We start from the raw sequence: 72089 nt of genomic DNA on the forward strand, positions 1-72089 counted from the left end.
ATTAAGTTATTTTGACTTTTAGAAGGTTTTAAATTCAATAATACCTCTTTCTAAAAGACTATACTCCACACAAAAGAAAACTCCTATCTAAAGAGCTCTAAATTTCCACACTCAGCCTTGAACTTGTATTTGAATTTAAATTTTTCATTTGATATGAAATCCATGAATTAAAGCTGGCCTTGAAAAGCTAGATGTGAGAAATAAGAATTTAAATTAAGTGGATTTTAATTGCAGTGTAAAATCATGATAGGTTTTGCTGACTGGGAGTTCTCTGCTAATTTGAATAAGATTCATCATTAAACAAATATCAAAAATGAATAAGTATATCAAGATGTCTTCATTGGTTGTCTGCACAACAGTGGCAAGTGCTTCCTCCTATTGGCTAAGATGACAGAAAGAACTCAAGAATTTGATCCTATGTAGTGCTGCAATACTAACCAGTTTCTCTTTGACGCTGTGATGAGAATGATCTTGATCTTCTCTTTTCTACCACCCTGGGCTGATAGGATTCATAAGTTATCTGAGACCCCCATTCATCAGGGAGCTCTTAGAGTATTAACTAGAAATCTTGGACCACCTGGTGAACTGCGCTAATATCACATGGGATGCAAAGCTAAGGCTCTTCCTTAGATATTGAGAAGCCTTGCAAAGAGAGTTGGAGACTTTACTTCTAAGAACCTTCATTAGGGTTGACTCCCTGAATCCTGAGGCGGAATAGTTGAGCTGAACAAACACATCATCTGGTAATGATTAAAATTTGGAAGTGAGTAGGCAACTACAGGTCAGCACTGATAGTGATCTCAAATACTCTGGTACTGGAGAAGGATTCAGGCTATGAATAGGGCTCCCTAGTAAGAGGAGCAGGGGCTGTCTCTGACAGGAACTCAGTGGCTGGCTGTTTGGGAAGGGAGACTCACCAGGTCACAGAGGAAGACAATGCAGACAGTCCTGATGAAGGTCAGATGGAAGGGGAGGAAGACCATTCCTATCAGTGGACTGGAGAAGGGGCATGGGAGAAGAGAGAGAGAGTGGGATTAGGGGACAGAGGGAGGGGGCTATGGCTGAGCTACACAGTGAATAAATTGTAATAAATAAAAATTAAAAAAAAGAAAACCTCAGAGAGCAAAGACTATAAAGAAATCTCTAACATTTCCAGACTTCATAGATGTAGGTATGCAGTTCAAATATACCTGCATTCCAGTAGTCAGAAGACTGACATTTTCTGAGAATTGAGGGAAAGTATTGAAGAAAGAAATTAGGAACACTAAAATTCACACGCACATTTTCCTGGAACTGTTGTCTGGATCCCAAACAGGGACAATCAATGATGTAGATGGAGAATGAGAGAATTTACAGACACAAGAAAGGTACAGATAGAAAACACTAATAATTATAAATTAAATTCTAATTAAAATATATATAAATATATATTATATATAAATATATATAAAATATATATAATTAAAATATATATAAATAAAATTAAACAGATGGGTCAATATCAGAATTTATATAGTGCTAATAATAATTCCAGCTAAAGGAGAAAAGGTAGAATGAAAATCTTTGTATTGAACTATATGGCCTGTAAGAATTACATGAACTAATAGGCAAATAGCCATGTAAATGAAGGAGAAAAAAAAAGGAAATTAGAAAGTAAACAACGAATATCTAAAGAATGAAAAGTTTCCAATTATCAAAAATTATAAAGCACAGAAATATCTGTGAAGTTTACACAAGATGAACATGAAGAAAACTATCTCCATATTTTAGGTATATTATACCCAAAGTTCAGAAAATCATTAACTAAAAAAAAAAATTGAGAGCAACTTGGAGTAGAATAAAAGACAAACTGTGTTTAGAATAGGAATGACAACTAGGTGATAAACTTAGACAATGGTGGCAGAAAGGAAAAAAAAAGGAAAATATATTACAAATTGCTGAAGGTTTTAAAGTCTTATCCAGAAAAGATACATGTTTTGGGTGAAGGTGAAATGGATCTGGTAAAATCTCTCACTAGCAGCCCTATCCTCCAGGAACTTTTATGAAGGGTCTGAATATTAAGCCAACCCACTAGATGAATTGGTTATTTGTGAGAAGGAATGGAGATGATAGAATAGCAAGTATCTGAGGAATGTAAAATATTTTTTAAAAGTTACTTTAAAAGAGTTTATTATTTCAATGCAAAAGTAACAATATATTACAGTTCCTGCAGTAAACTTAATGGTAAAATCTGTGACAACAGTAGTGTAAGGAATGGGAGAAGTGTATACTTTTATGTTTATTACTTATACAGGAAGAGGTTATGTTGCTCCTATGTGAAATCCTGATGTTAGTCACTAAAAACAAGGTCTGGAAAACACAGAGATAAAAACTCAACAGAAGAATGAAGATAATCTATCACCAAAAGGAGAAGCAGAGGGAGAAAGAGAATCAAAATGGAACAAGGAGCAAAGAATAGAATACATCTTTAAAGTTATGAAAGTGAATTCAAAACATGACCAGCTCAATAACAATGTTCAAATATAGGTGAACAAATACCTCCAGTTAAAAGGCAACATTTTCAGAATGAGTTTTAAAGCTAGCTCTATAACTGAGCAGCTATGGATATTCCATGGCTTCTGAAGAAAGGAGAGTTGGTTTTCCTCGAGGGTATGGATTCTACTAGATTCACTGCACTCTAGTGCACTCTTCATCACTGAGTAGTATATGGATAGCACACATTGGATTCAATAGGTTTTAAATTTTAAAAAGAAGACCCATATTGGGGAGTATGAAAATGGAGTCTTGAAAATTTGATGGGAGGAGGGGGGATGAGTATGATCAAAAACTATTATATAATAGACTCAAGGAATTAATAAAATATTTATTAAACATAAGAAGTTACATTACATATAATAATGTTTACAATGAAGAAACTTTAGATTAAAATTTCTTGTTGAAAGTATCAGTGTGGAAATATTGTTTATAAGGAAGATTGTTGTGACATACTAGAGAAAATACTATAGAAGTAGATGCAGGAGTCAGAAGGGAAGTCATCATGATGAAAGGCCTTTCTCAGTGTAGGATATGTAATCAGTAAGAACATGGAAAATTTGAATAACACTGGTACACATTTTGCTACTAATTGACACTAAGAAGATCACTGAGGGGGGAAAAAGCACTGTATTAAACAGCTGCCGAACACATACTTTTTTGAAGTTCATGTGACAGATTCATAAAGAAACAAGAAATAGAAAGAAAAGGGAAAAATAACTGTTTTAGCCTTTCCAAAATAAAATGAAAACTATGAACTTGATTTATGAAACACTGTAGTTAAGGATTTATATATGTATTTGGATATCAATTTGTTAGCTTTTCATTCAAATTATTTTTCCTATTGTCTATCTATTCTTTTCAACACAAATGCCATTCTTTCCAGCTGTATCACAGACAATTACAAATAAAGATATAAACATGGCTATATTGCAATAAAATATTTTTATATGTAGAAAGTCCAGTGAATGTAGTTCCATAGTTCTAATTTTTATATCCTTAGCCTAGACTATTGCTTAATTCTTCTACATAAAATCTTAGTTGAAACAAAAATGAGAAAACTCAATAAAAGTTATCTATAGGCTACCTGAATGTTTGGAGCATATTTTAAACTATTGCTTGGGTCAATAAGAAAAGATCAATGAGTCCGATGAATTATGAACCAGAAGCAACAAATAAAAAGTAAAGTAAACAAAATTTATCATGAGTGAAAAGAGCAGGTTACTGCTGACTCAATGAACACATTTTGACAGTAAATATAGATTTGTGCTAAGACCAACAGCTTACCGAAATGGAAAAATCATCTAACCTCTTCACAGGTAATCTCAATATATAGGCTGGGGATCCAATCTCAAGATCTAAAAAGTATTGTGTCCATCACTAACGTGGGTCTGTCTTGTCTCTAGTTGACCCCAACATTTCTCCAAGAATATGGGTTATTGGATAGAAGTGAGAAGCCTAAACTGTAAGACAGCACAGAAGTTGGTTTTCTTCCTGGACTTACTCTTGGGGCTCAGCAGAGTTTTGATGTAGCCATAGCTTAGGGATAGTACATAGATTAGTACTATCTATGTAGTACTAATAGATTAGTACTATTAGCATTGTCTTTCTTGGCACAGAGGCAGTGGTGTTCCTGGCATAGATGCCATCACAATGGAATGAATTGTACTCAGTTATTAAAAACAAGGATATCATTACATTTGTAGGCAAATGGGTGGAACTAGAAAAGATCGCGCTGAATGATGTGACCCAGACCCAGAAAGACACACAAAGACTCGCTTCTAAGTGGATTTTAGTCATATAGTACAGAATAACCGTACTATAATTCCCAGACCCAAAGGATGTAAGTAACAAGGAGGACCCAAGAGAGGATGCTTAAATCTCACTGAGAAGGGGAAATAGAATAGACAGTGGAAGCAGTTGAAGAAAGAGAACAGGGAGGAGAGGGAGTGTGGAGAGAAATGAGGGTGGAGAACAGAAGTGGGGGAATGGGAGAACAAGGAGCTTGCAGAGAAGAGGAACCTTGGGTGATGCCATTTCTGTGACAAGCTGGAGACAGGGTAAGCTCCTAGGATGATTCGGGGGTGACTCTAGCTGAGACTCCTAGTAGCAGGGGCCATCTGTAGTTGAAAGAGTTTATCCCCAGAGCCTTTGCAGCCACTAGTCACTGTGCTTGGCAAGGCCATCTCTGTATTATGGCTCTGTGGCACTCCCTTACTCCCTCACTTAGTTCAGACCTCTGTTTAAATATCATGAAGGCAGACCCCACCTCCCATTCCAAAATAGCACCTTTCTCACCCATTTCTGGTTCAAATTTCCTTTTGGTACTCCAGTATTAATTACTGCACTTAGCAGCACTTCAGCTGTTCTCAACACCACATGACATGTTTGGTTTATTCACTTTTTGTTTCTCTTCTGGAATCATAATCATGGCTGGCATTTTTGTTTTCCTGTTCACCCCGCTATCGAAAAAATATGCAGCACAAAGTAAGTGGTGAATCAATAAAAGATTTAATGAGTACAATATCCTCTGTGTCCTTTTCCATTTGTGGTCATAATAGCAGAGAGTAAGAGTGAGTGACGATGCTTATGTCCTCCGAGAATTTATTATACTTAATGCAGATCAATTTTGTAAATTTCACAGCGCCAAAGACTAATTGATTCTGCATCATTGAAACTGTTTATAATCCTCTCGGTCTTTTCTAGATTTTACTCTCTCTGCTCTCTGCTTTTTTTTTTTTTTTTTTTTTTTTTCTGTCTTGGACCCTCTCATTCCCTTTATCTATTGTTCCTCCAAGAGAGAAATTCAAAACACTGTAAACTATCCAGGGCAAAGAATCCTGCTATTAATTTTGCTAATGGATGACTTTAATGAGCTCAGATGACTAACTTGCATATTTTAAATTGCTCTCTTTCCCAAATACTTCCTGTCGCTTCTTTGAAAACTGGTCTAGCCTTACTTTTCTCTTTCTTGTAGAGCCAGGCCTCCAGAAAGATGTAGACTCTATAGGGTAGAGTGTAAGAAGATAAAGGAAGCCATGAATGTTAACCATACATTTAAAAGTCTTAGGAGGGCAGAGCCTCATCTGGTACCTATATAGATGCTTCCTACTCATGGAGTTTGGTTCCAAAACACACATCAAGGAGTACATCAGGTAGGGTATGTTTTCAGGGACTCATGTCCAAAACCTAAATAATATAGGTTTATACAGTGATAGATGCTCTTGTATTCTTCTTTCCAGATGTAAGCATCTGTTAACTCTAGGTTGTAGTCCTGTCTCTGAAGTCCAGCCTCCATTCCAATTTGGTTTTATCTTTGTTTACACAGTCATAAACTATACACTTTTTCATCCCAATTCCAGAAGGTATGAAAAGAAGAATAAAGGAAGCTTTCCATACCCCATCTCCTCAGCAACATGAGGAATTGAAGATCATTTCAGATCACATTTCATCAATCAGAGCCTGGTCACACCACGAAACCCAGCTGCAGGGAAGACTTAGACACTCCTCCTGGGAGACATGCAGGCAGCTCAACTTCAGAACTGACTTTACTACAGGGAGGAGCAGTAGAATACAGAGCAGAGTTCTCAAAGTGAAAGATGGTAGATTTGTTCTGTTTTTTCGAAATCCTCAGTGCCATCCTCGAGCTTGAGACTCAGCAGCAAAAGATGTGAGGGTCTTATCAACCAATCTCATGGTCCAGTGTGTGTATTTTAGCATAATTGTTTGATCACTTAGATAAAGTCACTGTGGCCTGCTTTTCAACTTTGCAAGTACAAAAACCATGTTGGCATAGGCTTGTGCCAAAGGAACAATCGGACACAGTCTAATATTTATGCCCCTGCCTCCATCATAAGGATACTCACTTCAAGACGATAATGTTGAGTAATGGGAGTATTGTGTAACGGGCCTTTGATGAGATTGTCCATTAGGACATATGAACTTCTTCCAGGTCAACCATGTCGAATTGGAGTTTGTAAGTGACCACCTTGTAGGTACAGACTCTTAAAAGAAGGCATCCAGCCTACTGGCACCTTGACCTTGGAGTTCCCAACTTCTGAATAATGAGAAATAATTTTTGGTTCTTCATAATCTATTCAGTTTATGGGATTTTTTTTTTTGTTTTAGCAATGTAGACAGACTACAATATTCTTAAAATACAGATATCTAAGCCAGAAAAAGAACTTAATTTAGAAGGAGAAAAGTGACTATTGATTTTCCACAGGCTGTTTGTGTTGAAGGATCACAGAGGAAGCCACACCAAAAAAAAAAAAAAAAAGAGATGAAAGAAATCCAGGAGGAAGGTGATGCTTGACTCTAAAGAACAAAGAATCCAGATTTTCCCTAATAATCAATATAAGACACTTAAGCAACTTCAGGGCAAGTTTTTATTTTACAGTATTGTAGGCCTCAAGAGTATTAAGGATTATTTAGGTCAGCTTTCATATCGGAGGAATTGGGAAGAGAAACTCAAAGTAAAGAAGTGACTTGCCAAAAAAAAAAAAAAAAAAAAAAATCTTACAGCTCATTAGAAGCAGAACAAGGTATAAACAAAACATGACAGAATAAACACAATTCCTTATTTCACAGTAGGATGAGCCTTTCAAATTAATTTACAGCACATTTCAGCCATAGCTTCATTTGTTTAGTCAATAAGCTTAAACTTTTAAAAATATGTATTTTTATTTGAACAGAGAAAAACACAATTCTGTAATAATCACTCAGATTGAGGAATAGAATGTTATCAACAGCTTCAGGTCCTTCCTTATATCTCTCACATTCAACAGTTAAATTAACTTAAATAAAACCATTCAATGGTTTTTTTTAAAGAATCTATGCAAAGGTAGCTAGTATTTTTTATACACATAACACCTTAGATTAATTTAGTCATTTTCTTAATGTAAACAGTAATGTGGTTGTACTATTTTGTTCAATATTATGTTAATAGCATTTATCTGTAACACTGAATATAAAATTACTCATTTTATAGCAATAGTGTGTCTCTCCTGAATATAGAATACATTATTTATAGTTCATTGTGTATAAACTATTGTTCACAGCTCCCTGCTAAGTCTAACAATGCTGCTTTTAATAGTCTTGTACATATCTTTGTTTGCACCAATGTATAGATGTTTGGGATGTACACCTGAGAGCTTCTTCTAACGCATAGTAGCTGAATATTTCTAAGCTTTATAAAAATGGTTCAGTGGACACTGTCACTGACTATCAGTAATATTCAAATATTTTGTGCCTTGTGTCCTAACATATTTAGTACTGAAATTCATTATATTTTGGCTTGTAGTTGAGATTCTTTGAAAAGGAAAAAAAAAATGAAGGCCTACCTTAATATAAAGTTTCTACTAAAAAAAAAAAAACTACGAAGAACCTCAGACTTGTGTTAGAGTTTTAGAAGTTACTCCTTTGGTATCATGAGAATACACAGATACTTGTACTTTCACCCCTGCTTAATCTTGGACTTAGTATTCTAGCCAGCATAGTAAAGAAAAATGAGTAAGCAAATGTGATACTTAATTTTAATCATCAATTTTGTGGGATTTAGAATCACCATGGAAATAGATCTTTCTAGCATATCTGTGTGGAAAATCTAGATCAGATTAGTTGAGGTGGGAATATACTCTAAAGATGTGCCAGTCTATGGGGTGGAATCCAGGACTGAAGAAACAGGAAAAAGCAAGCAGAACACAAGTTTTCATTTCTTCCTACTTCCTGATCATTGAGGTGGTGAGAAAAGCAACATCCTGCTCCATGTCCCTCTCACGACGGACCTTAGCCCTACAAGTGTACACTAACACAATCTCTTCCTCCTTGAGTTGCTTTGTTAGATACTTCACAGCAGCAGCAAGACAAGTAACAACCACAGCCAGGATATTCATGGAAAAATAAAAATAACATTGAAAAGAAACAATGATGATCAGTCTTATTCATTATAAAGTCCTGGCTAAAGATGCCAGTAATTTGTGTTGTTGACACATACACTACTAACTATACATAGACAATGGTACAAACACAAAAATAAAAATTATACCCATATGCATAGATTAGGATACAGCAAAGATTTCAAAACTTCAGAGTAAGGTGGATATTGAAATGGATTGCCCTAATAATAAACATATAACCTATAACCTATGCAGAATAAATTATACATTTAAATATAAACAAATGTAAATACAAAACTGCTAGATGAAAGCGTGGGATAATTTGTTCAAAAGAGGACCTTTCTAAGCATGATGCTTGATGAAATAAAATATTGATACATTTTATCTCATAATAATAATATGGCCAATTTCACCACATCCTTGGTACAAGTTTGTACAACTTATTCACAGAGGCTAATTAACTCTCTGTACAAATGAAGCATTAATTTTCCCAACTTGCAGTGAATGTGTAGGAAGTTTTCAGGATCAAGAAATCTTAACTTTAAAAAGTGATTGCATAAGAGATAAAAATTTGATGGTTCATTTCCAAAATCAAACTCCCTTGAGCCAGCTCGGATGCCATTACTGTAAACATAAAACATTGTAGTCCTGCCCGAGCTAACCTGGCGTCTACTAGAAGTTTAGAGTAGAAAATTACTAACAGAGTACTTTGCCTGTAGGGTCATATGCCTGAAAAAAAACTTAATAAACCTGATGTAAATGAAGAGAGGAACCCATGTTAAAAAAACAAAAAAAAACAAAACTGGTGTGGCAGAGGGAAAAATAAAGCTTCTATGACATTCAAGACTGTGCCCTCCTCATTATTCAGCCAATGAAGAAACGGATGAAGGGGTCTACATTAGGCTTATAAAAACTGTCCTTCGGTCTCTGTGGCCACCTGCCACGGTAGGTTGACACCCAGTGTAGCAAAGAAAACACCTGCTTGCTTTTGCTATTAGTGTTCTAATTATTAGGTGAGCATTCATCTTTTTCATAATTGCAACTTGTAAAGTTGGGAAATAAAAAAAAATAAAAGGTCCAAAATTGTTAGACATATGGGCATTAGTAAACTTTATAAAAATCAAGAGACATCAGTTTACAATAAGTTCAACAAACCTGCATATTTATGAGTCACTTATTAAACTACAAGCCTCGCTCAGAGAAACACACTTGACTTTAGCTTAGGAAACACAGCATTAACATTTTAAATTTAAACCAATTAGTTTTATTTCCCCCACTGAGGAAAAATAAAAAACAACTACATTATCAGTCCAATGGATAACAATATAAATGGGCAAATTAGATTTGAGAAATAAAGATTGTTAGCAAGCATTAAAAGGTGTGCTTAAACTCACTGGCAATTACAGAAATGTGAAAGAATTCAAGCATAAAGAGTTGGTAATGAGATATCTGGCCTCCTCACATGTGTGACTGCTGAGAACACAGACTGGAAGGAAACCAGTCATGATGGGCCGCCTAGATACAGGTATGTTCTGTCATCCAGTGTCTTGTCTTCTAGGTCATCTTAGTCTAGTTCCTCCTGCTATTAGAGAATGTCTAATGCCAAATAACTTATTTTAAAAATGGGTTATCTCCATGAATAGTCCTTGGTTGGAGTATGAGTCTCTGGGAAGTTCCCTGTGTTCAAATTTTCTTGTTCTGTTGCTCTCCTTGTGGAGACCCTGTCCTCTCCAGCTCTTACTATTTCCCAGTTCTTACCTAATTGCCTGATGCATCTAAAACAAAAAGGGGGGAACTGTAGAGAGCTGCGGAATGCTGTGCCTTAAAGATGGAGCTGGTTTCCGCCTTCCACCTTCCCGATGGTGAGTGCTCTCTGTCACGAACAATTCCACATTTGGCTAAGGCTGAGGATCTGGCTTGCTTCCATGTATGTGGACCTATCTGCATTGCCCACGTGGCACGCCTGGGTTGGCTACCCAGAGGCTATTTAAGCTGTGGGCTGGCTTTCCCCAGGGTCCGAGGATTGTTCAAGGTTCCTGAATAAACTGCATTAAAAAAAATGGATTAATTTTGGCTCATGGTCCTCAAGTCTGGGAAGTATGAGAATGGATGGCCATTTCTGGTGAGAGTTTTGTTCTCTTTTCAACTCATGGCAGATCTTAGGAGAGGAAGAAGGAAGAAGATAGGAGGGAACCCTTCCCTTTACAATCAAAATAACTAATCCTGCCTTCCAAAAGGAGAGTCCACCTGTTATCTTGGGATCTTGATAGCATTCTTTTTCCCCCTGCCAATTAAATAATGCAAAGGGCAGGGGGAAAAAAAATCTCACATTCAATAGGTAAGCATCAGGAAAATTCTTGAACACAGAAAACAGGAGCAGGCAGAATTAGCTGGCCAAGAAATACTTTTATAGGCAAGAGGAAATACAAACATAGCAAGCATACATAGAGAAAAAACAAAGTAGAAGGTACACTCAGGAGGCTAAAGCCCAGCCTCTCCTGACAGCTCTTTTTTGTTTGTTTGTTTGTTTGTTTGTTTGTTTTTGAAGTCTTTGAAGGGTCTTCTTTAAGTGAATTAGGTTAGACAGAATGCCTGATTGGCCCACAGCTACTGTGTAAGTATGTCCTGCTCTGGCTTTGAACTTGTCTGTCAGAAGTGGCTGTACTGGCAGGATAATAATCACACAAGAACTTTATTGTAAGCTGTTGGGTTTTTTGTCTCAGGTCAGGATTCTGAAGAAGCCAGCCATCTTGGAATTTCCTCACCTTTATTACCTAGTCATGGATTGTCTGTCTGCTTATCAGGAATCTATCTAATCCTCAGTCCCTCACATGTACAAATAGACTTCAACCCATTGTGAAATATGTTTCCATTACCTAGGCACCTGCCACTAGGTCTTCCCAACACTGGTAACTGGGGAATTAAGTTTCCAAAATAGGAATTTCTAAAGACACAGACAGACGATCCATAGCTATGCAGCTCCCTATATTCTGGGAAGGGAGGTAATGGGTTCAGGGAAGTTTATCCCAGCTGAGTGCTGTACAGCACAACTGGACAACGTCTGTGAAAATCCACTCAGTTGGGAAGTGTTTCATGTTGTGTGCACAGAAGTGAGCAAACAGAGTTCAGTAGGTAATCTTGGAACTTCACAGAACAACACGGAAGGGCGGGCGCTCTTCAAAACCCAGCGTTAGGGAGAAAAGAAGAAAACAACCTGTAGCGCATAGCAAGAGATTCTTTGTGTACATGTATATTTTGTGTAAAGAGCGTTTGTGGGGTGGCCTAATACAAAGAAGGCGAGAACATCAGACTGGAGTCTTCCGGTGACAACGAAGGTGGTAAAAGCGGGGATTAAAAGTTTATGTATATGTAAATATAATATATAAATATGTAATTTATGTATGTACATCTGTAACTGTGTATCTACCTCTATCATCTATCTGTTATCATCCATCTATCTATGTCATTAGGGCTTTCATATCTTCTTATATAGTAAATCTATATCCAGAAACATATTCTGTCGGGGTAACTAAAAATAAATAAAAAAAACATTTACCCAGCCATTCACTGCAGCATTTTCAACATTAAGCTGTGTAAACTATGCAACTATTTTATAATGAACATAATGATTAAATAAACCATGGGACATCCATTAGTACAATCGTTTGCAACCACTAAATTCATGTTTACATGGAGTTTGTATTGACATTAGTAATACTGGCAGTATATTAAAAAATGAAATGTATGATATGAAATTGTATTTACGAACGCAGTGAAAAATAAGGCATGGTTTGAAATATTACTAAAGATCCACATATACAAATAGTGACTTTATATACACACTTTATATACACTTTATGTACACAAGGTTTCTTTCTTTTGAATGTTCATATTTAACATTTACTTTGAAAAGGTGAGGCAGATTATACCAAGAAAAGAAAGAATTTTTTTCCAGTATAAATACAAGTGTGTTAAGAAATGTGGACAATTATGAGCTGTCAGTAGTTTTCTTAAGCATAACGAAACAGAACGAGTTAGAAAGCCACTGAGCTCCTGGCTGACAGCCCCTACAGTGTATGCTAGTTTCCTTCAGTAGCAAGATGTTAAGTGGATGCTTGGACTAAGTCAATTTGATAGAAAAGAAATGGAGCACTATGGTGCAAAGTAGGGAATCCGCTGTGGCATGACGGAGGACTTGTTTAGACAACTCACAAATCAATGCTGTAGTTTGTTTGGACTGCTATAAAAAGTGCCATAAACTGGATGGTTTATAAACAGCACACATTTATGGATCACATTTCTGGAAGCTGCTAAAGTCACAATCAAGGTGCCAGAAAATACCGTGTCTGGCAAACGTCTGTTCATAAAAAGCTCTCTTACTTCGTCATCTCATGGTAGAAAAGGTGTGTCCCTATTTTTATTTTTTAAATTAATGAATTTATCCATTCATTTTATATCCCTATTGTAGGCCTCTCCCTTCCCTCCTCCCAGTCCCACTCTCCCTCCATCTTCCCCTTATCTCCCTTTCCCTGCTCCTCAGAAAAGGGGATAACGACCCCCCACTTCCACCCCCACTCCCCACAACCCACCCCAGCACATCAACTTTCATCAGTACTGAATGTCTACTCGTCCCCTGTGGCCTGGTGAGGCAGCCTCTTTGCCAAGGGGAAGTGATGAAAAAGCAGGCAACAGAGTCCATGTCAGACATAGCTCTGCTCCCTTTACTAAGCACCCACAAGGGAGCAAGCATAGCTGCCCTCTGAGAGGCTCTACCTAGCAGGGGGACCAAAACCGATGATAAGACTCAAAGTCAAACATTGGGCAAAGTGTAGAGAGTTTCGTGGAAAAGTGGGAGGAAGGATAGAAGGACCTGAAGGGGACAGGAGCTCCACAAGAAGACCAACAGAGTCAACCAACCAGGGCACAGAGGGGTTTGGGGAGACTGAAGCAGCAACCAAAAATCATGCAGGGGCTAGACCTAGGCGCCCTACACAGAAGTAGCAGTTGGCCAGCTTGGGCTTCAGAAGGTATGTCTCTTAAGAGCACCCAGGAGAGGAAGAGTCAGCTATAAAAGTCTGCCAAATGCAGGAAGCTTTCTGTATTAACATGCTCATCACGGCATCCATTTCCCAACAGCTTTACTAGCTTTTTCCCAGAATCCCCTCTGCCTGCCATACCCTGACACACACATACATACTCACACCCTGTAGCACTTCAGAGTCACTGTTACTAACATGGAACAACACATGGAAGGCATTTTATTTACAAAACACTACAGATGAACTGTTTCATAGACCAGTGGTTCTCAACCTTCCTAATGTTGTGATTATTAATATAGTTCCTCATGTTGTGGTGACCCTCAATCAAAAAGTTATTTATTATGACTACTTCATAACTGTAATTTTACTACTATTATGAATCATAAATATCTGTGTTTTCAACCATCATAGGTGACCTCTGTGAAAGGGTGCTTTGGCCCCCAAAGGGTTGAGAACTGTTGTTACAAATATTCAGTGCAGGTTCATGATAGTCCTTTAAAGCATGAGGGAATGGATGCTCGAGACAGTGGTTCATCTGATACCGTACCCAAAAAGCAATGAATCAGATTTAAAGCCATGATTTCCAAAATCCTTTGTTGATTCTATCATACCACTCCTTCCTCCCTCAAGGATTTAACGACTTGGTTTTGTTTGTTGGGATCTATTTTGTTCTCTAGTCAGTCCGTGGTTCATGAGCAGTAACTAATCTCATTCAGAAATAGAAATACCATATGTTGAGTCATCAGATGTTCTTTCAAGAGACTGGTCATAGACAAACATTGATTCACTGCAGCCTCTCATAGCACTGCTCTCTTAGCTAAGTTAGACAGGCCACTGTACACAGTAAGGGGTTCTTCAGGCAGCATCATGCCAAGACTGACTGCTAGGGTCAGGACCAGGAACATTTTTTAATTTTGAAAATTTAATGTATGAAATGTATCTTGGTCATATCTGTGTTCACTTCTATCTTCCAGTTCCCTCCACCCAATATGTCTCCCATCTCCCTCCCAATTTCTTGTTTGTTTAAAAGAAACCTCATTCTGTTTAATTAGTGCTGCTTAGATGCTCATATGTGTGGGGTCATCCACCAAGGCATAAGCAACCTACAAATGGCTGTTGCTACACACAAAGAAAATTGACTCCCCCACTCTCCCAGCATCTGTCAGCTGCATTTTCCTCCTCAGACATGTGTGAAGCATCAGGAGTTCTTCTCCCATTGGTGCTGAAATTTTTAACTCTCTTACCTTGGGGAAGTCTTGCTCCGGTAACCATAGCTAAGGTGAGTTCATGTGTAGAACACCCAAGCCATGCCCAGAGGCTGGTAATTCACAGCACTTCTCCTTCATTCTATCCTCACTTCCACACATTCCCTGGGTCTTGGAAGGAGGTGTTGACACAGAAGGACATTCCCAGCTGTCTATTCTATGCACTTTGAACAGTAGTTAAGCGCTATTCAAGATTTGCTTCTCCGATTAAGCTTGAGTGCAGCACAAATTAAAGGTATAAGCATAAATATTTAAAACTGAGCTTGACAACATGAGCATTTATTTACCAAATATCATTTGTTCTTCATACATTTACTCAGATCTTTCTTGGCTCCAGAAAGGCAACCAGAGGAGAGAGCAACAGCCTACATTGTTTTGGATACCTCTGAGACCTCCTTGACTAATGATTCATAAAGAGATAAACTGTACTTGTCACTAAGATTTTCAATTAATAACTCATGTTTTCTGGGAGAAGCATTGTTCACCAATGCAGGATTCCTCTGCTTAAACTCCTTTTAATTTTTGAATTATGCTTTAGTTGCTTAAGAACCAGTGGAATTTCAAACGGCTTCTTTAAACATTTCTAGTTTTGGTTAATCCACTCCTACAGCTAATTTCTGTCTCTTTGTTCCTCATCTCTGCTTAATCCTTTAGCTTACAGTAAAGGGTTACGTAATATCCACTCTGTTATTTCTGTCACATCTTCTACTATTTCCTCTTAATATATTTTTACATGGTTTTTAAGAGTGTCAGTACCCATGCCACTTTTTCACACATACACTTCATTTCAGCTAATTCTTTTCCTATTGCTCCATTTTCCCATCCTCGTTGATCAACTACCAGCATTCCTCTCTCTATTTCATCTCACCTTTAATGTACTGCACCACTCCCTTAAATGCATCCCTCTGCTCATGGGCCCATTACTAATTTCCTGGATAAACATGCATAGCATATATTTTAAAGTTAGCCATCATACATGAGTGAGAATATGCAACTTTTGCCGTTCTGAGCCTGGGTGACCTAAATGTAATTTCTCCCATTTTTCTCCACTTACTTGCAAATGTCATGACTTCACTTATTTACAACTTAGTAATATCCCATTGTGCATATCTATAACATTTTCCTTATCTATCTACCAGTTGAGAGACACTAAGGCTGATACCATTTCTTAGCTTTTGTGAAGCAGCAATGGGCATGGATGCTTGTAGATGTAGGAAATAAAGTCTCTAGGGTATATACTTAAGAGTGGTGTAATTTATGCATACCTGATTTTTTATAAAGATGCCAAAACCATACATTGGAAAAAAGACAGCATTTTTAACAAATGGTGCTGGTGTAACTGGATGGCTACATGTAGAAAAATGCAAATAGATCCATATTTATCATCCTGCACAAAACTGAAGCGGATCAAAGACCTCAATATAAAACCAGACACAGGAAACCTGTTAGAAGGAAAAGTCTTGAACTCATTGGCACAGAAGACAACTTCTGGAACAGAACATCAATAGCACAGGCTCTAAGAGCAACAGTCAATAAATGGGACCACATGAAACTGAAAAGCTTCTGTAAAGCAAAGGATACTGTCGTCAGAACAAAACGACAGCCTACAGACTGGGAAAGGATCTTCACCAACCATGTATCTGACAGAGGGCTAAGATATAGACTATATAAAGAACTTAAGAAGTTAAACAATAACAAATCAAGTAAAACAATTAAAAAATGGGGTACAGAGCTAAACAGAGAATTCTCAATAGAGGAACATCAAATGGCAGAGAAACACTTAAAGAAATGCTCAACATCCTTAGTCATCAGGGAAATGCGATTCAAACTGACCCTAAGATTTCACCTTACACCCATCAGAATGGCTAAGATCAGAAACTCAAGTGACAACACATGCTGTAGAGGATGTGGAGAAAGAAGAACCCTACTCATTGCTGGTGGGAATGTAAACTTGTACAACCACTTTGGAAATCAATCTGGCACTTTTTCAGACAATTAGGAATAGTGCTACCTCAAGATCCAGCTATGCCACTCCTAGGCATATATCCAAAAGATGCTCAAGTATACAACAAGGACATTTGCTCAACCATGTTTGTAGCAGATTTATTTGTAATAGCCAGAAACTGGAAACAACCCAGATACCTCTCAGTTGAGGAACGGATACAGAAATTGTGGTACATTTACACACTGGAATACTACTCAGCAACTAAAAACAAGGAAATCATGAATTTTGCAAGCAAATGGTGGGATCTACAAAAGATCATCCTGAGTGAGGTATCTCAGAAGCAGAAAGACACAGATGGTCTATATTCACTTATAAGTGGATATTAGACATACAATATAGGATAATCATACCAAAATCTGTACACCTAAAGAAGCTAATCAAGAAGGAGGGCCCTGGATAAGATGCTCAATCTTCATTCAGAAAGGCAAATGGTGTGGACATTGGAAGAGGGAGAAAATAGGGAACATGACAGGAGCCTATTACAGAGGGCCTCTAAAAGACTCTACCAAGCAAGATATCAAAACATATGCTGAGACTCATAGCCAACCTTTGGGCAGAGTGCAGAGAATCTTATGAAAGAAGGGGGAAATAGAAAGACCTGGAGGGGACAGGAGCTCCACAGGAGAGCAACAGAACCAAAATATCTGGGCATAGGGGTCTTTTTCTGAGACTGATACTCCAAATATCTCCATGCATGGAGATAACCTAGAACCCCTGCACAGATGTAGCCCATGTCAGCTCAGTGTCCAAGAGGGTTCCCCAGTAATAGGAACAGGGACCATTTCTAACATGAACTCAGGGGCTGGCTCTCTGATTACCTTTCTCTGAGGGGGGAGCAGCCTTACCAATTCACAGAGGAAGACAATGAAGCCAGTCCTGATGAGACCTGTTAGACTAGTGTCAGATGGAAGGGGAGGAGGATCTCCCCTGTCATTGGACTGGGGGAGGGGCATAGGAGAAGAAGAGGGAGGGACAATGGGATTGGGAAGGTTTGGGGGAGGGGATTCCAGCTAGGATACAAAGTGAATAAACTGTCATTAATAAAAATAAAATTAAAATTAAAAAAAGAGTGGTATAGGAGGTGCTATGGTGATTCTATTTATAGTTTTTTTGAAAACCACCATGCTTATTTCCACAGTGGCTGCACTAGTTTACATTCCTAGCAGTAGTATGGATAAGTTCCCTGTTCCCCACATCCAGGCCAGCATCCGTTGTCATCGGTATTCCTAGGGAGAGCCGTTCTGACAGTGGTGAGATGGGATTCTAACGTAGTGTAAGCATACTTTCCTGAAAGCTAAAAATGTTAAAATAAATAAATAAATAAATAAATAAATAAATAAGGCATTGTCTCACTCTGTAGTTCTGGCTGGCCTTGACCTCAGTGGGATCTGCCTGCCTCTTCCCCTTATGTACTTGGCGTCAAGAGATTTACTAGCATGCTCCCTCAAACACTATTTATCAGGCAAAGATTTTTTCCCATTCCATTGGCCTACTCGAGTGACAGTTTCCTTTGCTGTATAGATAACTTTTCCTCTCTTGAGATCCCGTTTGTCAATTGCTGTTCTAATTTCCTGTACCACTGGAGTCCTATTCAAAAAGTTTTTACCTGTTCTTATAAGTTGAAGTGTGCTTCCCCACATTTTTTCCCAGCAGTTTTATGATATCATGTGTTATGTTGTGGTCTTCAATCCATTGCAGATGAGTTTTGTGTAGGATGAGATGTAAGGATCTGGCCTCACTTTTCTGCATGTTAACATCCAGGTTTCCCAACATCATTTCTTGAAGATACTATCTTTTCTCCAATAAGTGGTTTTGCCATCTTAGTTAAAGACCAGGTACTGTAGTTGTATGGAGTTCTATCTGGATTCACTATTCTATTCCATTGATTTCTGTGTCTGTGTTGTAGAAAGACTACCCTGTTTTTCATTGTGATGGCTCTGTTGTACAGTTTAAAATCAGGTATGGTGTTCTTTTTGCTCAGGATTGCTTTGGCTCTTTTTGATCTTTTGCACAACTAAGTAAATGTTTGGATCATTTTTTTATATGTTTGTGAAGAATGGCATTAGAATTTTTATTGGTTTTTCATTGTCTCTGGAGGTTATTTTTTGTAGGATGAACATTTTCACAATATTAGTTTTTCCAATATATGAGCAAGGGAGGGCTTTCCATCCTCTGGTGTCTTCCTTAATTTCTTTCATCAGTATGTTAAAGTTTTCATGATAGTAGAAGTCTTTTATTTCATTGGTTAGGTTTACTCACAGGTATTTTCTAGTTGTTTATGGCTATTTAAAAAAAAAAGGAGTTGTACCCTGGCACAGTGGCACACACCTGTAATCCCAGTACTTGGGAAGGCGAGACGAGTAAATCTCTGTGAGTTCAAGGCCAGTCTGGTCTACAAAGTGAGTCCAGGACAGCCATGGCTACACAGAGAAACCTTGTCTAAAAAAAATAGTTATTTCTCTGATCTCTCTTTAACTATGGTTTTCATTGGTATATGAGAAGACTACTGATTTTTGTGTGTTAATCCTACCATTTTGGGTACAGTTATTATGGGATATCTAAAAAAATAATTGAAAACATGTAATACTTTTTAAAATAATCTTTTAAAAATAACTTTTATAAGAAGTTAGGAACATAATTTGCAGTTATATTTTTCTTTTTTCTGTTTCTTAAAGTTAATTACATTTTATTGCGTGTAGATGGGGTCATACATGCCATGAGAAATCAGAGGACAATTTTCAGGGTGATTTTTCTTTCTCCACTGAAGGTTTTGAGACTAGAACTACACAGCAAGCCCTTTTATCCACTGTGCTAGCTCACTGGCCCTGTTCCACTTATTACTGAAGGACCTTTTGCCAACACACAATAAACGACTTAGTATTTTTAACAAAACATGAGAAACCTGCTGACTGAGACCTTGGTCCCACTGTGACACACACACAGACACCTTGAATATTATCCAATAGATACATCTCTGATTCTGAAGTTCAGAATGAAAAATAAAACAACCTCAAGGTAGAAGATGGATTCTATTTTAACTGTGATAGGTACCTGGACTTGGAGATTTTACTCTAGGAGGCTGACAGCTCAGTCTAGGTGATTCATGTATCTATTACATGGCCCACCCAGTGTTTGCCTGGATTTTAAAAAACAAAACAAAACAAAACAAAACAAAAAACTCTGATGATTATTTAGTCTATGTAAATTATACATAATGCTTCTTTAATGCACGTTACTTTAGTACCCAGGAAATCATACAAAACAGAGAATAGTACCTTCAGATTAGAACACCTGCATCAAAGTGACGGTGGACCACCTGCAAGACACGTGGTCATTCCTGTGTGGGCTGTATGCAGTTATGCATTCACACATCTCTCTGTGTGTGGAAGCCAGAGGTCAACCTTTCATTCTGTTCCTTGGGAGCTGTCCACCTTTTGTTGAGGGTCTCCCACTAAGTTCTGAGCTAGAATGCCAGGTCAGTGAGCTCAAGGGACACTTTTGTCTCCATTTCCCCAGTGTTTTTATCGTAAACACCTCTCACAGGACCTGTCTTTCTATGTGCTCAGGGTCAAAATTAGCTTTTCATGCTTGAACGACAAGCATTTTACAGACTGATCCACATCTTTAGCTCCATGATGTGATCTTGAGATGGGTGTTTGCCCCCGTACCAAGTCTCAATGTCCCCATTCATTCACTGATGACAGTAAGACCTGGCTGACATAAGGTTTCCTGGGACAATAACTACTGATGAGCTGATTTTGTATCTGTGAGTCAAGGTCCACAGTTACCTTCCTGATGCTGGGGATTTGTCTTCTTAAATTAGTTCATTATTATAAACAAATACATTAGAGATAGCTTTGTAGATAAGAGAGTTTTCCAAGGAAACAAAATCATTCGGTTAGCCCTATAAGTTTAGAGACTTAAAATATTATGTTAAAATTTGCTGCTTAAAGTTACTCTGATAGATGGATTCTTCCCCTAAGTAGCCCATATTAAATTCCAAATGTAATCCTACAGTAAAAATAGGGCTCCAACATCAGCACTCCTCCTTGGGGCTCTTGTCAATTTGACAGATTTGACAGGCAGACAAATTTAATTTATTAAAATATTCTGTCTAGCATTTTTAAAAGACAAGGGGTTTTTACACTGCAAATGGACTGTTTTCACAGGCTTATTAAAATAAATGCATAAAGTCAGCTGTTTTTCATTGGAATTCATTAACATAAGATTCTGTGTAGAAGGAACTGCAGTCCAGTCCCTGGCACACTTCTACCTGAAATTTATGGCAAAGTTTTCCATCTTTGCGTAGATTATGGAATTTTCCATTTTTTAAGTTAGTGGGAATTCCATATAAGAAGGGGCCTTTTTGCTTGTACAGTGTTTTGGATTATACGGAGATATTTACTGTAATCAGTAGAGGCATTTAGGAAGTCAAGGCTTCATGCCAAAGGCCATTTTCAATATGAGACAACTTAGTTTCTTTGGAGAATAGACTTAAGTTTAATTTATCTCAAACACGTGTTTTTTTACAGAAAAAATAAAAAAAAAACATCACAACTCACAGATTACTTTTCTGTCTTTAAATAGAGGCCATTTTGAATTAAGCATAACAGTCTTCATAATTGAAGTGATTGAATAAACTGTAAATATCCTGTGGCTAGTTGGAGTGAGTTCTGGCTTAGCAGCTATCCCACTTCAAATAGTGACTCTACTTTGGTTAATGAATCTTGATCCTAAAAGACTTTCTGCATCGTGCCTGAAACAGCCTGTGGCTGTGTCCTCCTGTCTCTCCTTCAATGAGGTTTTTCTTCCCAGTTCATAACTGCTTTGGACTCAGCAAACTCCATGAAGCCTCAATATTTGCACAGCCTTCCATTACAGAACTTATCCCAACCCTGTGAACAAAGTCTTACTAGATCAATCCACCTATCAATCAAAGATCCTGTCTCTCTTGCAAGGTAAACTGATTGGTAAATTATGTGCTTAATATGCTAATTGTGACAGTTCAGCAACAAAAGGGTTTTGCCTCTACACATTTAAATCTTCCCTCTAAGCTATTTTAGGATCAAACTTACACAACAAATACTTTTACATAGTAATAACAAATGTTATACTATTATAACTATGTAATGAGAGTAAAAATATTTATTTTAATTCCCCTATTTCTGATAACTATTAAATATTTATCAGAAAAGTGTAATTATTTTAGAAACATCATTCAAACCTTCCATGCAAATCAATGCCTTTAATGTATGCTTTTTCCTTAGACCCCATAGAATTAAAAGTAACTGTACCTTAATAATTATCCACATGCTAGGCTGTAGTGGATTAGAGCTAAGGATGCTACTCTGCTTCCTTCACCAGATATCATTCTAATTGATCAATTAACCTCACAGAGTCCAATTAGTGCAATTCAAAGGCACATGCTTATTGGGTCATCCACAGGCGTGTGAGAGATCTACCATTGTTCACACTCCTAAAGGAAAGCGACCCCCCTCCCCCAGCAGTTATCAACAACTACCAATAGCAGTCTCATTTAGGAGCCTCACCTCGTCTAACCTGGGTTTTTTAACCCACTTGATCCTGTACAGACCTTGTGTGGGCAACCACAGCTGCTGTGAGTTCATATGTACACCAGATGTGCCATATGTAGAACACAGCCTTTCCCAGAGTGTCTTCCCTTATTCTGGCTCTTGCATTCTTCTGGCTTCCACAATGTTCCGCAAGCCTTGAGTGAGGAAGGACTGATATTGCTGTCACCACGTTATTGGCGGAGCACAAACTGGTTGCTTGTAATTATCACTTTGAATAGTAAAGTGTCCTTATATTAACCCCTGCCTATTGCTAAGAAGCATCAAAAGCATCAAGATAGAAACAAATATTTAGAAGGGAGTTTGACAACCTCATGTTGTCTTTTCGATAAACAACGATAGCTTTCCTGCTAGGGTCTGTGATGGTTCTCGCTATGAGTTTTGGCCATGTTTATAGTATCAGGAGTGAATTCCCTCCTGTGGACCAGGCCAGGCTATTGCCATTGCTCTTGGTCGCCCACCATAACTAGATGGTAAGTCCCTGTTGTTAAAGACACCACATAGTTTGCTTTCAGAATACAGAAAAATCAGTCTGAACCCTGCATGCTACAATGATAACCTGCAAGTTGTGCCCAGTAATGTAATAATGACAAGACTGTTTTTGAAGGTAACTAGCTGCTCTCTTGATTGGATTTGAGGGCTGCTTTACATTTTAGGTTCTTGGTGCTGTGCTATACGCTGTAATCATATGGCCGAAAACAAAGGCTCAGGGTTCCAGGCGTGGCATCCCATAAAGTGGATGGTACCACATCATCTAATACCAGCAACTGGGAGAAGGAAGAAAAGATCAGAAGTTCAAGGTCACCTTTGGTTACATAGTAAGTTTGAGGACAGCCTGGGCTGCATGAGACCCTGTATCAAAACCATTATCTAGATGAAGTAATTCATAAATAAATATAGCATTTACCATTGTTATAATAAAGGTGTGTTACTTTTGTATTAAGCTAACTCAGTTTAGTCATATCTGTACTAGCTGAGCATCAAATGTTGATAAGATAATAGCTCCTACTAAACCACAAATAGTAGTGCCTGATCCATGGCTCCAGAGTAAAGCAATCTCAAAAGGCAAAGTGGGTTGCTATTAACTTAAACTGTGTCAGGGCCTGAAAATCACAATAGTACATGGCTGAAATGCATGTCCAAGGTTTGGATAAACTGTTCTGCGAACTCAGTGTGGGAAGAGTCACTGGGTGGATTGATTTCCTATTGCTGGTGAAATGGAATGGAAGGAAGAACAGGTTCACAGAACAGCAATGGGCAGCTTGGTCTTCATGTGGGTCCCCTAGAAATTGGAGAGGGGGCTGTCTCTGACATAGATTCTGTTGCCTGGTTTTTGATCAGTACCCCCCTAGTGGGACTGCCTAGCCAGGACACAGGGGAAGATGTGCTCAGTCCTGATGCAACTTGATGTGTTGGGGTGGGTTGGTAGGGGGGACTCCCCTTATCTGAATATTAGGAGAGCAGGTATAGGGGAGAAAGGGAGGAAGAGCGAGACTGGGAGGAGAAAAGGGAGGGTGCTACAATTGGATGTAGGGTGAATTATTAATAATAAACTCATAGCATTTGTCAAGTTATAATTTAAAAAGGAGGGGGGTGAACTGGCTAGATGGAGGTCGAACAGGACCAACTAGAATATAATTTTTATGCCTCCCGGGAGCCTGTTTTTTTTTTTCTCTAATAAGTTATGAAAGGCTTCTTAAAGGCTCTAGGAAGCAGCAGGCCAGAAAAGCTTTTGTTTTTGATGACTTGTTTTGTTGGTATATAGAGAATGGAGGACTTTTCCAGAGCCTGTTCTCATAAAACCATACACAGATAAAGCAGAGGCATATGACCATACAGAGTTCTGAGATGAGAATGATGAAGATGCTTAATGAAAGATTTGTCTACCTTGGAAATTAGTCTTTGGGTAAATGCTATGCTTCACCAGTATCCCTGATTCTTCAGAGTTCAAACCTCAAGTTAGTATTTGAGTTTTGGCACCACCTCCCTGTTACACATAACAGGATATATATATATATATATATATATATATATATATATCTTAAAATCCCAAATGGATTTCCTTGGGTACTGACAACCATAGAGTGTCCCAAACCATATTAAATTCAATGAAATGCCTAGAGGTGCTAAGAGAATAATAACTTCCTGGAAAACTCCAGGGTAACCTTCCTAAGAATTCTGGAGAAAATATTAAATATAGAAGTGTATATATTTTATAAGACATTAATTTAGCTACATTTTTAGTGCTCAACCTCATTTCAATTTATTCTAGCTGCTCAAGAAGCCTGGAGGTCCAAAAGACATCAATCAAAGGAGGCTGATTTCTTTTCACCTTTCCACCATCATAGAAATGCCAAGCAAGCAGATCTTTCCTCTTTCATACATACTGTAGGAATAAAGTCTTAGAGGTAAGATTGGGAGCAATTTACCTTTGCAATAGCAAAAAGGACTTCAGTTTTCGGTAGACTTTTCTGTAGTGACTGCACTTCTTGGAGTAGTCATAAGTCCCCTTACTAAAGTAGCTCAATGGAAAATTCCTTGTCTTATGTTTACATCTTGAAAGCCAGTCCTTTGTTGCCTATAAATTTTGTAGCTCCATTGTATCATGTAGGCAGAAGTTAAATCACCAAGAAGGAAAGACTCTGCATTTCCATAGTAATGAAACTCAAAAAGGTCATTCATAAAGAAATATATATACTACTCTGCTGAAGACAGAGTGAGCTTTTGTAGTATATATGGCTTGTCTCTTAGCATTTGTAATATAGTGTAATATGAAGCCTTCATCATTGGAGCTAGTTTCCTAAATAGAAACTAGCTTCCCAGTGAGTGATATATAGAGTCACAAATAAGTTCATGTTCACTTTTTGGTTATTTCTACTGTGGGAAGCCATCTCTTCCATTCTCAAATTTTCCCATCCATTCATTAAGACTAAACAGTGCTAGGCTTTGCAACGACCAAAAAAAAAAAAAAAAAAAAAAAAAAGAGCAAGTTATACAATCTCCTTGTCCCCACAGACCAAACACATGTAACAGAAAAGACTCAACTGGCATTTATCGTGGAGAAAAGCGTGTATGGGGGTGTTCTAAGCAAAGTGCAGTGGAAATTTCCAGAAGAAAATGGCCAAAATTACTCAATAGGTTTGGGTAGATCCTGGTCCTTAAAGGTAGATAAATATGGGATTGTCACTCTAGAACTGAGTCAGGAAGAGTGGTAAAATGGACAAGATAAGAAGTCATGGAAGCCTGCATTGAAATCACCTGTCCTACAAAACACAGGTGGCTTGGATCTGAGAGTTGTAGGACATTCAGCTGGACATGGATGGGTTCACACCATGGAGGACTGTGATTGCCCTACTAACGTATGTGGTGATGCATTTTGAGAGCAAAGAAAATGTGTGTGGAAAGATCACCATGGCTACAGGTGATCCGACAGTGGAGCCACGGGGTGGAAACAAGTGAGGAAGCCAGAGGAATAATGAGGCTATCAGGTGGGGACCCAAATAGAAGAAACAGCAGATATAATTAAAGCAAACTGCATACAGCCTTTCTCATTGTATGGAGGAAATGTTCACCAAAGCCAGAAAAATCGTTGGCATACCTCACAAAGCACAATCCAATCAAAGAGTCCGTGGAGATGCTTGGAAACATTTTCTCTCACACAGAGACACATCCCACTCCATCACGAATTACAGGTCCTGTAAACTAGTGCTTCTGTGGCTTCTGCTGAAATTTCTGCTTGTTCCTGAGTTTTTTGAGTTTTGGCACCACCTCCCTGTTACACATAACAGGATATATGTTTGGACCACAGTTTGGACCTCAAAGGCATATAAGGAATGTGACGACCCTTGGGCTGTGGGTAGGAAGTGTATGCTCTTAGTTTGACAGCTAAGAACCTCAGCATCTACAGAAAGGTGGCTACAGTCTAGTGTCACTAAGCATGACTTCTAATGTGAATATATCCTAAATAAAACATAATGCACATACCCTCAAACAGCTGTTTGACCTTTATCTGGAATCCTAACTGATGCAGCTGTCCTTCTGTGAGTTGTGTCTAACAGTATAACAATACTCCTCTGAACCTTGTACTTCTTTTTTGCTCAGAACTCCCAACCCTAGAGACATGCCACCACCTGGAAGCAAGACAGAATGTGTGTGCTGTTGGGAGTTGCAACCTGTTTTGAGGATAACCTGAAATTATCCTCAGTGACTCCCCCAGATTTATGTACTGTTTAGGAGGATCCGAAATCTGAGGACAGTGGGCTTCACATTTAGTGAAAAGCTAGCATGCTGCAGGACTATTGGAGGGAGAAATAGGTGAATTTATAACGACTTATTTGTTAATGTTAATATTAGTATACTTTCAATAAAGTCATCTCATGTTTCTCAGTGGGTCATGAACAGACTATTAATATCTGGATTGTTATCACAGATGTATCACCACTAGAAGCGAAATCAATCAGTCAATCAGTCAATAAATCAATACAGAAGCCAAATATGAGCTAACAATTGTTTGAACATTGAATTGTTGCTTTGATAAACTTTCAAACTTTCTTCTTGCTTCAGCACCCAGAGGTTTGGATAAGTGTGAGCCTGGTATACATTGACTTTTGAAGCATTTATTTTGAACTAGAAATAAAGAAACCACCTCTTTTCATAACTAATATTCCACAACACCTACTATTTGGATAAAACTAAACTCGGAACTTATGTTCATATACAAAAGTAATTGGATTATAAAAGCCAACAAGCATAGCAATTATTTTAGTGTGTACCAATGAGTAATGTTTATTTAGAAAAAGAAAAACACACCCTGACCAAATGGCATTAAATCTAATTATCCTAGCAAGGTAAGCTTGTATTCTCATCTTTGTCTACAAATAAAGAACATTTTTATTTCTGTGATTGTAGCAAGAGCTACAATAATAACCTTCCTCTCTAAATGAAAAATCTTGTGAGTTCATGTTAGAAACAATCTCTCCTTGAGGTGAGAGAGATGGACGTGGGAGAAGCCAGAGTCAAAATTACCAGTTTGCTTTCACCCTTCTGACCAAAAGACAAGAGGACAGCTTGAAGTTTTCTTGGCAACCTTGATAGATTTTTCTAGAGGCGAAACTGAATATTCCAGGAACCCATGAAGGTGAAGCCTTGAAGCCTAAGGCTCATGAAGAGGAGGAGGTCTAAAAGTTCTTTGAAGAATCTCTGCCAATTCCAGCTATGGAAGCTTATGTCACCTTCATACCCGAGGCAAATACTATGCTCACAGGGTTTCTGGGTGATCAAGAATTACCAAAGAGCCATGTGCTCTGTGCTCGAGATACCCACGTACCTATGAAGAGCCACATGCCCTCAGTCCTTAGAGAAACTGGTGTGAACTTGCATTGTGTGTGTGTGGTGTGTGTGTGTGTGTGGGGGGTGCTCCTATGGATCTCACCCCAAACCAAGGGCAGAAAAGACCATTCTTCACCACAACATATTAAAACACTTGAAACACTTATACTGAGCCATCCAATGAGGTAACACACAGCCTCAAAAGTAAACCTTGAGTTATGCTTCAAGAGAACCTCATCAATTATTAAAAGGTTGGAAATCAGGGTCTTAGCGTATGTCTGTTGTCTTCAGTTAGAATGGAGAGCAGTTATCTCACTTTGAAAGGCTTATTAGCTCATTAAATTTTATAACCTCCACAGTTTTTTTTTTTTTTTCAATCACCTCCTGGATCTTTTTATTGTTCTTTTAAATCTTGTTTTTGGTTTTTGTTTGTTTTGTTTTGTTTCTTCACTATAAAAAAGTGAAACTCAGCTGGATGTAGTGGCACATACCCATAATTCCAGCATTCAGAAGGTATAGGCCAAAGGACCATCTGAGGTTGAAGCCAACAAGCCTGGTCTACACCTGAAAGTTTCAGGCCAGCCACGATTACACAGTGAGACCTTGTTTATATAGAGAGAGATAAATTATATATATATATATATATATATATAATTAAAGCATTTTATATATATGAAATTTATCTATTTCACCCATTGAAATATATATGCATATATAACTATATCTATGTAGTGGGGAACATGGGTGCTGTTGGGAAGGAGGGAGGTGCGCTAAAAGCTAACTAGACAAGTCTAGTTATTTTTGTTCTTGGTTTTTAGCCACAGCTCTTTGCTGCTCAACTACCCATGAACTATGTTTTCCTTTTATGGCTTGACATTCTGCCTCCTGTTTTTATATATCTTAAGTCAGTTTCCATTCTGGTCTTAAAAGAAAAAAGAAATCTATGGGTTTGTATTCCCCCCCCATTGTGTGTGTGTTTGTGTGTGTGTTAAAATGTCTAGCTAGTAGCAGAAGTTTACTTACAGAGAAATGCACATTACCATAGACAGATGCTTATCTGTATTCTAATAGCTAAAAACTTCTCAGTGAAAACACATTGACAGGTTTTAGATGAAATATTTTTCACTGCAACTCTTTGTTTCAAAGTGCCTGGAAGTCTGTGCTTTTCATTTGTAGCCTTTTGTTCATGCAGCAAATAGTTTCTTAGAGCAAAAAAAAAAACAAAAAAAAAAAAAAAAAAAAAAAAACAAAAACAAACAAACAAAAAAAAACGGTATCTTGATTTGTTTTAAGTGGAAGTATGATGGGCCCATAGCTCCAACAGGCACACAGCCCAAGTTCTAGCTCTGCTCCAAAGGTAAAGAATAAAAAGAAACAGCAGGGATCTTTGAGGACATTTATGTGAATAAGAGAAAATTAGGGGCCTTTATTATTACTATGCAATTTACTATTAATTTTGCTCCAATTTGCCTTTACTCTGTGTATTAGGTGACTTAGCCCTTTAATCCTTAGGGATTCGGAAAGCAAAAGAGAAGCAGTTACTAGAGCCTTGTGGAAGACCATGAGGGTAACTAAATCAAGGACTCAGGAAATTTGTTATTTTGAAAATATCAATTAAAATGCTTTTCTGAAAAATGCCATCTTTCAAACAAACGAGTTCACTAAAGAAACATGATATTGAAGAAGGAAAAGATGGATAAAAAACAAAACAAAACATGTAGCATCAATAAACTTAAAACTTACTGCTGTTTCAGCAAACTATCATATTTTCTAAATGTAGATTAATATACGCAATTCTTTTACTACAATGTTGACATAAAGGTCACTTAAATGTTAAATATTGAACAACATTTTATACCTACTAATTTAGTTCGTTTAGCTGATTTTTTTTTTTAATGCAGCACATAAAACCACTACACGACTTCTTTTTTAAATGAAAGAAAATGCCTTGAGAGTAATGGCATTCAAGGGCTTTATTTTTCAAAAGCATGCCCAGCCCACCTTTCCTACCTATTTTGTTTATTTATTTGGTTGGTTCGTTGCTTAATGCAGCGAGCTCATCTGCATTTTAAATTTTTCTGTTTTTATTTTTTTTCTTTCAGGTTGCAGTTTGCTTTTCAGATCTGCCCCTTAGCAGGGGAGCAAAGGGGTAGAGGTGACTTCTACCTTGGTGAGGGCTGAAGGGAGCTCAGCACCACCCTCTCCACAACATGGGAGTTACTACACAACTCCTCCAGCATAGCAAAAACTAAAGCTACTTACTGTTCTGTCCCTTTGCAAATCTTAGGAGACTCGTGGCTGAATTCCTGTCTTCCAGAGAAATGGGATTTGCCCATAATAAAACTCAAGTGACATGAACAAAAGGGTCTTCAAATTTTCTGGCTCAAGCAACTTCCTTAGTAACACTACAAAATAAACCCCCCTTTTTAGAATGAAGCAATTAGATAGTATCTCCTCTCTCATGCACTCTTATTAGGTTTTTGTTACCAATTACCAAGAGGTAGCAATCATTTCCACAGGAGCTTGAGAGACCTTAGAACCCCCTTCCAAACGCCTTTTCTGATCACTGTTTTATTACTGTGAATTTGTAAAAGTATTATCATCCACCACGACCTTGTTAGATCAATCTAATAATAAATGTTACTTGTCTGTCCCGATCTTGTTTTCATTGCCATCAGGTTTCAGCAAGTATAAAGTTTATGAACCAGTCCCCTGTTAACATGGCCCTCTTAGGAAGCATATAAGTACCAGCAAACGAATAATTCAGTTTTGGGTACGGAGACTGATGTCAAGAAAGGAGTCCTGTTGAACAAGTGCTTAGGATGGTGTTTAATTCAGCAGGGAGCCAACATACAGTAGTAGGACACAAGAAAGGGTATGGCATGTGTACACACAGTAAAGAGTTTTGGTTTATGGTCATCGATCTGTCATCTGCCGAAAGACTAAGTTAGAGAAATAAACGACTTTCGGTTCTCCATACATGCAAAGGCTAAGTTTAGTTGTTACAAAAGTTTTGCTGTTGTATGTGCTGAAAGAAAAGCATAAACAGTTTTAAAAAATAAATCACTCGATTGGCTTCAGAAAAATACTTTAGTTCATATTTCATTGATTTGACCTTTTGACTCAAGATCAGGGAATGACTCCAGCATGAAAACAAAATGAAACAAAATAAAACAACAAAAAATCCCCACAAAACAGAAACGAAGCATTTACCATGGAAAAGGCATTTCCCTGCCAGCTAACTTCCACTAGTTTTTATTGCATTATTTTTGAAATGCCAAGAAACTGGCTTTGGACATAACGTTTGCTGTTCAACTAAATCATAGCTGTCAGGATGCGATTGCTCGCAACCATTAGCTAAACACCATTGTCTGACAAACTCTCTCAAGAGAGACAGTATGTGTCCTAAGGTGTGTCTGGCACATAGACTCAAGTAACGATCAGTTAGGCTGGGGCTGTACCCCTTGGAGAAAACCCACAAACTCTTGCCCAAAGGAAGGAGCTTCAGTAACCTTCACGTTTTGAAAGACTCACAGTCTGTCCTGCTTCTAAGAGCGCCTCCCTGTTCTCAGAAATAAGCAGCAGGACAAGCTACAGAAGAGGGGCCCAAAGCCCAAGAACTCTAGATTCCTTTCAAAGGGGATCAAGAGATGGAGGAGAGGGGGGAAAAGAAATGCAAAGATGAAATGGTGATGATTTACAAAGTGAAGAAAAGAACCCTTGTAGAACTTGCTAGCAATTTTCACCAAAGCAGCAGACCCTTGAACTGACAAAAATTCAGTACAGTATACACATTAATGAACAGCTCTACCATCACAGGGCTGCTTTGTAAAGCCAGGAAAAACAAAAGTAATAATTAAATCCCCAAACAGAATTCTCATCAGAGTAGAGAGAAACCAGAGTGAAAGGCAATGTCAGCTAAGGTCTTAGCTAAATTCCACTCCTAATGGCCCCCAGCACTTAAGCTATCATGGATTAAAGCCATGAAAATAAAAATTTCAATTTGAAATTTCATTAGCATGTTGCTAAAAATGATCAAGAGAAGCATCGACACTGTAGGCTTTGTTGACGTCGTTGGAAAACTGCTGTTTCATTTTAAAAACAATCTCCACCTGCCCCCTGCCTTCTAAGATCTTCTAGTAAGGAAAAGCCAAACTAAAGACCCTGGCTAGGCTGTCCTAATGCTGGTTTCTGGAATGTTGTAGAACCTCCCTGCCTCCCTCCCCTCCAGTCCCTTGGAAAACAGGACTCTCCGAAACTCAAGAGCGGGGAGGGAAGCAATCAAGGGCTTCCGAGCAAAAAGCCTCCTCCTTCCTACCTTCAAGTGCCCCCACACAAGGTGAATTACCTCCTTTTCCGGAGCGGGCAGGCCCTCCTCACCTAAAGAGGTGGTGCGCCATTTTTCCTCCCGGGACCCAGAAGGCTTCCCTTCTGGCAAGGGTCTGTCATTCGGGGATGGCGTTAGCTTCCAGCTGTGCTAGTGGGGAAACCAAACCTATCTAGCTCAGCCTGGAGCCTGGAATGCATTGTCGGGAGACCCTGGGCTGGAGAGCTGCGATCCAGTTTCAGACAGCCTCAGGGTAACCCGGAGTCCCCGAAGTGCGCCCAAGTACACGGGACAGGCTCGATTTCATGAGATTCTGATATCCGGGGGACACATCCATTCGGGAGTTGAACTGGGCCCCGAAAAGACCAATTTTTGCCTCCGACTGGTCTGTGTGTGAGCATGTGGGGGCTGGGGATGGTGACGGTCCCCCGGGACTAAGGGTGTTTGCCCTGTCTGGTGAAGAGTCACTGACCATTGGCTAGCTGGAAAGATCGTGTCCTTGCTCCCCTTTGCCCACTCCCCCCTTCCCCGCCACAACCCGGGGCAAAGGCTCAGGCTGGGTCGCCCCCGCACAGTCACCACTGCCAGGGCTGTCTTAGGGGCCAGCGGCTGCTCTCGCCCAGTGCCAGGGTGAGTTCCCAAAGCTTCCAGCCGCCGGCCCCGAGCGGGCGCGCTAGGGGGCGTGGGGTGCAGAACTGCGGGGACTGGAGGGGAGCTCTGGGCTCGCCGGCGTGCCCCACCGAGGCTACTCCTTGTCGTCCACCAAGTCCTCCAGCTCCTGCAGCACTCGCAGGCGGCCGCTGGCGTCTATGCGGCGCTTCTCGCGGATGAGGTCCTCCAGGCTGTGGAAGCGGGCCGTGTGGACTTTGTTCTCCTCCAAATGCACTTTGAGATAATACTGCTGCTGCGGAGGCTGCGTGCCTGCGGGGACCTCCCCACCGGCCTTGAACTCTCGCTTCCCAAAGCGGCACCAGGCGGCGAAGCTCTCGGAGTTCGTCCAGCAGATCTCCTCGCTCTTGAGGCCCAGGTGGCCGCAGGCGTTCTGCACCACCAGCTCGGCCACCAGCGGGCGGTAGCGGTACCAGCTATTCACCACCCGGCCCACGTTGGCCGCGCCCGCCTGGTACAGGCTGTCCTGGCGGATCTCGCCTTGGTGCAGGTGGATGATCTGCCCGCCGCCCACGTAGACCGCCCAGTGAGGGGCTGGCGCGGGCTGCTCGCTCGCCGGCTGGAGCCACAGCAGCTCCAGCAGGTCTCCCGGCTCGCAGAGCGCGGGCAGCGCCGTGACCGCGTAGACACTCAGGTCGGCGCCCTGAGGGCCGCCGGTCACTTTGGAGAAGATGCATTCCTGGCCCCGGAAGGCGGAGAACTGAGTCTCGTTGAGGACGAGCTGGTGCAGCAGGTGGTGGTGGTGGCGGCTGGGGCTCTCTGGGCAGGGGCTACAGCCTGGGGGGCCCTTCACACCAAACTTGTCCGGCTGCCCGCGTTCGTCCAGGTCCTCCTCCTCATCCGAGAAGAAGTAGGCAACCCCGACCCGCAGCTCGTCCTTCTCAATCCCGGATGGGTCCCCAGTGGGCAACTCGCTGTAGTTGAGGTGGGTGATGCGGTCCAGTTGGTTGCCCATCAATGACGCGGCGAGGCCAGGGCCAGGAACTGAGATCTGCCGAGGGAGAGAGGACACACACCGTCAGAGTCTGGGCGGACCCTCCTGGTGTCCCCTCCCCACGGCGTCTGGTTCCCCTAGGGCCTGCAGCTTGCCTGAGCCCCGGCGCTGAAGTCGCCTGCTCCAGCCAACTTTGCAGATGCTCCCTGGGGGAGGGAAGGGGACACAGAAGAAGGCACCAGTCGGAGGGAGGGGGGCGCAGAGCAGGCACCAAACCAGCTCAGCCAGCCTCTGACTCTGCCCTGGAACCCAGGAACCCAGCCCTGTAACTTCCACCGGAGAAAGCGCTGACGGGCTAGAGAGCGTATAAGGTTCAAGTGGGCGAAGAGAGATGCCCAGCAGGAAAGGTGGGCGTCAAGAGAAGCTAAGGCCCGAAGCTAGGACAGGCTGAGCTCACGTCGCGGTCGCCATCCTCTGCAGCCCACCTGCCCATTTTGCGCTGGGTCACACCCCATCCCTGACAGCGGCTTGCACAATGACAGACTCATTTGCAGGGATTCACTTGACATCAGCAACATTTTTTTTTTTTTTTTTTTTGCACACTCGGGAGTCCGACAGCCTGGTACAAACACCCACAATGCTAATGTCCTACACCCACGATAACACATCTCGGCGACCACACATTGGCACCCTCTTACCCCCAGTTCCCACACAATTCCGGACGTACGCCCGCACACTTGCCAGTGGACGTACACTCCCACCCCGGGCACACCTGCCCACGCAGGCAGGTACACTCTGCCCTTTGCTTGCTTGCCTTCTCGCAGAAGCAATCGGGCGGGCTGCGCCAGGGCGAGGCTGCTCTGTCTAAAATAACCTAACAAAGAGACAGAGGAGGCAAGGCGAGACCCGTGGTGAGTATTAAATGTGCGGGGTGTGTGTGTGTGTGTGTGTGTGTGTGTGTGTGTGTGTGTGTGTAAAGAGGTCTACTTTCAACCCAGAGTCCCCTCTCTCTCCTACCCAGAACACGATCCACACAATCGGACGAAGAAAGCCCATTTTTTTAAGGCAAAGAAATCGGCTTATCCGTACCCGTGATTTCCCTGCGCCCGAAACCCCAAACTCCTTTTAAAGTCTCCAGGTCCCCATGGGTGCTGCGCAGACGGCGGCGGCGGCGGCGGCGGCGAGCGGGTCCTGGCGGCGCGCGGGGCTGCGGCGCGGATCTAGCCGGAGGCAGGCGGCGCGGTGCCCGGCGCGGTGCGGGTGCGCTCCGTGTCCAGGCCGGCTCCGGCGTCTGCTCCACCTGGCGAGCCCGGGCTCCACTCGGCTTTCCCACCGCCGCGCGGACGCCTCTTAAATCGCCCGAAAAGCCGTTTCTGCCAGGACCGCCCTGCCACGCGCTCATTGGCTAAGGCAGGCGCCAGAGCCCTGCCAATCTCTGCTGGGGGTGGGTGAGGGGCGGGGTTCCATTCCGCTCCGCCCTGCCCAGCCCCCAGCCTTCACCAGCCTCAGGGCCTTGGGAGCGTAGGTGTGAGCACCCGGGGGAGAAGCGCCCGAGGGGCGTGGCTACTGCACCCAGCTGCTCCTTTGCCACCGAGTCCCTGGTAACTGAGAACACTGTCCGCCCGCGTTCGTGTTCCGTATTCCAAGGGGACAGATTCCAGAAGGAATGCTGAGTTTGGGGGTGGAGAAGAAAAAAAAAAAAAAGTCCCCTCTGCGTGGTCCAGGCATTGTGAGTTGCGCGGAACCGGGAACCGCGTCTTTGAGGTTGCTTTGATGGGACTTCGGAGTCTTGTTTGGCTCCTGACTGTCGCGCAGTCGCTTCTGCCCCTGTCAGTCACAGACGCCTTAGAAATTGCAGGATGGCGCTCAGCGCCTGTCCTTTGAGCCAAGTGAAAGTGCTGACCCAGCGCCGGCGTCGGCGGCGCCTGGTTTTAAAAGGAGAGCCGTGTAGGTGTCAAAGGCTACCAGATGTCTGAGCTTTGGCTGGCCCCATCCCTGAATGCGCCTTTGTCTTCAACCTCCCATTTCCCATGAAAGGGCTGAGTCTCAAACGCTAGCTCATATTAGTGCACGAAACTGCTTCACAATTCCACAACTGTCGTAGCTAAGGGGTTTGATTTTCTGTGTTTGGTGGGGAAACTGTCTCATAGTCTTTGAGGATGCAAACTCGGCAAATGTACACACTAGGGACACTGGATGCCACAAGATGACTTTCTTTCATAAAAGGAAATTACAGACCAAGAGTTTCCAAACTTTACTGCCTTAAGCTTTGAGAGTTCAGGTCTTATTCCTTCTTTACTTTGAAGGCTCTCTCTCTTTCTCTCTCTCTCACCTCTCTCTGCTCCCTCTCCCTCTTTCTTCTTTCCTCTCCTTCCCCTTCTCCTCTCCTCCTCCCTTTCCCCCTCAGAACACTTCATTTCATTACAAAACATTTTAGACTTACCTTCTGACTCTCATGTGTGCTTTAGACGTGCAGACAACACAGCTGAGTTCCGGTCCTCCCTCCCAGTGGCTGACGCTGGATAGGCTTCATCAGTGGTAATCCAAAAGAAAACTAACTACAGTGGCCACCTTCCCTGAGCTGAATGATTTGAGCAGACAATTTAATCCCCAGACCTTTATAACGTGTTCACTAATTTCTCATTTGTAGCAAATAAGCAAACATCCCAAGGTCAGCCAGCAACAACTTAGTAACTTTTTTTGAGCAATTTGTAGTGTTTGTTGATGGACTAAATCTTGTTTTGCAGTATGGAAAACAACAACAGCAAAAGCAAGCGTTTCAAAAAAGTCAGCTGATTGGCTGTGTTCATAGGCGGATGGCACATATTGTCAACCTTTCTCTGCTGGGCTGTCTGCCTGAATCTCTTCCAGGTGCATAGCCTCCACTTCCTGTTCCATTTTGTTTTGTTTTTATGAATATTGCTGTCTACCCTCATAGCACCCAAAAGTAGTGATTTATCAAAGAGAAAACTTAATAAGTATTGATTAAAACACTGCTTTTAAATCAACCATCTGTAATTTACTTAAATCATTTCAGGAAACTGGTCGTTTGCCAAGTGGTGGTTTGAATAGGACTGGCCCCCATAGGCTCACACTGATGGAACCGCTTGGGAAAGATTAGGAGGTGGGTCATGGTGGAAGGCGGCCATGTTGGAAGAGGTGTGTCACTGTAGATGGGTTTTGAGGTTTGAGAAGCCCAGGCCACTCTCAGCACCCTCTCCCTTTCTCTCTCTGCCTTGTGCTTGCGGATAAGATTGTAAACTCTCAGCTACTGCTCCAGCACCATGCCCGCCTTCCTGCTGCCATGCTCCCACCACGATGGTAACAGGCCCTAACCCCCTAAAAGCTCCCAAACTAAACATTTTCCTTTTATAAGCTGCCTTGTCCACGGTGTCTCTTTACAGCAGTAGAAGAGTAACCAAGGCAGTCCACATGGAGGTTGTTATAAATTGTCCTCACTGAAACACTTTTAATGTTTGCTTTGCACAATAAGCAGCTCATTTTTGGCTAATAGGTCAAGAGAGTTGAACAGGTAATTTCTAAAATCAAGAAGTGTTATTGTTCTGTACTTTGAAGTGTTATCAACTGGACTTTGGGATGTTGGGAAGATGTCTGAGCTGATATCTGAAAACTCATCAAAAGTAGTTCAGCTCTTGATTTTGAAAAACCTTAAATTTTAGTCCACCATTCCCAAAGTCAATGCTGCACGCCTGTGCAGCCTACAGGCTCTTCAGCCCTACCTGCTGTGTTTCACACTACCCCAGAGTGCAGAGTGAGCAGGTGTTCTTCATTTCTTCGGACCCTAACGCTCCCAAGGTTATTTCATGTAAAATGTTGTTACTGCATGGACATACATTCACTAAAGTTTAAATACTAGTATGCAGATTTGATTCTGTCTTTCACATCCTCTCCCTTGCCAGTATAAAAAGCTGTTTTGTTTACAAGAAGAAATAACTATAACGGGGGCTTTCTGTAATATAATTAAACTGGGGAAAGAAGGAAGCTAAGAATGAAGTGAGGTCTATGCATCTACTTGACATAAACTTTTGTGATTACAAAGAAACTAGAGAGAATCCAGTATACAGAAATGCTCATGATCACCACATGATATTGTTTGTAAATTGTTCTATGTGTTAATTTTTAAGCCTACATTGCCTGCCTCTACATAGAAGAACTGCAGTATCAGAAAAACCAGAAGATAGTTGTTAAACACTCAACTTCGTAGCCAACTTAGTTTAAACTGTGTTTCAACACTTGACAGCTCACCATGGCTGTTAATTCGTCATCTGTAGAAAAGATGGATAATAATACTTCACAAATGGGGATGCTGCACATTTGTGGATACAAACACATCACCTGGCACACTGAGTCTCATTAGTGTTATCTTGCCGCTATTATCATTCATAGAAGTGCGGAGAGGAGAACCATGTGCCTCAGTTATGGGAATAGCCACAGTCTGGGTGTCCAAGGCTGTTCAGACCCAGGGTCTGGGATTGCTTCTAAGGTCTTGGAGAGCTCTGTGAGTATCCTGACAGCATGTCCATACCCCAAACTCTCTGTGCGTTTATATCTGTGAACTCGAGGACCAATCACACCTGGGTACCCAGAAGATTTTGAATCATCTAAGCGAAGATTTTCAAGTGTGAGTAGTGGGAATGGGGAAATCTTACGGCAACTTTATTCATCTATCTGCGTGTCACTTATTTTTTCCATGCCATCTTCCTTTCCCCTCTTCTTCAGCAGAGAGCCTTTTTTCATATGTACTTACTGACTGAGCCCTTGGGCCCTCGAGACCTTAGGATTTTGGATCAGGCTGTCATCCTTTCAGCTGACCCTGGAGAAAGGAGTATGAGTTTTCCCTGAACACTGATTTCCATCAGGCTTTGCTAAGCAATGCTTTTGTTTTGAATTATCTGCCCTACTTTCAGCATGTATCACTTAGTGAAATAAACTGTCCTCTTTCCTGTCTTTTGGCTTCCTTGGGTGGTTGGCATGCATACCCTGATCTCTGTGGAAGAATACTCTGTAGCCACTTAGGTACAGAGCCTGTACTTCACAGAGCCCATTGCCCTTTCTGTAGGAGTCCCTGCTAAACGCCAAGGTCCTCAATGCAATGTGAGTGGAAGCCATTCACTTTTAGGCTCATCTAAAAGGTTAATATGATTGCCCATGAACTTTCCTTTTCCATTTGGGCAAGTGTGGAGGATCCATGGTAGAACTAACTACTAATATCTCCTAGATGGAAACATCATTAAATGGAACGAGACCAGAGTTCCTGAATGGCTGTGTAAAACACATAATATCTCTTCTCAAACAAATGTACTATTTGGCTGTAGTAGGAAGAAATAAACTATATAGGTTTGGAATATCTGTGGTTATCTGTAATGACAGATACACTTTAAAGATTGCACATCTCAAACTAAATTATTTTTATGCTTCTTTTTCCCTTAATATATTCTTGTATTCAAGATCGACTTGTTTGGAGTCCCTAAAGCATTTCAGCAAGTTCACATCACTCAGATAATTTAGAGGATGGTGGTGGTAATAATGGAGCTCAAACCCAGGTCCATGACATCTGTCTGTGACAGATTCCCCAGAACTTAAGGAATCCACAATGGATGCTTTGTCTTTATTAACTCCCATCTCAGATCTCCCTAGTGTGCCCTCAGAATTTCTGCAATATCCGTGTTATTAACTTATTCACACTCACTAAATAGCCTGCCTGCTATCTTATCTTTCTAGTCTACGTGAATGGTAGGGTAACCTTACATTGAAGAGTAACAAACAAGAATCGTGCTTTCTTCCCCCGTTCTCATATGTCAATACTCAAATGTTCTGCTTTTTCTTAATTGTCCTTCTAAGAGTTTGAATTTGTCTCCCACCATTTATGGTTAGTTTTGATCGTTTCTTTCTGTGCAGTTTCAATTCTTATCTACCAATGAATGTTTTTATTAAAGTATCTTTAGTGGCATCTAATCGTTGAATCTCTAAAGACTCCTGAATCTCTCCGGAAAAGCCTTCAGCAACTACATGTTTAATTATTTGCAGTGTTTGAATTATGCAAAGATGTCTACACCCAGTATGCCTCTTCCTGTTTTCCCCCTTGCATCTAAGACATGCATGTGGCAGGAGATGAGGCTCTACCATAGCATGTTAGTAATAGGTTAGGCTTTCAGGTTGATCCTGGGCTGCTAATACACATACCATACTGTTATTTTTTTCTTTGTTGCCTTCTTTATCCACTACCACTCAAAGTGTATAGCTCTTTAGTGCCAGTTATTCTAATATATATGTCCCCTCAACCCATTCTAATCAAGGTGATCCTTTATGTTACAATAACACTGTCTATTGTTTATGAGATGTCAAAGACTTCAAAACACTTCTTCAACATCAACTCACAATATGGGTGGATTTTCCATTTTCCTTTATTTTTTTTTCTGGAAAAACTAAGAAATGGTTGAGGAAAAGCACCAAGAACAGCCAAATTTGCATGACTTATGTCAAACTTCAATGAGGCTTGGTACCTACTGTAACTTCACAAAAGTGGCCTGACCTAATACATGTATACATGGTATTTTCTGTTTTAAGCACCATACTTTCAGTGTTTGTGTTTATTTTAGTTTTTACTACCTTGAACACATCGACACCCAACACATGTTTTAAATTAGGTCCTGCACAAGAACGCTGGCTATGTGATATGCAGTATTAGGCTTTCAAATGGTCTTCCAACATCATCAGTATAGCTGAGAAAAATGCAGATTCTCCATGCTGGAGATGGTTCAATGAGTTTGTTGAGCAAGCATGCGGGCCTGAGTTCAGATCCCCAGATCTCCCATAAAAATCCAGGCATAGTCCAGTACAATTGTAACACTGTTATGGGAGTGGGGATAGGCAGGGAGGGAGGTTGAAGGGTATTACTGGGGCTTATCCTAGCCAACCAACCTAAGTGGAGAAACAGTAAGCTCCAAGTTCAAGGAGCTGTCACAAGGGAAAAGCTGGAGAGCAATAGAGAATAATTGATCATTTCCTCTGACTTCCACTGAGGCATATTCATGTACACATTTGCACACACACATACTTGAGCACATAACACACCACACACACAACCACACACACACACACACACACACACACACACACACACACACAATTAGTCAGAATTCTCTATTGCAATGGTTTTCAACCTGTGACTTTGACCCATTTTTCAGGTTAAATGACCCTTTCACAGGAATCATGTATCTGATATCCTGCACATCAGATGTTTACAATACAATTCATAACAGTTGCAAAATTACAGCTATACAGTAGTACAGTAAATAATTTTTGTAGTACAGTAAATAATTTTGTGGTTGGAGTCATCACAACACAATGAACTGTATTAAAGGGTATTACAGCAGGAAGGGTATAGCAGCAGGAAGGTTGAGAACCACTGATCTAAGGCAATAGAACTGGTAGTCCAACAATGGCAGTCTATAGTCCATAGGCTGTCTGTCTCAGCTGGTCTCCAGTGTACTCTGGGATGCTGAAAAAAGTAGGCTCTAAGGCCAATGAAAAGATGGACTTGCCAAAGAGAGGAAGAACAAGCAGGAAAAGAGTAAAAGTTTTCTTCTTCCAAGTCTTTTATATAGGATGCCATCAGAAGATGCAGCCAGATTAAAAGTACATCTTCCCGCCTCAAAAGATCTGGGTAAAAGATGGGCCTTTCTGCTTTAATTTAATTAGCAAAACTTTCGCATAGGTGTACCCAAACCAACTGACTTTTAGTTAGTTCCAGTTGTAGTCAAGTTGGCAGCCAAGAATAACCCCCCCCTCCCACACACACCAAACACACACACCACCACTGTTAGAATCGTGCAGAAGTAAGTTACATGGTGGGTTCACAAATCATACCACGAGACCAGTTCCACATGGGAAGTTTATTAGGGGAAGAGGAAGGGTCGCAGAGACTGTCTCTGGACTAGACAGGAGGGAAAGAGAGAGGGAGGAGGAGCTTTGAGTTCTCTTATAAGGCGACCCAGAGCATGTGCAGGTAGTTTCCAGTGTTCAACGGGTGGTCTTTCAGGTAGCCTCACAGATGCTGGGTAACCGGTTCCTTGGGTTTCTTAGGGCTGGCAGTAAAGATGCCTGCTTAAGGATCCCAACCACCACCACCACCATCACCACTACCACCACCACCACCATCACCACTACCACCACCAACAACAACAAATGAAGATTCGCAGGCTCATCCCCAATCCAATGAAACTTGGTTTCAGCAATGGCTCTAGGAAGATGTGTTTTAAATAGTATCCCAGGCATAGTGGATAGTGTGTTATAATCAGATGTAAGAAATCAGTTCTTAACTCTCCAGTACAGTGAAACCTTCCAGGAAGTAGCCCCGTAAAAAACACTTGGGATTTTACTCTCCAGCCTTTCCGGTCCATTTCAGCAAAAGTGAGAGGCAGTTTAGACTTGTTTATACTAAGTTGATTTGAAAAGAGAACAATTTGCAATCCAAATCTGCATGGCAAGTCTGGGCTTTATCCCTTTCACTTTACATTCCCACTCTGCATTGTTCTTTCCTGTTGATTGGCTGTATCTGAGTGTGCTGTGAGGGTACAAGCTCGTTAGAGGGCCTATATTTGTAATGATCACATTTTTATTGCCATCACTGAGTGCTATCCGGGAGTCAGGCAGAAGGTTAAATCATGTTGGTGTAAAAGAATTAAATCAGCAATTCTTAGCAGCCAGATTTTTTTCCCTCTCTCTTCCCTTCTTCTTTTTCCTCCTTTCCTTTCCCTCCCTTGCCTTCTCTTCCCCCTTTCCTTCTCTCCCCATTTGCTAACCTACCCTCATTTTCTTTCCTCCCCTCCTTTCTTTCCTTCCTCTCTCCTCCTTTTCCATGTCCCCCTTGCTTCATTTTCTTTCTCTTCCCTATACTCCAGTCCTCTTCCCTCCCTTTCCTTTGTTTCCCCTCTCTTCTTTTTCTTTCCTTTCCTCTCCTCCCCACTCCCCTCCCCTTCCACCACTTTCATTCATGCTCATTCCTTCTCCTTCCATCCTCTTCCCCCCCACAACTACTTTTTTTTTCCACTTCCTGCCCTCAAATTAATTCCTTTACAACCTAAACCACAAACTAGGGAATCTGTGGCAGACATTAATAACAGCCTTGATTATTGACAGAGACACTTTAATGCTAAATCAAAGTGGATAATTGGTAATTCAAAAGCAACAGACTGAACAAGGCTACATGGATGTATGCTTTACTTGTTCATCAGTGTTTTCTTCTTGTGTCGTGGGGTATTTTTCTTATTCTCCATGATAATTTGTTTGTTTCCTGCTTAACATTTATCTTTCTTATAATGATGTATTTATATGCTTTCAAGAAGCAAAAAGTTTGACTCTAACCACAGACAGCACAGTTAACACAGTTTCTGTTTAAGAACATGTACTTAGCAACTACTCCTACGAACCATACTAAGACTATGTCTACATCACCAAAGACAGGAAACTGAATTTATGCTTGTCCTCTTGATCCCCTTCCATCATTTCTCTAGTACCAATGTTGTCTTAATTGCCCAGTGTCTTTGCCTCTGATCTGAGGTAGATCTTGTTTTCTTGTCACAGAATGGCTTTAGCACAAAGGTTTCACTTTTCTATACATGGTTTCAAGCTGTGGTCCAGCTACTTGACAACTGCATAGCCTTGCATAAGATACTTGATTCATAATTCACTTTACCTATAAAATATGGAGAATAATATCCTTCTGTGTGTATGGGAAGAAGGTCTCAGTAGCTATTAATTCTAATTAAAGGATCCTGTCTATTTCATCTGTAACAATAGTCTATATTATCACTAATAATAATAATTATTAATAATTCTACAGTGAAGAAGATACATCTCTGTTCTCTGTGGAGCTTGCATCATGTGGACAGGGAAAGGTAGGACGTGAACAATTGCAGACTAAAGGAAGCTAAAGGAAACCAAGTATTTACAAGCACAGAGGAAGGAATCAACTGTGTGAGGGAGGATTCAGGATAAGGCTGTTTTGCAAGGAGACATTATAATAAACAAGGCATTTCTGAGCTGGAAAGAGTGGGAAGGTGCTAATGTATGAATGTCCACTCCAAAACTCATTGTTGCAGTTTAGTTGTGTTCAAGTCCACGTTGGGATGACAAAGAAGACTTTATCTGTAGGAAAGACGTGTCTCCATGGAGTGAGCTGTCAGTGTGAGTTCTTCCTGTTTGTACCTTGTTCTGTTTTGTGTTCTTTCTCTCTCTGTCTCACAGGCTTATCTGACCTTCTGCTGGGTTATGGGACATGCAGGCCCTCACAAACCTCCACTCTTGGACTTCTAAGCCCCTGGGATTTTGAATTTAAAGGTTTATAATGTGTGCTAGCTGTGGTAGTCTATCATAGCTACGAGAGGGCTTTATGTCAAAAGAAGCCACATGTGTAAACGTAGGAGTGATTCTGTAGGCACAGTCTGGAAAGAGCCTTCCCAAATACCACTGTCCCACGTTATGCTGAGACGGTGACACCAGAGGCCTGATATTAATAAAGGATCATTGTCAAGAGGACCGAAGTCTGAGTCACTCCAGGATGCAGTAACATGAGAGGTGCACTAACAACAAAGGCTGAATTTTGTGAAGGTCCTGTTCTGTTTGGGTCATGGTATGAGCCCATTTCCTAGCTTATAAATCATCATTGTCTAGTGTTTATCCATTGAGAGGCTGAGAGGGTTCTCTGTCCTCTTAGAATGACAGTAATCCTATCACAGGAGGCCTGCTTTCATAATGTAATTACCGCTCCAAAGCATGTCATTCGAACTCAAAATTCTACCACACTGGAAATTATCGTTTCAACATATGACTTCTGCATGAACATGGATGTTCAGTTGGCAGTAGCCAGTAAGCCAGCCTTACTGGCCCCTAGAGGAGTATGTGCATTTGTGGTCCAGGTAGAAAATATAAGCACCGTGGATTAGTGGCCCAGGTGGGTAACGGGGCTTGTGGGATGAGTTCAAGAGAGAGCATGACTTGGAGCTAACTTTTCCCAGTCCCCAATGTTGCTCCTTCTAACTGTGGTTTTTCTCTTTTCTTTCTTTTTTCCAAAATAGGACTCAGCGTCAACTCCTTGTGCATACTTTTCTTTCATGTTTCACCCACTGTTTACCAGGGTTTTGTTTGTTTTGTTTTATCACTATCTAAAAGACAGCCCTACTTCCTATCTGTCACAACTGTGGAATACACTCCCTAGATCCTAGATATGGTGCCATTTTCCCATGATACAGTCTCTGACATTTCCACTAAGTCTAGACCTAAAAGAAACTCTAACCTGAAACAACTTTGTCACCCACAAAGAAACATGCTACTCACTTCTGTGTCTGAATTTTACCATACACTTAGTCTACTCTGTGTGACAGACTTGTCCCTTCCTGGGTAGCTGAGACTGTGTGTCTCCAGCCTCCTGTCATTAGTGTTTTAGCCCTGTGAACCTCATCACTGAGAACGTGAGCAGAACTGACATGTGTATTACTTTGGGCTTGTGCATTTGGGAGTTTCCTCCCCCCTTTTCTTTCCTTCTTCTATTTATGCACTTTGAAGGAAGAGCTGGAATATGATGAGGTTGAAAGAGGAAAATGACTGAGATGAAGTCTCTAATGTAAAGCTTCATATGAGCAATCAAAACCAAAACAGCTTAGGAAGCCTTATCCTGGTTTTCTTCTCTGACTTGGGGATCAGCTCATGATCACAGCAAGGCATTGTCTGTCATGAACAGTCAGACTCTAGTGCTTCTCATCTTCTTATGGGAGAGGAACTAAATTAAATCATGGATCATTCTTAGAAACCCTTACATTGTGTTTCTTGATTCATAAATACAATTTGTATATATTTTATCTAAGTATGACACACTAACAGATTGTATCACTGAAGTACCATATGGATACATTTTGAATAGACTCATATATTCTTATTATCTAATGAAAACAGATTTCCTGAAATAGATGGTAAGTGGATTCCCAAGTCTTAGCCTTATCCCATTTCTATTTTCCTGTACTTTAAAAGAACATAAATTTATCCTCTTGTATACTTGACTTTATTTTCTTATTTCAGGCCAGAGAATGGATGATGTTAAATTATGTCAGCATCAGAAATGCTCTCAATCATATTCTATTGACATTTACTTTGTGTTCATGTGTAGAAGAAAAAAAATTAAAGGAATGAAGCTTGCTTAAATCTGACCACTAAGCTCATTTGGGATATTCAGGCACATATCAGAATCTTCCAGGTATGCAGAAATGCCAGCCTAGCTGGTATGTTCCTGAGGTTCCACAAGACTACGCCTTGTTTTACCTGCTTGCTCATAACAGTGTCTTTTAGTGCATTTTTCCCTTAAAATCTCTGTGTTGGTTTGATGCCACCAATTTAAAATGTGTACAGGTTGACTTTTGCACTTGTACAAGCAGTTCTCAACCTGTGGATCACAACCCCTTGTTAGATAATTGACCCTTTCACAGGGGTCACCTACGAGCATCGGAAAACACAGATTTTTTTTTATATATATTATGATTCACAACAGTGGTGAAATTACAATTCTGAAATAGCAATGGTCACTACAACAGGAGGAACTGAATTAAATGGTCACCATGTTAGAAAGGTTGAGAGCTCTTGTGGATCTTCATCAAAAGGCAGTATCTTAACGAAAATGAAACACTAATGGTTTCCTCCTGCCCTGCTGTTTATGTTCTGGTGAGACCCCCATGCATCTATGGGACTTTGACTTTTCAACTTTATTATCATCAAGTGATTTTAGAAATATTACAAATAGTAATAGCACATGATTGAAAAACAAAGGAGAGGTCCATCTGGATGATGGCAGATAGGCACAAAAAAACCCAGCTAATCTCCTTGCCATCTGAGATATTGGCAGAAACTCTTACCTAATTCACAGGATGATTTAATAGAAAATTGCAACTGTTGCATGTTTTGTCTCTTCCTATTTTCTTGCTTTCCAAAGGAAGTTAATGTTCAGGGAAAATCCTCTCTCTTGGTTATGGTAAATATGTGCTTTTAAGACTTTGAAAGTATTGCCTTTTTTTCTTACTATAGCTTCTATGCAGAATAAAGGAAAGAGAGATAAGAATTAGGTGGAGAGATAGAATTACTTGGGAGACAAGCCTGAATCTTAATGATTTTAATTGATGTCGGAGGACCCGTTTATATTACTAATAGGATCCTTCCTTGGTCGGAAGATTCAGAACTGTATAAACAGGACAAAGTGTGCTGGGCACACATGCATGCATGCTTTGGATTTTGGTCCAGCTCTTGCCACTATGATTGCCCTGCTGTGATGAACTGTAACCTGGAACTTGATGGAAAGACAATTTTCTCATACCAGAAAAGAAACTAAGACACGCCAATTATCATTCTCCTAGGCTTCCTATTTATTTACTTTTGACTGATTGCTTTGTGGTATACATATCCATGTATCCATGTCAGTATTTGTAATGCTGATTATTAGACTATACTGTAGGGGTTTTTCCACAGTCTCCCAGCTGCTTCGTGGGTGGAGAAAATTCCTGTCTTCCTCCTATATATTCCTTAGTTGAAATTGATTCCTAATGCAAGTATAGGGACACAGAGAAAGTGCAACCAGAGTGAAAACTGGCAAGCCTGGCCTTTGACAGGTAACCAATTCCATTAAATTTATTTATATCCATAAATATCTGAGGGTTATTATATGTAGTTAAAGTGTATGAGTGTAAGGCAAAGGAAGGGGCGAAAATTAATGACATAGTTAATGCCTTTCTGGAATGGCAAGAGCAAAGATTTATAGACAACTGTAAGAAAGGGGTGTAGGCACTAAGAAAGGCATAGAGAGAACAGTGAGATTCACAGACGCTGCCAGTTGCAGCTGGGTGAAGTGAAGAGATTAATTTGGATAAGCCTATGGAAGCTTTCACGAGAAGCAAGCCAGAGTAGAATTCTCCTGTACTGGTTGGGGGTGTCAACACAAAAACACAGCTCTCAACTCAAAGGGAGTCAGAGAGACTTCATTTTGGAGCCAAAATAAGAGTGACTGTGGCCCAAAAACACAGAATTAGGTTACCTCAGGTTCCATGTTCTAATGTGGAAGCAAGTTCATGGATCTCTTATGGTAACAGAACAAGTGAGGTTATAAATCAAGGTATTTTAAAAATACATTGGTGGAAATATTAAGTAGGTACTTACAGCACAGTAGAGAAATCTTAGATATGGCCTCAGATGTAATCTTAAAACATTCTTAACCCTTGGACTGGGGAAGAATAAAGTTCTGTATAGTTAATACATTAAAAAGTTTTGTTTTGTTTTGTTTTGTTTTAAGTCTGCTGTCAGGGTGTTAGATTTGGCCAGTAACAGAACATTAGATTTGGGAGTGATAAGGGCAAGGAATGACTATATAGGAAGCTAAAAATCGTCTCTGTTTAATAGTAATCGTGCTTTGGAATTGCCAAATTTCACCCTCTTTACATCTTAGAAGGTTTAATTAGTCAATCAGCCTGTGTAGAGGGCTTCTTTCCAGGAACTTCCATCCACAAGAGAAGCATAGATAGAGGTTCTAATTGTAATGAATTCTTCTATTTATTTCTTTTTTCCCAAACAGGAGGAGAATCTGGCTTCCTAATGGATTAATGACTGTGACACATTGCTTGTCATTCTTGCACTGCTTGTAAGTATTCTCCTGTCCTCACTCTATTTTATGACCTTTTGTCTTGCAATTCTTTGCTTCTTAAAGGCAGGGAAGGGGTCTTTTCCTTCTGTGCACTTTCTCTTTCGATTGTACAGTGTACACAATAAGTGCAAAAGGTACTGCTAGGTAATAAATAAAACTATGAGGAATTCAGACCAGTGAGATAATAATGAATAATTTATAGGGGTATTGGTAACCCAAATGTGTTTATTTTTAGAAGAGACCAAGCAGTGTTCCTATCTGCAGATGCCACAGGAGAACTGAGCTCTTCATGAGCCTTTATAGATAGAGAAACTGAAATACACAGAGGTCCAGTGGCGCAGGAAAGTTTCCCAGTGTGTATTCAGTAATAAACACCAAAAAGGACTTTTCCCTTTCATATGTGCATGTGAGGTGGGAGTCACCAGGATCATCTGCATTTTTTTGTCTGCCTAAGGACATGAGGTTTAGAGAGGGGAAATTTCAGGTAGAAAGTTACTGATGGAGTTGGTGACTATGTCGTATAACACCAGAACAAATAGAACATTCACAGACGCAGATGGTCCCCTGGCAGCCTGCTCTGTGGAAGTTGCTTAACTGCACACAGATCAGGAGAGCCTCTCTAATGGAAGACAAGGTGGTTAACTCAGTTCACTGGGGCAGAAGGGACACGGAATTGCTGCTCTTGAATGTTAGTATTCACCTGACTCCCCCATGGATTTGTGACAACTGGGGAAAGTTACTTCCCTTTGCTTGGCTTCAGTTCCTTCATCCCTCACCCCACAAAGAGAGATGAGTGGTGATAATTTATAAAGCTCTTCACAGTTGAAACATGCTGAATGGAATATACAGATGCATCACATTAAGCAAATCGTTTTAGAATAATGATTTTAGAATAACTGTAGAATAATTTTAGAATAAAATTGATATATATATATATATATATATATATATATATATATATCAATGATTCTTAAAAAGTGCTTTAGGATAAAACTGTGTTTAAATCTAATCCTCTCTACAGAACATTCAATGTTAGAGATATGCAAAGGAGAGATGACTGAGACACAAATAATTGTGGCTGTTCATAACACTCTTTGATGTCATCTAATGGTGAGGTAGAGGGTAAACCATGTAGCATTGTCTCCCTGACTCTATCATATGTTGCCAACATATACAACAATGACGACAGAGCAGGAATATCTTCATGCTTCAGTTCAGTTACATCCTTTAAAAATAAGAATGAAATGCTAGCCTGACCTCTCCCAGTATAATGCCATGTTGCTCATCTGTGTGACAAGGTGTGTGGGGAGCATGCAAACTGTAGAGAACTTTCCAAGGTATAGAGTGGTGTGTATACTGTAAAGGTGAGAGATTATTACCAATACCTGTCCAGAAACTTCTGGAACATTCATGTGGGGACAGCAAGCTATCCTTGGCTGGGTTACTCAATTCCAGCCTCAAAGTTGGGCTTAGGGAAAAGAGCAAATCTATTTCTGTTAGCTTTATCTAAATCCCTGAAGTGACCTGGCTGGCTTCCCAGAACTTCATCAAAGCAGAGTGTAAACCAATGGGGCTGGGCAGCCTGAAATGTGAAGAAAATCCATTATGGCTTCCCTTTTGCTGGGCGCTTGACACATTCAAGGGGTTTTACATACCTGGCCCATTTGCTGCTTGAATGGTTGCTTGTATGTTCGACCTTGAAAATCACTTCTAAGCCTGGACTTCTTGATCTGCACATTTTAGTTGTGTTGACAGGATTAGATTGTTTATAACCCCTTGAAATAATAAAGTTTTAAAATGAAGGGCTCGATATAAATCAGGGTCAGTACACCTCCCACAGAATTGTTGAGACCCCTCCCACAAATGAGCTCAAAGTCAGTGTTTCCTTGTGTTAGATGTAGTTTTTTTTTCTTGTTTTCTACCCTTGTTTTCCCCTTTCCCTTTCTCTCCCTCCCTCCCTTCTTTTTCCCTTCACTCTCACCTTCTCTGCATATATATATATAATATATATATTATATATATATGACATCTATCTATCTATATGGCACCAACACATATACATATAAATATGTATATATATATCAGCAACTCAGATCTGGTATGTGAGTTACTCTGCAGCTGCATAACTGAGACCTCTATAAAAAATTAAACCTGCTTGCCTGGATCTCATTTTTCTTACATTTCTTACTGGTTTCTCATTTTCTTACATTTTGGGCCAATATTTTGAACTCTGACATCATGGTTGCTACCTAGCTACAGTTTAGAGAACTTAATAATCAGACAAGGCAATTCATTGGCATAGGAGATAAAACAAAAGGCATCCATGGGCATTATCAACATGATGGCAGAACAGTGGAGTCCACTGGGTAAGAGAGAAGAAAGGGACCTATATGAACTTTTGGTTCTCATGTTGCAGAGGGAGGGTTACTTTATAACTAGTCATTAAATTCACATTTACTGATTTGAATGCCTTCCCACGTCTGTCTTTAAACCACATTTTTTTTCAAATGTTAATGTATCAGATAGTGCAGAGGAAGCCAGTGATATGCCAGGTAATAGCTAACTAACCATTAGTATGTGTTCTTACTGAGGCAGTTACAGTTAAATGACAGGTCAAGTCCAGAGTGACGTTTCCCCTTTCACCACCAGACTTCATGTACTGAAAAATGTCCAAAGGCCAAGCCTTACTGTCTGAGTCAGCCTCACCTCTGTCTCTCCCTCTTCTTATTCCTATTCTTCCTATCTCCCTCATTCCCTCCCTCACTTCATCTTCCACTATCCCTCCTTTCCTTCTTTCTCTTTCAAGCACAGAGGAGGAGATTTTTTTTCCAGTATTTTGAAAAATACACAGTGGTTATGCCCTGGCTCTTACTTCTTGTTTTGAACTCAGAGTCTGTTTCCCAACTCTTCTACTGAGAGTTTAAATTATCCAGGGCCTATTTCAGGACCATTTGGCTCAACTCCTGTCATTCCAACTACTGACCATGTCTGCCTGGTTTGCAGCTGGACTTCTGCCTCCTACCTGCTTCTCATACATTCCTTCCTCAGTGGCTTCACATGTGCTCCCGTCACACCAGGCACACAGCAGATGCTCTGACTAGTACTCAACAGCCTTAACATAATCAGACCAACAAGTCACCAAAGTGAAAGCTCAAAGAAAAGTATGAGCCTTCTCCTCAAGGCAAACCACACAGAACACTTTAGAATGTTTCTGTCATATTCAGTCACTGCACTCAAACTGAGAAAGCCTGTAGGAACCAATGCAATAGAGACATAGGTGTGGTAGAGTAGGCATTTTTCCCTAAAATGATAGGAATCCATTCACTCAGAGTTTAGTCATGATTATTCTGTGAAGTATGACAAAATAAAAACAAATAATAATAATAATAATAATAATAATAATAATAAAACTTCAATAGAAACGTCTTTGTAGGGATTAGGAAGATAATGTAGTTGGTAAAGTGCCTGCCTGCTGTGCAAGCAAGAGGACCTGAGTTCAGGCCCCTAGTCCCTATGTAAAGGCTGAGCATGATGGTAGACATCTGTAACCCCGGCATTGGGCGGTAGAGCTGGATCTCATTAGTGGGTTCTTGGAACTCGTTGGCCAGCTGGCTTAGTGCAATGAAGTAGTTCCAGTGAGAACCCTGTCTCAACAAATAAGGTAGAATCATCAAGGAAGACACTCTTCTTGGACTTCTAACATCCACAATGAGTTTACACATGTGCATCCATATGAACATTTTCATATAATACACACACACACACACACACACACACACACACTTTGTAACCTAACTCACAGTGCAACAGAATGAAGTATTATTAATGAACAATGAATATTTGAGTAAAGTCAAAAGGAAGCAGTATCTTTGGATAAACATTAGTGTTGGTTATCATCCTTTCTTTTCTGTATACATGATAGACTATGTCTCAGTCTCCTTATGGTTAAGCAGAACTATGAAATTTGTCTGACAAGTAACACCTATCCTCTCAGACAAAGGCAATGGAAAGCCAAACTTGCAATTCTCTAGCCTTTGATTCTCTTCCCTTTCATGTTAAGGTGATGGACATAGAGATAGAAATGGGCCAGAATTCATTACTGAGAAGCCACAGCTGTGTCACTCTGACCCATACTGTAATTTGCATGAATGACTATCTGCCCTACCCCCAAGCTTTCAGAGTTGTTTGTTCCTGTAGTGTAACCTAAGGTTCTCTGAGTAAAGACTCTCCCAAGTGAGTAGCTGATATACATGGACTTTCACTGTGAGCACCCATGCTTCTGAGCAGGATGTTCTTTGTGTACAGCCTTTAATGTCTTCCTCTACAAAGCATAGATCAGGGTGAAAAACCAAAACAAGGACAAACAAACAAACAAAAAACCCCACAGCACATCCATGATTTCTCTTGTCTGAGATGTTGCTGTCTCCACTTTAAATGAGTAATTGGCTACTCTGCGCCTGGTGGTCATGGGAAGAAATGTGTGTTCCTGTTCTTTCCCCAGGAAAGTGTGTGAGTGGCATGCGGGAGAGGAGAGGGTCAACTCATGGCCTCTAATGTGATTAATTAAAGTGTTTAGTATAAATGGCTGGTAGTATTTAGTGGTACCTTGGAGGGATTAAAGCTGGTTAAACATATGGGTGGAGGGACAGATTAATGAATGAGTCAGCAGCAGTGAAAGGGGGTTGGGTTATTCTTCAGTGGAGCAGTTAATAAACATCCCTACCTCCACATTACATGTGAGGGATCTCAGCTTAATCCTTTAAATGCCTTCACCATCTGTAATTAGGTAATTAGTTTGGGGAGAATTGTAGCACATGTACGAGGAGAGAGGAAAACAACAACTGCATATGAATAAACACGGGCTGTCTATTTCATAGCAGAACAGTGCTGTTTAGTTCTCTGTTGGCTCAGCAGAGCATTGGTCTCAGGACGGCACTGGCCTTTCAGAGAGCAAGGAGGTCTGCTTTGCTCTCTGCACAGACCACGGCAGGTGCTATAGAACTCTGAACTCTTGAGACAATGCGAGATGCCCTTGACTTAATTTCTAAGCAGGTATCAAAGGTAAATTTAAGCCCTGGAAGGACTTCCAAGAGCTACCAGATTTGAAATGGGCCTAGCTTTTTTTTTTTTTTTTTTTTTAAAAATTAAAGATTGCCTCAGTGTACCCTTAACTTCCATTATGTTTGGTTCTTGTCCCTTCTCTCTTATTTCTTAACTATTCCCCTCTACATGATATTCTGGTTCTGTGCCTTTTCATGTATTGAAACGAGGCTAGGTATGAGAGGAAGTTGAAGATTTTGTCTTTGAGAAGTTTGCAATTTGTTGGTAGTTTGAAAAATAAGACATGCAAATCATTGAATCAGGAGGCAATGAGAGCAGTTTTATCAAGACAATAAACCAAATCAATGAGATGTGAGGGGTCTCTATGGGCCTTGGAGACATTGGCTTCAGGGTATTTTTATCCTTTTTGCTTTTCTAACCTCCTCCAGAAGATGCTTTCATTTTTATCCTCCAAGTCTACAGCTGACCTGTGCCTGGCACATTGTCTGGGCTTGACTTCGTAATGATGGTGAAGGTTGTTTGTAAAACATGCTGTCTCTGGGATGTATAAGAGAAAAGCAGTTACTAGTTATCTTTATGGGAAGGCATTTTCAGTTAGGTTCAATATCATGGAAAAACTATTCTTTGTTATTTGAATTTTAAAAGAAAGAACATCTCATTTTGGAGAATGAACAGAAATGCAAAGAACTTATAAAATAAGGAAATTAGAAGAATTAGAAAAGCAAAGAAATTATACCTGATAGTTAGCCTGAGGTACTCAGTTATTTGTTTAATAATGGACAGTCAGGATTAGTGGAATGAAAAAGAACATTCAAAAACTGATGTTATGGGTTGTATTAATGATGAAAGGGCATGTGGAAAATATACATTTTTTTTTTGCCTAATAAAGGCAATTTCTCAAGAAACCTTAGTAATTCGAAAATAGATACTCTTCAACATACAAGGGAGTTCTGTCTCAAAAAGCCCATTTTATGTCAACATGCATTAAATTAATCTATCCTACTCCCACCCAGTCCCCACCATTCAGCAACACAGTGGGGTATAGTGTATGTGTGGTTCCTTCCGTGACCACAGAGCTGGCTCATCACTGCTGCTCAGCATCAAAATGAGCATCAACCCATGTCATCGTGAGAGTGTCAGCTCACTTATTACTAGTCTTGGGAGCTACTACAGCTCAAGAATAGTTTATACTTTGTGTGTATTACATCTGTAACATTGCAAAACACAGAAACGGTAAGTTCATCCATCATTAACTACGAGTCCTGCATTGAGTTATTGATGGTTGAGCTTAATATGTCCGATCATTTTTATAAAGCTACGGAGAACAAGCACTTTATGCAAGCTGCATAAATTGATGTTTCTTACTAAGTACACACTTAAGATTTAACCCTATACTCAGAAGATCAGTCTTATTCTGACTTTATAATCTAATGATTGAATTTGAATGTGCCACATGGTGCCCAGAAAGAGGGCATAATTAGTGCATACATCCAATTAAATATGATTTCTCAACAATGTGGAATTAAGTGTGCTAGTATGTCTCCTGATACAACAAAACCTTAAGGATTTTCCTCTGTCAGCTGAGGAAACAACATTGGGGTGTTGACTTCTTCCCCTTACATGGATCAGCAACGCTGAGTTATAAAGAATTTACATTATAGCTACATAGTACTGCCCTGCACTAACCACTTCATAAGTCTACTTTATAAGATAGGAGTGCAATGAGGGGCTAGGAGAAGGGGATGCAACAAAAATGATTCTGATAATTGAGTTGGCTCACACCTTTTCAAAAATCATATGTTGAATTTTAGTTGAGTGTCATATCTATGTTGCTAGCCTTCAAGTTAGATCCAAGATCAGTAAGTCCATCAGAGGCCATTGTCTTCTGTGCTTCTCTGCCAAAGGCTTTCCTCCCCAGAGTTCTAAAATCTTTATCGCTCATCAGTTGTCTGATTCTTTGACCTATGTTGTCTTGCTTGTTTTACTCCATTTGTCTTTTTGGATTGTGTATGTGGAAGATTTCCTCAGATATGAAATACTAAAAAGGTGTTTTCAAATTTAATTTATTTGGAGATATAACAATCTTACCTCAAAATAGTAGTCAACAAAAAATTGGGAATATCCAGTAGCTCAACCAAGAAACCAAATGGGATGGCTATTATTAGTTGTTGATTTGACTATATCTAGAGCCAACTAAGGCACAGGCAGCTGGGCACACCTGTAAAGAGTTTTTCTTAGTGGCTCATTTGAAGCAGGAAGACCCACCTTAAATCTGGGATACACCTCTTGGTACCCACATAAAAGACAAAGGAGAAGGAAGAATTTTTTTTTTTTTTTTTTTTTTTTTTTTTTTTTTTTTGCCTGCTTGATTTCTTTGCTGGTATTAGAACCTACTTCTATAGGAAGGAACACCAGATCTCTAGGACTCCAGTACCAGCCTACGACTGCTGAGACATGCAGTCTGGTGGGTGGAAGAACTAGTTGGTTCCTGACCTTTTGGCAGGGAGACACCCACGGTTGGACTGCTGGGGCTACAGCCTGCATGCCACTCTAATAAATCATGTTTATCAGCTCTGTTCCTCTAGAGAGCCCAAATACAACAACCACACATTCAACCAATGAGCCAACCATCAGAATCAACAAGTAACCAAGCAACTAGCCAATCAGTGCATGTGTGTGTGTGGCGGGGGAGGGGTGGGTCAGTCAAGATTTCACAGGTTACTATGAAACTGCCCATTTCAAGGTCAACAAGTCAGTATGCAATATTGCCTGGAATGCACTGAACCTTGAGATGGACCAAGTGGCAAAGATTATTATTTTTAATTAAAACATGTTTGTGGAAAAGATTTAGATTTTTTTTCCTACTCACTTTGTTTAGATTAAACAACTTAGACAACAAACACTACCTGTTTTCACCCGTGACTTTTAAACATCCCAAAAGAAACAAAGAAAACAAATTAAACTACTTAATATTTCATAGAGGTAAACAGCCATTCCTATGAATCCCTAAGACTCATTTCCTAATTACAATACTGCTCAACTCTGATAAATGGCTAGCATTGTTCTTTTTTTTTTTTTTTTTTTTCGTTTGGCAGGGATTGGGAGTGGGAAGCATTTTCGTTTCCTAGCCTGGGTCCCGATATCTCTGCCTGTGTGATAAAGGAGTTGAAGTAAATGATAGCTCAACTGTTATTTTTTTCTATCCCCCTTATTGGATGAGGAAAAATCATAATTTTGTCTTCACACATTTCTAAATATATTAATTTACCTAATTTTAAAGTGTTACCCTTTAAAATTCTGTATTTAGTGAATATGAGACATTACCCCTCAATCCCAATTGTATGTACCATTTATAATATATTTTATTTTAGGAAGTTAACCCTAATGCAAAGAAAAAAAATCATCATTATCTTTTATTTTGAAATGGAAAGATCTATTTTAGGAACTTTCGGGGGCTATGCTACCTAACAGTTACAATTGAGCTGAACTTCATCCATCCAAAGCTAAGCCAAAGTTGATTCAGATATCAAGGCTGAGCTCATTCAGTGATTAGTTGGATGAAATGGATATTGAACATTTTTTTTAATGTTTAAAAATTATAATTCGCTTGAGACTCTATCTTTTATTCTATCTCTCTCTTTTTAAAATTTGAAATCGGGTTTGAACATCAAACATAAACTTTTGATCTCTATCACCTGTGACCACAAATATTCGGGTGAAAGATGTTCTTCCGTGAGGCACTGCTGGATACTTCCTGGAAGTGGACCAGATGCAGTGCAGTCTAGATAATCATTTTGATGACTGCAGGACTGATTATGAGCCCTTTCAGTCTTTTTTTCAACAAGCCCACAATAGTGTGTAATGGATTAAGAGTTACAAGCCTGGGATGGATGCTAGACTAGCTCTTCAATGGGGCAGTCCAAAGGCTTTTGAGAGTCATTCTTTTTGTCTGTTTCTGACTTCATCTTTTCTGTGAAGCGAGGATAGAAATTTCTGGGAGTATCATAGTCGATAAGATTTTTAAGAGGGAGAAGGAACTTTGAAAAATGATGAAGGTACTTTTAGCTGCTACCATAACTGGGAGAGATTATTATAAAGGCACCTGGAACGCCTGGGAAAGACTAGACTGACTTCCACATGCTGAATTATTATACTAACCGATGTGCCATAAGCCCTTCCCACATAAGCAAATGACATCTAATGCTGTTTCCCTGTTATTAGTGTTCTTTGAAAGGCTCATATTGAGCCTCATTTTGCTGTTCTCTTATAAATTCATAAGACTTTCCTCATTCGTATTCTAAGCAGATTGCTGTAGAAGTCTGATTCAGGGTGCCGGTCTACGACTCTCATCTTTCCTTATTCAGATATTGCTGACACTATGTCAGGAATTCTAAGCATTTTGCCCTGTGATTATGTGGTATCCTAATATGTAAAGAGATTTCCTTGTCTGGGCATTTTCTCTTCCAGAGTCATCTGAACTGACTTTAGCTTCCTTCCTTCCTTCTTTCTAAGGGGAAGGTCAAGAGAAGGATTTTCCTACTGAAGCAGAACCAGTTCCAGCAAGCTGAAATAACCTTTCATTGTTTTGCCAACATTATTTTCTTTTATGAAATCTTTTGTAGAACGCCAGTCCCAGCAAGCTTAGGAGGATAGGTGGGTACATGAAAGATTGGGGTATAAGTGAGCAAGCAGAAACATTTCTATTTTTCCTTCTTTTAATCATTTACTTTTACTGATTGTGCTGAAGTTGAAAAACCTTTTTCAGAAACTCCCAGAGGAGGGTACCTATTTATAAAAGTAAAATGGGGGGAGGGGGATTCTGGAAAAATAGCTCAGGGGTTAGGAGCACTGGCTGCTCGTTCTATTTCTAGCACCAACACAATGGCTCACAACCACCTTAAACTCCAGTTCCAGAGGATAGGACACATTTTTCAGACCTTCACAGGAAATGTACATATGTGGCACAGAGGCAGACATGCAGGCAAAACACCCATGCACATAAAATAAAGGTAAATCATTCTATTTTTTTAAGAGTGAAGTGTGAGGCAGAGTAAATTTAGTTTGTTGAATCAACCAACCAATCTAGTTATTAGGATTTGGATATATTTTCCCAAGGACTCTTGTGTTAAAGGCTTTTTGTCTTAGGACTTGGTGAGTTGAGCTGTGAAGGAATTCAAGAAGCAGGGTTGAAATGGAGGAAGTTCAGCTACTGGGGAAATTCCCTTGAAGGGGATATTGAGACTCCAAAAGTTTCTCCTTTCACCCTGTTTCTTTGGTTGTGTTGGAACCAGTAGAATTCTCTTTTCCGTGATTCTGCCGTGATGTTTTCCTTGACACAGAATCCAAGGCAGCAAGACTAAGAAGCTAAGGACTGAAGTCTGTGAAACCAAAGGTTAAATATTTTTGCTCCGTAAAGTGATTATCATTTGTTACTCTCAGCAGCATTTCATCCTTCTTAGTTAGTGCCTTCTCCCACTTCTTCTAAACATAGAGTGTTATATGTAACGTCATTTAGTCAGGTTCTGTTAATATGTGTGCCTCAGGACCTCTAAAATATAATCTCTCCTCAAACATTTTATCTTAAAGTCTGGAGCTAGGGACCAGTGGGTGGAAGTGCTCACCGTACAAAGGGCACACAGTCCCTCAAGAGAAACGAGAAAGACCCTGTACCAACAAAGGGGAGCGAAAGAACCAACTCCTGAAAGTTATCCCCTCACTTCCATACATGCATTGTGGCTCATGCTTAACTATACACACACACACACACACACAAAACATACATTTACACACATAAACACACACATACATGTATATACACACATACTTACACAGACACATATACAAACACAGACACATACACAGATACAAACACACACATGCACACCCATACAGACACAAGCACATGCAAACACAGACACACAGACATGGAGTGGAAGTTTCTGTTTTTTTGAAGACTCAGTTTTGTCATGTGATGTTTTGCTGCAAACTGGGCATGTGATGTTATGCTGTGAGCTCTCTTGAGAGGCATGACTTTGGCTAGCTGAGAATATCTGTGTGTGGACTTTGAGGAGAGGAGATATACAGAGGCCCACACATAATGAGGCTTCACTTTTTGTATCGACGTTCCTCTACTGATCTTTGTGCTTCAACATCTGACTTCGCAGAAAGAAACATTCCAGAGAACTTCTCAGCACAACCCAACTGAGTTTTGAGGCTTTCACTGACTTGTCCTGCAGATTAGTGTTGCTACTTGGTGCTGGTTTGGACTGGACTGCTGGTATCCTGAATACCGAGTTTGGTAATCCCCTAAAGACTCATCAACCCTAATTAGCAGGAAATAGATAAAAGAGATCTACAGCTCCTTTCTCTACTAATTTCCTATCTAAGGTGTGGCTGGTGTGGTTGGAAGTGATGAAAAAGTATTTAAGAACTCTAAATAAAGTAGGTTTGGTGAAAAAATCTAAGCCTACATACACGAATATTCACACATGTGTACACTTACACACATACAGATAAATGCACACACACCTAATCATAATATGATGATGGTGGAATATTTTTAGTCTTTGGAGTTTTGATGAACAAAATCTGAGGTGTTCTGAAATAGCCAACCCATTTAATAATTCAGGCGGGCACTGTCTAAAGAAATACAAAGCAGTTTCATCTATAATTAAACATTTTCTAGAACCTAATTTAAAACGACAATGGTAAAAAGAGGGAGATTAATTTAATTATATATTATTATAAAGTCAACATATCCAGAATATTATCATTTTTATGTATCCAATATAAACTTCTCAGTAAAATATTCACATTTTAATATTAAAATAAAAATTTGTATTTGTTCTGTAGTTAAAGAGTATCTGGTTGTAGCTACATTTCATGTGCTAAATTACCATATGTAGCCATATTAAAAGTGCATGGACAGCAAAGGATAGATGCCTGATTCCTTGTTTGGAATTTGTGGCATGAAGTCCCAGTGGAGCTGCACTTCATTGCTTTGACAGTCTTTCTTCATCAGTGAGAAAAGTGATAGCTACTTTAGGTTTTAGAACTTTGTTTTCTAAAATGGTTTAAAAGAACACTACTCCTAGGAGATACAGTACCAAAAGGAGGGTTTATAGTCATCTGATTTGAGGAATCCTCTGTAGTGGTAGGTATTCAAATATACAACAGTATTTTAAAGACATACACAGTACTGCAAAGGAGCAATTTTCTAAATAACTCATTTCAAAATCTTTTGACTAGGGGATTGTTTCATTTTGTTCTCTATCATTACCTACTCCATGGAATAAACTTAGAGAAACATAGAGTGAATACAAGGTGAGGAAAGATATTTCAAATGTATGTTGATGTTTGATGATGATTATCAAAACTTAGGCTAACACACTAGTTATCAGAATTTCAAGTCTATTTTACTGTCTCAACAGCAGTCAATAAATTTTCCTACACTATACTTTCCTCTAGTGGCATACAAATTTTAACGTCACATTCTGATCTGCTCATTCATTGTTGATAAAAAAAAAAATATGTAAAACAGAAAAAACCTTTGGCCACAAAATTTCTGTTCTAAGATGATTATATTCTCCCCAGGTGTCAGCAGCCCAAGTGGGTGTTGAGGATCCAAACTCAGGTCCTCATGCTTTCACAGACTGATCCATCAATGCTGGTCTATGAATTCTCTCCCACTGTATCCATTCCCCTACTCTGTCTTAACTTTTCTCTTCTCTTCTTCTCACTGTCTCCACTTATCTATCATAGTCTTCTGATCTGGATAACCAGCTTTCACTGAGTTTTTTATTTTTTGACACAAAACCTGGGCCAGATATTTGGATGGAGAATTACCTTTCAGACTCAGCTTTCAGGAATGTTGCTTTCTGACAGAGGTAATCCAGAGAACACTAGATAAGAATGACTCGTGGGGAAGCAGAATCCTGTGGATGCTACAGGAAGTAGTCCTAGCAATGGAGTAATGAACTTGCTGGGGAAGGAGGGAGGAGAAGTGTTTCTGGAATACACAGCTGATTAGGACCATCAGGGCAAGGGAGGAGAAGTTTACAGAAATACTAGAAAACTCCTTCCAGTACAGAGGGCAGATGTCCCACTGTGGTGGGAAAGAGTTGCAGTCATGAATTGGGACATTCAAATAGTTTAATATTTAGTGGAAAACATGGAGTGAGCCTCACACCCCCAGTACCCTTTGGGCAATGACTTCCTGGCATTTTAAAAATCTTAAATAAGATATTTTCTCTGCGAGCCCACATTTCCTTCACTTTTCTGACTAAAACAAGAAAGAAAAAGCCTCTACCTAGTACTGAGTGAAAGGGTACTCTAAACCAAACACAATCGTATTTGTGGTTTCCAGTGACAAGCACTTTTTATTACCGGTCTGAAAGGATGAAATTTCCTCAGACCTAGAGAAAAGCAAAGGGGTAGCCTAAAACACTGACTCTATCAGATGCTGTTTTAGATGAAAGGCCGGGATTCATCTTCATATTTAGCAAGGCATATAAGCAGCTTTCAGGAAAGAGATGTGCTGACAGACATTTGCTCCCTTGGCTATTAAACATGCTGGAACATATTTTAAAAACAGTTTAGAACTAAAATCATGCCCATTTATGTCTTCCATTCCTTTGAGGCCTTTTAGTGATAGACAAGTCCAAACTGCATTTATTCATGTGGGAGAAGAATTATCTTTGATTACCAAATGCTTTCTGCGTGCATAAAAGCTATAATAAACCACTTTTGCGTATGTTAGAGTAGGTGTGTTCTTATGAAATGAAAGATGGGGAACAGTTAGGTGAAAGGAAATTTCCTGTAAGCATAAAAATTCAGTTCATTTCTCCATCTCTCTTTAGTACTGGCTTTAATTTTTAACATACAGCCACTTAGAGAAAAAGCTTTAAGTTCCTTTTTTTGTTGTTCCTCTAGGTGGGCCTTCCTGAAGAGGTAGACCCACACTTATGTAGGTGGTTGCTTGGCTTTAGAGTGAGATGGATCAGCCTGTCAAAACACTTGCTGTGCAATCATCAAGACTTGAATTCAGATCCCAAACTCCCATATAAAACCCAGGTATAGCTGCCAGGGCCTGACTGTTGATAGAGATGGAGGCCGAATGATTGTTGGCAAAGCACTGGCTGGCCAGTCAGTCTAGCTAAATGCTTGGCAGGTTTCAGGTTCAGTGAAAGACCCTGTGTCAAGGGAATAAGGTGGAAACTGATAGAGGCGGACATCTGATATCTTCCTCTGGTCTCTGCATGCTAAAGCATGAACCCCCCCACCAGCTTTCCCCGGAAACACACACGTAAACTTATACATATCACACACACATACAAAAATGAGACACACACACACAGAGGGGGGTGGATTTCTACCACATGGTGAAGTAGATATTTAAATATTTAGCTCTGTCTGGTCACTGTCACAGATACATGTAAAAGATTGCTCTGACCAACTTGATCAGCCTTTTTAGCCACACTTTGACTCTTTTCACTTACAGAGGTACATAGCAGAAATGAAATCTCTGATATGTATAATCATATTTCTATTACTTTAAAGTTGTTTTTCTTAACGAAGCAATGCATACTCATTAAGACACATTGAGAATATAGGCAGGTATAAAGAAGAAACTAAAGTTGCTGGTGGTGTCTTATTCCCACAAATGACATCAACAGTCAGTGGTTATATTCTAGACTTTTTTTTTAATATTTTTCAATGCTGAAGAAATGAGATTATGTTACAGAAATTATTTTGTAGCCCAACTTTATCATTTTAGATGTCTAAAACAAAATATTTTGAAGTTAATAAATGATTTTGATAGACAAGATTGGCATAGATGTATGCTATTTCATTATAAGGATAGATCCCAACATACTAAAACCAAATATTACTTTTGGGCATATGGTTTCTATTTTGTAATATTGTAAAACAAATTGCAGAGAATACCCTACTCACTATATTCTACATTGATTTAAAGTTATATTGGACTTCTTAGAATAGCCTGCCAAGGGGAATTTCTTGGTCAAATGCTTCTAACAGTGTCCTTGCTTTTGACATGCTTTGGAAAATGTCCCCCAAAATAAAGATATTTTTGTTTATATTTCCCAAGAACATTTACTTCCAACCAATGTGACCACTTGCAGTAAATATTGTTTTTTTAGGTTTATTCAAAATTCTTGGGACTTGCTATTTCCCTTTATATGCTGGGTGTAATAAAGTATAGATTAAGGTGGTATGGTTAAGATGAAGTCCTCTAAGGAAGGCAGAGGGGCCTACTCCACAGTTAGAGCCCTGATTTAAATGGGCTGGGCAGATGGCTCTGAGGGAGTAGGAGCCCTTGCTCTGCAAGTGTGATTATCGTTCAGATTCTCAGTGGCACCTAAAAATCTGGTCCTAGCTTCAGGTGCCTGTAATCCCAGCACACTGAGTTTGAGGTAGGCAGATTTGCAAAACTTTCTGGCCAGCCAGCCTGCGGAAAAGTGAGCTTCTGTTTCCGTGAGCAACTTTATCTCAAAGCACTCAAATAGAGACTAGATAGAGGAGGGCACCTGAATTCCTACTCTGGTCTCCATGTGAAAATCTGTACACACTATGACACTTATGTACCTAGAAAGTACACACATACACATACACATACACACACACACACACACAGAGAGAGAGAGAGAGAGAGAGGGAGGGAGGGAGAGAGAGACTGCAGAGGTTAAATTCATGGTGAGCAGTGAGCTTACAGACATCCTCTGATGACTATTGTCTCTCCACCTGAATAGTAGGAATCCCATGATAAGGACAGGTCACTGTGTGCAGACATGCCCAGCATTAGGTAAAGAGAAAGAGATGCCTCATGGACTGTTAGACTCAATTCAAAATTAAGTGAAACAAGTGGGCTTGGGCAGTTGTAGGGCCCTAAGCTTGGGTAATTTAAAGTGAACATAACCATAAAAATTATGATTGGAAAATTATGAAAAAAAGAAAAATGATTGCCGATGAACTGTGTTCATAAACTATATTCATCATTGTGATGCTTTTTGTAGGGAAAAAATTATCTTTTTCTTTTGCTTTTTTTCTTTTCCCTTCCTTCCTTCCTTCTTCTCTTCCTTCCTCCCTTCCTTCCTTCCTTCCTTCCTTCCTTCCTTCCTTCCTTCCTTCCTTCCTTCCTTCCTTCCTTCCTTCCTTCCTTCTTGTGCTGTGAAGCAATAGAACAAAATGGTAAATCAGAGTGGGAATATGGTTAAGCTGCTTGATAGTTAATTGAATTTTAGCTATCATCCATGCCTGTAGTTATGTTTATAAGGGATAGTCATGATACTCAGTAGAATTTGAGAGGATGAAATGAGGGAATGTAGTGAGTCAATTAGCAGAGAGCTTGGCAATTAGGAACCATCTACCATGTAGATGTTATTTTGTTTTCTTATAGTCTGGCCCTCTGCCTTCAGTTATACAAAGAACTTACTGACTGAGGACACTGAAAGCTGTTGGCTGGGCTATAGAGGCCAACTAGCATTACCTCTATCATTCATCACTGTCTGCAAGGTCCTTTTGAGCGAGAGCATCATGGGAAACATTTGCTTCTTGTTTTTCTTAAATGTAATAACATGGTTTGTTGTTGTTGTTGTCTTTTTAAGGCCTTGTTTAGTCTTCCAGAGTTAGATAATCTATTGTGTCTCTTTTTCTGTACCTGTGGCTAGAAAGCTTAGGTGTGAATTTATGGCTGATCTCTACCTGATATGCAGGGCTTCACAGAATGCATTTCATATATCAGCCACCCTGCCGGTTATATCTTATCTTATCTTTCTTATATTCATTCCCCACCTGCTTACATTTTCTCAAATTTAATTTTATCATGTATATATTTTGTAAGCAACTTTAAATTGCTTTTAGATCAAGGCACAGTAGAACTAAAGAAATAAAAGAGTGAAACATAAAAACTGATTCTGAAGCATCAACTCTAAGGTAAATACTACTTCCAGATTTTTGTAATTTCTTTTTTTTTTGTCCCTTTCCCCATGCGATTGTCTCTGTCTCTATCATCCTTCTGTCTACTCATCCATCTGCCTCACCTGAAGATATGTGATTTACAAATTCCCTTTAATATTGTGTTATAAATACTTTCTTTCAATATAAAAAAGTTATAAGCCAGGTACAATAGTTTCTGGCTGTAATCCTGGGATGTGGGGGTTTGAGGCCACATAGTGAGTTCTAGTTCAGGATTAGCTACAGCGTGAGCATGTTATCTGGAAAAACAAAGAAACAAAGAAACCATAAACTGGTTTGTAATGGGTGCCTGCTCCTCTATAACATAAATTAACCATAATTTAGGTATTTTTCTGTCCTTAAACTTGGTTTTGGGACTGGGGTTAATTAGGGTTAATTGGACTTAGTTAGTTAGTTAACTAAGCACTTACTGTGCAAGTATCAAGGCCTGAGTTCTGATCCCAGGGATTTGTGTAAACAGTCAAGCATGGCAGAAGTTTCCTGTCATACACAGGCCAAGGAGGGTGAGACAGGGATGTCCCTTGGGCTTGCTGGACAGGCCGTCTAACTGAATTGGTGAGCTCCAAGTTCAGTGGGATACTGTTTCTCCAAAAAGGTAGGGTCAGTGAAGACCTTGACCGCTATACTCCACACATACTGTACACAAATGTGTACCTCTGCCTGTGCCTCTGCCCCCAGACATGAGCATGTGCAAACGTACATTAAACCCTTGGGGTTTGTTTCCATGATTTTCCTTTTGCTGTGCAACATTTACACAAGGTACATTTTAACTCTCTTTTTCTAATATTTTTTTCATAATTTTCTATTTTCTACCCTTTGAAAGAATACTTTCATTAAGTGCTATTTGCAATGTTTATTTCCTATTAAAGTAAAATGAAGGGAGAAAAAAAAAACAAAACGAAAAAACATGTTCCTTGAACCATCCCTCCACAAGTCTAGAAACTTATAAAACATGGGATGAAAATGCCTTCTCCCTTGACATGGAGAGCTTGCTGGCAAAGTCAGTGATGACCAGATAAGGCTCAGCAATTAATCTCTGCTGCATCTCACTTCTTCTTTCCCAAGACACTATCTGTGACATCTGATCTGTCTAAGGGCAGAGCACAGTCTTTGTTGGCATACACTTCTCCTGCAGTGTCTGGACAACCAAAGCATCTTCACATCTTCCTTGCCTCACCTGGCTTTCCGTATAAATACACTCCACATTGTCAAGTTATTTTGAGGATTCTTGAGTTGGAGATTTCTCCATCTCAGTTTGGTGAAGTCTGAAGGGCGTTTAAAAATAGAAGGGGCTTGGGCTGTTGGCTTTTATCTTTAATTAAGGATTAAGAGCAGCATTTGAGATTTGTCTAAGAACTCCACCTCCAGCTTCCTTGCCTTGTGCCCAGGTATGAAGCTGACCGCATGCCTCTGCATTGATGGCTGTGTGCTGTGTCTGTCCCAACTACTTTACTTCCAGACTGTAACCCAGTCAGGCTTATATCTCTTTCAACATCACCACGTTTTCCGCATTGATCTTTCCAGTGTGGATCTCTGTGTTAGCAAAGATGCTGTCCAAAAAGCAAGCTGAGCTGGCTCCAGACCCCAGCATCTGTCACTGTGATTACCCCCCGTCAGAATTCCCATCCTCCTCTCCACACTAGGGAAGTAACTCAGTATTTACAGAGTAACCATGCAAGTGATCTGTAAGAGATGAAGTGGCATGCCATTCCATGGAAAGACACTTAGCAGAAGTCACCTCCATTGTGACAACCTATTCTGGATTAAAGAGTTTGCCCTGGGCATTGCTGAGTAGACTTATAAGAAGGCTCTCCCTCCAACCCCCGCGTGTGTGTGTGTGTGTGTGTGTGTGTGTGTGTGTGTGTGCAGATGTATGCACTTTTGTTAATGCACAGGAAGGCCAGAACTGGAAGTTAGGTGTCTTCCTCTATAGCCCTCCCTCTTGCCTTGAGGCAATGCCACTCACAATGCAAGAAGTTAACTCTTTCTGGCCTGGTTGGCTGGCCAGAGACCTCTGAGGATCTGCCTGGCTCTGACCCCTAATACTGTGGTTATCCAGATGTCCAGTCTTAGCTAGGACTTCAGAAAAGCCTTTTCAGAGTCCGGATGATTTGATCTGTGCACTTGTAGCCTTCCAGGCTTTTCCATAAGTGCCGGGGATGCAAACTCCAGTCCTCATTGTTTGCAAAGCCTGAGCTATCTACCTAGCCTCCTCACCACTTTACTGATATATTCTGCTGTTAGCATCCTCTGGGCTTTATCATCACTGCCTCTATAGATGGAGTAAATGGCTGATTGAAGTAGAGAGCTAGACAAAACCAAAATCATGATTTGAACTCAAAGAGAAAGTTGTAGCATCAGTTTGTTTGTTTTTATTTCCTTTCCTACTTGTATAGTTCACCTAGAGCTTAAAAGAAAGGCTATGAACATTTTTATCTTTAAAGATTAGTTGAAGGCATAAACATAGTTAGGCATTAAGACTGTGGCCTGGTAGTGCATCCCACTGTTTACAAAGAAACTCCCTTTTGCCTCCCAGCCAATTATACTCCCATCCTGGAACTCATCCCTCTGGCTGGCTCTGCTCACTCCCACAGAGTATAAATGGTGACTTTAAGCCACTGTGGCACCATGTTTTCTCCCCTCTCACCAGCTGGGTGCCGCTTGAGTTCCTAGGTAAGGTTACGCAGATTGTGTGACAAAGGCATGTCCTTAAGATTTAGCAATGTTGAAAGTAAAAAACCAGCATACTCATGTAAAACGCCACAATTACTTAATTGCTTAATTAATACATTAATTGCTTAATTGATACACTAATTAATCTATTAATTAATACGTTAATGGATGTGTTCATTCTGAAACTGAGGCCACTTCAGTGTGGTCTGAGAATTCACTCATTTTGCCTATTCTGCTTCTGCAATTCAAATCTTCAAGCACACAGTCCCTCAACTGTACATTAAAATTACAAGGAGTGGTAACAATACCAAGTCTTCAGTCTTCTCATTTAATATCTTGTTCTCCATACTAGGTTTTGGTGATAATGGTCAGAGGGGAAGAAATCTTTATTTCTGCTTGGCAAAGTGGGAGTTGAGGAGGATGTAATCTTGTTATATTGCATCCAGACAAAATAACTGTGTCAAGTCCCCCTTGCTCAATGGACACAGACCCAGGACATGAACAGGTGCTGCAGTAGGGACCCTTGTTCAGGGTTTCCCACTTCCAATATTGTACTGAAGGATGAGATGGCAATCCAATTAGAAAAGCTACTTGATTTAAAGAAATTCATCAGAGATTTAGGCTGAGACAAGCAAGAGGATGCCTGAACTTGCTTTCTGTACAGTGATGCTGGGATATAGTTCATATTCCATTTCTTTGCTCCTTGGCACTTTTGGTGCCTCTTAAAATCCCTTCCCTGATCTCCATCAGCCTCCAGCCCTAGAGCATCACTTGGGGCTTGGTAGGCTCTTTCAACTGGCCAGAATAGTGTTTGCTGGGTTTTACTCTGTTATAGATTGTTCAGTGTGTCATAAACCCGGGACACCAGATAAATGACTTAATTCATGTCAACCTTGCACCTCTTCAATTGGTCATTTTGTAAGCAACAGAACTGGATTTCGACTTGACTTACTGTTAGACTGTGAAAAAGTAAGTATTTGAGTAAATTTTTTTTTTAAAAAAAGGGAATCCTCTTTCTTTGCTATTAACCCTGCCACACTGCTGCCCAGTGTGAAAAAGACCTTTGCAAATCAATAAACTGTGAGCAATTAAAAACAGAAATAAAAGCTATCCATAAGACACATACAGGATGGATTAGACGTATCCTCAATGGCTAATTTAAAAAGAGCACTAATCTGCCACAAGAGCTTCCTCAAGACCAGTCTTCATCACCAAGTAGCTGTGAGGCCTGTACTCTCATTAACCTATGGGTCCCTCTTCGTTCTTCCTTGTAAACAGAGGGCACAGCATGATTATTGTATAATTCCATGAGGGTGTTGCTTCACAAACAAAGTGTTAGAACAAAGAGTGAGACCTTCAATTATGCATAATTTTGTTTTTAGTGTAAGGATAAACCTTGATATTTAGAAAATAGCAGAATTACGCTACACTCTGTATAGCCATTTGAAGTTAATTAGGCAGTGAATCTTAATTACCTACATTAGTTGAGCCTGCAAAATAAAACGAAACAGTTTCTGCACACTGTCTTCCCATCTACTGTTAAGTGCATAATCAGGGAGTCAAATACTCATAGTCTTGGCCAACAACCACTGACTCCAGGGTACTTTAAATCAGGGTCATGTTTCCATCCCAGGCTGACAGTTTCCAGATCTAAAGTAAGCCCGGGTTCCATATTGGTGAGCTCTTGGTTTGATGGAGAATAACGTGGAGGAAAGACAGAGGCTATCTCCTCTGTTATAAAATCCAGGCCTCCACATACACACATTTACTCATGTGCATACACATGTTCATAACATGTGCCCACACAAATGCAGTCATGTGCACATATGCATGTATATCACTCACCCATGAAAATGAAAGGAGAAGAGTTGTGTTTGTGTAGGAACTCATGGTCAGAACTGTGAAGTGTCCAGGACTTAAGACCATCCCCCTTAGGCTAACATGGGTTTCATAGTCTCTAGAGTTCAACATAGCGTTTTCTCATTCCCTTATTCACTACTTAGAGCAAAAGAATTTAAAGACCAAACATTTCTCCTTACCTGTCTCCTTTTAGCTATAGGAAAATTGGGACTTAACAAGGTCAATTATTTTACCTGAAGTTATATAGCAGCTACCAGCAAACCCAAAATTGGAATGCAGGCTTTTGACTTCCAGTGTATTAGGAAATATCTATGTTCCATTTGATAAAATGGAGGTTCTTAAAAAGCAGTGCATGGAGGGAAAACTACTTCAAAAGGTTAGTTAAGTTAACAAAAATGTTTCCTCCAAATTTCTCTTAACACTTGGATGCAGGTAAAATGTCAGAGTGGACCCTGCTAATCTTTCAATTTGTCATTGTGCAGACACGGCTTTTTTCTTTGTGTCTGGAAATAAGGCGCATAACTCATTTAAATAGAATACCTTTTGAGACTTTGCAGGAGAAAAAAAATATTATTGGTAAAATTTAGAGATGACATAATTATGGCTATCCCTTTACATGGCAGTGCTACATAACCATGGAAGTCCTACTGTTTAGCTATCTGACTTAAGACATGGAAGCCCATCCTTTAGAAAGAGGCTCAGCTAGAATGGCAAGGAAAAAGGATATATCCATAAGTCTAGAATCTCCCTGGCAGGGTTCCCTCAGGTACAATGCTAGTCATCTCTAGATCCTGCCTTCCAAGTATGAAGTCATTTAAGGGTTAGATACCTCAGTAAAAAGCATTGTGGGATCCACCTGTTGGATGTCATTGGATTTAAACATGAAAAGAAAACATTTTCATGGTGGAAGGTGTTGGAATGTTTTGATGAGAGAGTCATAGAGGCTTTATGAGGGGGAAATGTCTGACAATGGAAACAATTACTGTGACATCAGGCATGACTCATTAATTAGTGCTTGCTTAAGCCCAGTGCATACTAGGCTTGATGTTGTTAAGTATATAGGGCAGGATTTCTCAACAGATGATCTAAGGACACCTGTACCTGCCCTGTTTGAGGCCCTTGACAAAATGCAGATGCATAGGCCCAGGTCAGGGCTGCTGTGTGTGAAATCTGGGAATGCACCTGAACATTTGTAGTGTACAATAACCTACTTCTCCAGGCTTCTGTTACAAGGAAGCACTATAGAAAATGGAAGGCTTTTTCTTTTCTTTTCTTTTCTTTCCTGTTCTTTTCTTTTCTTTTCTTTCCTTTCCTTTCCTTTTTTCCTTTTCCTTTCTCTTTCTTTCTTTCTTTCTTTCTTTCTTTCTTTTTTTCTTTCTTGATTCCATTTCTCAAAGCTGCCAACTAAATTTGCAGCACAGAATTCAAGAAGACTGCACATTAGGCTGAGAAGATACATGTAAGCAAACTTGTGAATAGCCTTATTTTACATCTTAGGTAGTTTAGGCTTCATCCTATAGGAGTTGCTAGCTATAACCCTGAGTCAGCAAAATATTTGACTTGAGTTTAAGAAATAATAGCTTTGGTAGTGACAGAGAGATAGCAGTGAGGAGCTGGATTCAATGACTCAGAATTGCTTCTAAATATCTGATCTTTTTTACATTCATAAAATCATCTTATTGGAAGATAATGTATAATAGATGTGATGTCTAACACCAGAAGTAGATAAGGGTACTGACTTTCTCCATCCATGAAGGGAAAGGCTTAGAGTGTGTTTCTTTCCCCTCTGACTTTCTTGTTCCCTTCTATTAATAATTAAGCAGGTGACTTCAGTAGAATAGTCATGATCTTGAGCCTTGTGCTTCTTTCATTTTAATGTTAATAAGAATTACCTGGAGGTCTGGTGAAAAAGAAAAACGATGACTTTAGATCCACTTCCAAAGGATTTGATTTAGTGGATCTGGTTGAAACCCACTAGATGTATATTTCTAACAGGTTGTCAGCATGGACATCTTTGCTTTCAGCAACATTCTTTTCCTCCTTGGCTTCTCAAATGAGATGAAGAATGATGGGTTATATATTTTCACTCCATTCTAGGAAACCAGATTCATGTTGGGTGACCCTATTTACCAAGTGGAAGCAGAGGCCTGCTTTCCATCGACTCGGAACATATATAAAGTGGACTGTTGTGTTGCATCAGCCACTTTACCTGGATAGGA

General features: G+C 40.0%; 1 protein-coding gene across 1 annotated transcript; it reads right to left on the reverse strand.

Annotated features, from left to right (window-relative positions):
* Nucleotides 1-30462: 30462 nt before the first annotated feature.
* Lratd1 (LRAT domain containing 1) lies at nt 30463-34909 on the reverse strand. Its single transcript, XM_021640447.2, has 2 exons — nt 34677-34909; nt 30463-33644 (listed from the first exon to the last, which is right to left on the reverse strand). Exon 2 carries the CDS (start codon nt 33606-33608, stop codon nt 32730-32732), a length of 879 nt encoding a protein of 292 aa, XP_021496122.1. The 5' UTR covers nt 33609-33644; nt 34677-34909; the 3' UTR covers nt 30463-32729.
* Nucleotides 34910-72089: the final 37180 nt, after the last annotated feature.

This window comes from Meriones unguiculatus, chromosome 1 (genome assembly GCF_030254825.1).
Source record: "Meriones unguiculatus strain TT.TT164.6M chromosome 1, Bangor_MerUng_6.1, whole genome shotgun sequence".
NCBI lineage: Eukaryota > Metazoa > Chordata > Mammalia > Rodentia > Muridae > Meriones > Meriones unguiculatus.

Excerpts from the sequence above, each read along its gene's own strand:
- Lratd1 (XM_021640447.2), bottom strand. The coding sequence starts at position 33,608 with ATGGGCAACCAACTGGACCGCATCACCCACCTCAACTACAGCGAGTTG.